The 72,089-nt window shown below is 38.1% G+C and overlaps 3 protein-coding genes across 3 annotated transcripts; all 3 read left to right on the forward strand.

The window, feature by feature from the left end:
- The first annotated feature begins 446 nt into the window (after window positions 1-446).
- On the forward strand, window positions 447-2,418 carry LOC121911232. Its single transcript, XM_042432535.1, has one exon. It carries the CDS (start codon window positions 1,104-1,106, stop codon window positions 1,818-1,820), a length of 717 nt encoding a protein of 238 aa, XP_042288469.1. The 5' UTR covers window positions 447-1,103; the 3' UTR covers window positions 1,821-2,418.
- Window positions 2,419-8,166: 5,748 nt separating this feature from the next.
- On the forward strand, window positions 8,167-18,276 carry LOC121912101 (protein NLRC3-like). The gene is made up of 5 exons (XM_042434183.1): window positions 8,167-8,204; window positions 11,171-11,247; window positions 12,646-14,428; window positions 16,382-16,555; window positions 18,051-18,276. The coding sequence occupies exons 1-5, from the start codon at window positions 8,167-8,169 to the stop codon at window positions 18,274-18,276; spliced, it is 2,298 nt and encodes a 765-aa protein (XP_042290117.1).
- An 11,328-nt stretch (window positions 18,277-29,604) lies between these two features.
- On the forward strand, window positions 29,605-58,290 carry LOC121911243 (NACHT, LRR and PYD domains-containing protein 12-like). Its single transcript, XM_042432556.1, has 13 exons — window positions 29,605-29,816; window positions 31,581-31,685; window positions 33,001-33,105; window positions 34,421-34,525; window positions 35,117-35,352; window positions 35,486-37,331; window positions 38,802-38,975; window positions 39,774-39,950; window positions 42,885-43,058; window positions 55,277-55,450; window positions 56,151-56,324; window positions 57,036-57,209; window positions 58,251-58,290. Exons 1-13 carry the CDS (start codon window positions 29,701-29,703, stop codon window positions 58,255-58,257), a joined length of 3,567 nt encoding a protein of 1,188 aa, XP_042288490.1. The 5' UTR covers window positions 29,605-29,700; the 3' UTR covers window positions 58,258-58,290.
- The last annotated feature ends 13,799 nt before the right edge of the window (window positions 58,291-72,089 follow it).

Genomic DNA, 72,089 nt, shown 5'->3' on the forward strand with positions numbered 1-72,089 from the left:
TTAAATTTTTTTCTTTAACTCTGCTTCTTTCTTTACCTCTGCCAGGTAGAGATGTCTCAGCTCTTCACATTGTTTGTCATGCGGCCTCACCTTTAACCTTGCCTGGAAGCACTGCTCCTCGACCTCAGCAGCCATGGCTGTCAGCTGGACGAGGAGACGACTGTCTACCTCTTGCTGGATCGTCAGCTCACGCTTCTCTCTGTGGAGCAGTTCGATCCTCCTGTGAAGGGCGAGCTGCTCTTTCCTCCAGGCCTCGGCTGCCTCGTTGTTCTCTTCTTCCAGATCCTGGTAGATCTTTTCCAGGTACTCTATCTCACTGCCTGACTCCATCTCATCGAGAGGTTTTTTTTTTGCTGTACTTAAGGGTTGGGTCCTGTTTATAACCTCTGATTAATGAGATAAAAGCCAAACGTACAGCTAGAATGTGCCTTTGATCTTCATTTGATGTTTTCCTACAAAAAGTTATGTTATGATGTCACATCATTTATTCACAAACAGACGTTGATATCACTAAGGGAGCAGCTGTCCCGGTAACGCTTTATTTTAGTAACAAATCTCTAAACTATGTTTTTAACTTTTTTATAGGGATAGATACATACTAAGAGAATATTCACAGTAAGTTAAATTAATTCGGCTAAAGGTTCCCCTTGGTATTTCATAAATTCAAAGATAAGTCTTTCTAAAAATGTTCTCACTTTTGAAGAGCTCCATGATACCAGTAAACATGAGTTAAACCACAGATAGCTGATAACACTCTCACTTGGCTTCATGATGCAGGCCTCAGGAAGGAAGAGGTTTTGAATGTGACTGACAGACTTCCTTTATGTGATCTATAATGTGTTATAGCACAGTGATGTCCGGAATGTGTGACAGCTGCTGTAGTTGCATGAAAACTTTGTTTACTCAGTCACACATTTATATCTCGAGGTGTATGGTGTGTTTTGAATGTTAAAAAAAACAGAAAAATATTCAAATGTTATTAGATATTATGTAAATGCTAATAATAAACTTCCTGTTTATTATAATGTGAAAGGGAAACCAAATGCGCACCAGAGTACGGAAGGACATAACACATTCTTCCTGTTCTGTGTTGATCTGTGGACATGGAGAAACTGACGGGGTGTTTTCTGTCGGTGCTGCTGCTGGCGGTGCTGAACTCTGTTTTAGCCGAAGATACATTTTTCGGGGAAGGTGGTGAGCTGCTGTTGAGGCCTCCTTTCTCTGGAGATATCACCAGCATCCAGTGGAAACACAACAACAATCTGGTGGCAGAATGGGTGAAAGATATAGTTGATCTGCAGGATTACGGTGACTTTAAAAGCCGAACAACCCTGAACTCAACCACTGGAATTTTGGAGATCAAAAACATGAGTCGAGCTGACAGCGGGCTGTATTCAGTGGAAATCAACAACAAGGTCCAGGATGAGCGCTATAATGCAAAACTGATCAAGGCAGTGCCACAGCCTGCTGTGTTGGTGGGACCACTGACTTGTACCAATGCATCAAAACAATGCACCCTGACCTGTGATGGAAACACAGAGGAGGCTGAACTTGTCACCTACAGCTGGAAGATGGGAGGAGGAGAGTGGAAGGATGGGGAGACGAACAGGAGCATCACCAATGATGAGACAATACAAAGTGTTGAAACGTTCTCCTGCCGGATGAAGAACCTAATCAGTGAGAAAGAAAGTGACCCCACACCCAACCCTTTCTTCAGAGAAAAGGTTACAGCCAGTTCTGGAGTTGGGTTGCTTGTGGATCTGTTTCTGCTTGTTGTTGGCATCTTGGCTGCTGTGGTAGGTGCAGGATTTGAAAACTAAAGGTGAACCTTTCTTCAGAGAAGAGCCTGCAGACTCTGGATGAAAGTTTTAGAGGCTGTCATGAGATCTTTGGCTGCCATGTCTCTCTTGGGGGCTGTTGTGTACTTGGTTTGGCGGAAACAAGAATCTGTCAGGAAATGGATCTGTCCATGTCTAATCAGAAAAGCTGATGATGATGATGATGTAGCTTGAAATGGATGATCACCTTGGTTTCCTGATGAAGATTAAAGCATGTCAGTACTCCAGTCAGGGAGAGGCAATGTGTTGTGTTTAGCAATTAAACATGAAAACAAGATTTCTCTTTTTTTTATTGATTTTTAGAACAGCGTTGTATATCTGTATGTATATTTTCTGCTACTTTATACTTCTTCTTCATCACATCTCAGAACAGTTTTCCATATTTCCATCATCATTGTGCTATTTTTTCTTTCTTTATTTGTGACACAATTGATCAAAGTGAGCCAGTAAAAGAAAAGTATAAAAGGATCATAGAAATGACTGTTTTCATGATGAATCTAATGGAAATTTTGTTTTGAGTTTGTTTTTTGAAACATTTATTTTTGTTTGTGATATAGTTTATATGTTAATTGTCAGAACAGGCATGAAATGTAAAATATTTCTAATATTAACAAAATACTTATTTGCAAAACAATGAATAAAAAAAAATACTCTGCTTTGAATAATAATTTGTGTGTTTTTTTTGTTTGTTTATTTCAAACATCTATCAAACAGAGTTCAGTGTTCAAACAAAAATTAATCTGGATCAGTCTGGATTATCATCATCCACAAAGTTATTCTTTTTTTAAAACATATTTTTGGGCATTTTTGCCTTTAATCGATAGCTGATATTGAAGAAACTGACAGGATATTAGACATTAGAAAATGAATCAAATGTTTCCTGTGATGTTTTATACGCCATCATGTTGTCTTGTGTGTACCAATGCCTATACATCCATACAGAAGACACTGTTCACTGTTTTACTTCACTGACTAGTTGAATAATTCAGCTTTAATGCAGGCGCTCTCTAAAGCAGACGACTCACATGCCTCACACAAAGAAGACACAGCAGCTAATATAGAAGTCTAGAAAATCTTTAAAAAATCAAAGTTGATTGATTGGAGAGGTTGTTATGAATCCAGAAATACATGTTTGTGGTGGAAAGTAACCAAGTGCTTACTGATGTATTGTAGTTAGGCTGCAGCAGTTCTGACAAACTTTTCTTCCACTTCAATACTACTTTATACTGTATTTATACTTAATTTGTATACTACATAATAGCAAATATACTTAGGTTACTCTCCAAATGACGTTTGTACATTGAAAGCATATATAATGAGCCTCCAAGATATGATGCATTGTTACAGATTAAACTAACCCCCATCTTATTGTCAGTCATCTTTAAAGCACTTTGAATTGCACTAACATGTATGATTTGCTATACAAATTAAAATTTGATTGACTGACGTTTACTTCAAGTACAGTTTGCTGATAAAACTTCTGTATTTCGACCACTAAAGTTAGATTTTCAATGCAGGACTTTGACTTGCAGTAAAATAGTTTTACAATGTAAAACAACTGAATACTTCCTCCACTACCAGTCCTGCATTTAACATCCTACTACAGTAAAAGTACATAAGTATTATGAGCTTGATGTAGGTAAAGTATTGCAGTAAAAGTAGTGGTTTGGTCCCTCTGACTGATATTTTATTATATATGACATCATTAGATTATTAATAGTGAAGCATCAGTGTTAGAGCAGCATGTTACTGTTGTAGCTGCTGGAGGTGGAGCTAGTTTACTACTCTATATACAGTTAGCTAGTTTAGTCCAGTGGTTCCCAACCTAGGGGTCGGTCATGACATAATTAACCTAATTTAGGTTAAAGGACAGGTTCTCAATATTTCAAATGTGTGTTAAACCAGCAGTCAGGTGTCCATATGAACAGTGAAAGAGGTTTTTCCTCGCTGTAATCATTCCTCCCGTTCATACTGGATATTAAAAGATCCTTCAAATGTGCTTTCAATGGAAGTGATGGAGGCCAAAATCCACAGTGTGTCCACACAGTCATTTAAAAGTAGATGTGAAGCTTATATTCAGCTTCAGCAGTCTGAGTTAGTCATATCAAGTGGATATCTGACACATTTACAGTCTTTTTAGCATCAAATTCCCTCTTTGTGTTTCCTCGGACAGTGTTTCCCTGTTGAGCTGCAGGTGGAAGTATAGTAACAAAAAGAGGGACTTTGGCACTAAAAAGACTGTAACATTGAAAGATATCTACTTGATTTGACTCATTTGGACGCTGAAGCTTCATATTAGCTTCAGATAAACTTTCAAATACATTTTTGAACAGAAGGACGACTGTGGATTTTGTCCCCCATCACTTATATTGTAAGTGCATTATGAAGGGATCTTCTAATGGTCAGTATGAACAAGAGGAATGATTACAGGTTTTTATTCAGTTGTTTGTTCAGGTGTGATATCTACAGAGGCCTTTTCAGCTAAAAAATATGAAACCTGTTACTGTAGTACTTCCTCTATCTAGTGAATTAAGCTGGTATTTTATAGATTAGTGATACTTTGAGTATTACAATAATCAATACATTTTATCAGTGTACATAAAACTAGAGAGGAAGTTTAAATATTTTCTGTGGGTTTTTTGTGACTCTTTATTGTTGAAGTGACTGAATAATCTACACGTACATCATGAACCTGTGCACCTCACTGACTTATTCAAGCACAAGTGTATTCAGTTAATACATGATTGCTCTCAATATGTCTCTTTAGTTTGTCTTTATGCATTGAAAAGGGATTTTTTTTAGTACGCAATACTACATTTGTTGTACTTTCACAGTTAAACAGTTAAACAGGACTCTGTAACTGTTGATGTCAGATAACCTGCATAAGCAGGAGGTGAAACCTGAAGATATAGTGACACCTAGTGGTGGTTTAGTTGACTTCAATGACACAGCAACTAAACCAAAGACACAGTTTGAACCACAGCATCTGATGACACAGCAAACAGATTTGTGACTTGTTCCAGACAACATAGATTCAAAGAGGACATATTCTGCACATTTCCAGCTCTATATTTATATTCTGGTTCTCTACTGGAATATATTTGCATGATTTCCAGTTAAAAACTTCTACTGGCCCTTTATGCAGCCCCTCAGTTCAGCCTCTGTCTGAAACAGGCCGTTTTAGCTCCTGTCTCTTTAAAAGTGTCTGTATACTCCTTCAGACATGCTTGTTGAACTGTGGAAATGCCTATTAAACCCCCTCCGCCCGCACCTTTCTGATGGTGGATAAGTGGGACTGCGTACGACCATTTCTGTAACTTTCCGAAACAGACAAGCTGACATTCAGACCTCTCTCTCTCCTTTTTCACTCATGACACGACTATTTCTATTTCATGTGAACAACTGAGTGCAGCACTATGACTGACTTCCAGGAGAGACTCCGTTATTACACTTAACCTGAAAAACTAAAACCAGACCTGCCAGTCCTCACTGAGACCGTGGTGTCCTGGCCTCCTGTTTTTAGGCCATATATATATACAGTATATGTGTATATTAGAGCTGCAGGTAGCTATTATCTTTATTATCGACAAATCTGTTGATTATTTTCTGGATTAATCGATGAGTTGTTTGGTCTATAAAACGTCAGAAAATGATGAAAAATGTGGATCAGTGTTTCCCAAAGTCCAAGATGACATCCTCAAACAACACAAAGATATTCAGTTTACTGTCATAGAGGACTAAAGAAACCAGAAAATATTCACATTTAAGGAGCTGGAACCAAAGAATTTTAGTATTATTTCTTATAAAAGGACTAAAAACTACAAACTTAAAGTGAGAGGTTTGTAATGCAACTACATCCAGTTATATACAAACATTGAATAATATAATTCAAGTTAAAATTAATGTATCCCAAATCATCTCTAGATAGGAGGTTACCACAATACAACATTTACACAGCCACATTCGATCATATATTAGTAGAAATAGGAAAACATTCAGAAAAAATATGAATATAGAAGAATACATTGAATCTCACAATTGAAATATATAAAGATAGGGATGATGAAGACAATGTGCAAAAATCATCCAAACAGGGCTTCAATACCTGAGCAATAGAAGAAAATTCATCATTAGTGGATAAATCTATAAATCTGGTAACAATCCAATAGCAATCTGTCCTGGCTGATCCCAGTCAAACTAATATTCACAGCATCACATTAAGTAGCAACTCATCTGTAATGTGAAGATCCAAAAGGCTTCACGTCTCTTCAGCAACAGGTCGTGGTCACCACCTCTAGGTGGCACCTTTACCTTCTCTACACCATAAAATCGTTAGGAAGAGATGTCATGCTTTGTATCATTAAAGTGCACAGCAACAGGATAATCACGCTTATTTCTGCGTCTCGCACTCTTGTGTTCGTTGATGCGTTGCTTCAGTTTTCTAGTGGTTTTACCTACAGACGATAGAGAACCATAAACTAAAAAACTAAATGTACCTTTAAAGAGCCACAGGGTCCAAGAGCCTCAGAGAGAGTGTGTGTGCATGTGCATGTGCATGTGTGGCGTGTGTGTGTGTGTGTGTGTGTGTGTGTGTGTGTGTGTGTGTGAGAGAGAGAGAGAGCTGAGAACCATAATGACCACAGTATAGATCATAAACTGTGAGGACTGAGAATTTGTCATTGTAAGGGTAAATGAATGGCAGGATCAGCCCATGGCTTCAAATATTTTTGTCTGAAGGACTCAGTTTTTAATGTTTGACTGAACGACATATAAAACAATTTGCTTTCAAAAACAGAAACCCCTGAGTGGTGAAAAGGCTGCTCCTTTAAAGACAGTTTGGTGATGAACCTACAGAGAATTATCAGTGACTCTACAGCTCCCCCCAGCTTTATGGAGCTTTATAGTGAGTTTCAGCTCATTGTTTAGCTGTAACTGTACTGTTTTGGTTCACTCTCAGCGCTCTCATAGCATAATTTTGGGCCGCAGCAGGCAGCTGTTTTCAGAGAAAAAGCTCTAAAAAGCCACTGTACATTACCTGCTGAGCACCAAACGGCAAACAGAAACAGGAGCAGCTTTAAAAAATCTATATTTGTGTATGTAAAATTGACCAATAATCAAAATATTGTTACACATAAATTCGATATCTTTGTTTTGTATAAAAACATCAAATTTAACAATATGATATTCAAAAACAGGTATTACATTCTTTGTAAGTAACCATTCATGTATTCTGTCCGAAAAAGCCTTGACAGTAGTACAGGTGTAGAAAAGATGTTCCTGAGATTCAATATCTTCTTGACAAAAAGTGCATGTGTTATTATCCAAATTAAAACTAACCCTTAGGAATTCTCTACATAGATAAATATTGTTAATTGCTTTGAAATGAACTTTACTTTTGGCTATCAACTTTTAAAGTCGCTAAAACCTGGTGTAAGTATTTCACTATAACATAAAATATTTATGATTCAATCAGCAACAATCAAGGTTAAAGTTTGGAAAAAAGCATTCTCAGGGTGTAACGCTCAAACTGCCAGGACTGTGTGGGTGTGGTTTGACTAGATTTGATTGAAAGGGGTCTGGCAACATGAGCAAACAACCTGACAGTTGTCATCACATGTTGATTCAAATACTGCACAATCCTGATTGGTGCACAGAAACACATGACCCCATATTCATAGTGTGAACGTTATTTGTTTGTTTTTTTCTTTTGTTATTTGGTATTTAAACATTTGTTTGTGAAAATGCTGTAAAAGTACAATATCACCTTAAATGACGAAGGCTTTAATTCACATGTGAATTTACATGTGGATGTTTCAGGGTTGATCAGGTTACTATGTCCATGACCGACACAAAACAGTTACATTTCTACAGGCCTCAAGTCTTTATTATTGTTTTTATTAGACCAAAAAGAGTAACATTTTATATGTACTCATATTATACTCTTATACTTTATATACTGATACATTACATCCTTTACATATAGAGTGTGAGCTCACCCTGAGGAGTAACATGACACCATCTGAACCAAATGCCTTTTACCATCAGACCAGTCAGACTGCATAGTTTCTTACGAGGAAACATTGACATCTTCTATCAGTGAAGTTATGTAGAAACAGCAGCTTGCACACAGAGTTCAGCCTCAGGGCGTCCTACTGTAACAGAGACGGATGAAGTAGAATCAAAGTTGTTGAATAATGATAGTTCCACATGAACTGAAAAAAAGTCTGAAATTGTGCACATCGTCAGTTGTTCCTGGTTTATGATCATCAATCATCCTGTTCCAGTGGTGGAAGAAGTACTCAGATCCTTTACTGCAGTAAAAGTACACATGGGGCTGTCAGTAAAGAAGGTGGGAGGAGCAAACAGGTAGGGAGTAAAGGTGAAAGACTGTACAGACTCCATTTTAAAGTTGATAGAGCAGAAGGAGGAAAACAGCAAGTCTGAGGCAGGGTGAGTGTTAATATTAGGGCTACAAATAATGATTACTCATTATTGATCAATCTGCTGGTTATTTTTCTGATTAATTGTTTAGTTCATTAAATTATGTCAGAAAAATATGAGATCACAGTGTTGAGGTTTTTAAACATTGTTTCCTTTTTTCTTTTTCTGGTTTCTGTGTCCTCACAGTGATGTAACGTGATACACTGGTGCAGTCAAAATAGAGTGAAGTCACAGTTAAGAATGACACAGATATCTGAAGTCTGTTTGTTGGATTTAAACCACATATAGTGACTTGACTTGACAAAATGTTGCAGATCACTGAACAGGACTGTTAAATGGCAATTTTGGATTTTTATACGATTTTTGCATCAAGGTGAACAAGTAACTTGATTTGCAAGGTATTTATTACATTTGTCAAAAACACAATCCTGTCTTTTTGTTTTATCCAGAAACTGATTATCCAGAAAATGTATTATATCATAATACTCTCAGCAAGCACCTTTTAGGAACACCTGTGCAATCTAATGCAATCCAATACAACAGCTCTGCAATAAATTCTAATTTCATGGAACTTTTACATTTTCAGTTTTTGTTGACGTTGGAAGAAACACATGTGATATATATATTTCTGTACTTCAGTAAGATTTTGTATGCAAGACTATTACTTGTAATGGAGTATTTTACAATGTTGCTTTTACTTTGGTAAAAGGACCTGCATACTTTGCCCTCACTGGTTGAAAGACTTTTTATTGTTCATCATTAATCAGTTATTTATAGTAGAGCTCACTGCATGTAGACTGTTACTAAACACCTGGTGTAAGTATTTCACTATAACATAAAATATTTATGATACAATCAGCAACAATCACATTTAAAGATTAGAAAAAAACATTCTCAAGGTATAATACTCAAAGCACCAGGACTGTGTAGGTGTGGTTTGACCAGATTTGATTGACAAGGGCCTGGCAAGATGAGCACACAACCTGACAGTTGTCATCACATGTTGATCCCAATACTGCTCAATCTTGATAGGTGCACAGAAACACATGACCCCATATTCATAGTGTGTATCTTGTTTGTTTGCTTTTTTTCTTTTGTTATTTGATATTTAAACATTTGTTTGTGAAAATGCTGTTAAAGTACAATATCACCTTAAATGATGAAGGCCTTAAGGTGGGTTCAGCATTAGCTTTCAGCTTCAGCTTTTATTAGACCAAAAAGGGTAACTTTTTGTATGTACTCAACAAAAACATCAGGTGATTGGACAGCATTGCAACAGTATACATATACTTAGTTTGATATACTGATCCATTACAGTCTTTACACACAGAGTGTGAGCTCATCCTGAAGAGTAAAATGACACCATCTGAACCGACTGCCTTTTACCATCAGTACCAGTCAGACTGCATATTTTGTTACAAGGAAACATTGACTATCATCTTCTATCAGTGAAGTTATGAGGAAACTGCAGCCTGCACACACACAGGACTGATGAAGCAGCGTTCAGCCTTGGGGCGTCCTACTGTAACAGGGACTGATGAAGTAGAAGAATCAGAGTTGTTGAATAATGATAGTTCCACATGAACTGAAAAAAGTCTGAAATTGTGCACATTGTTAATTGTTCCTGATTTATGATCATCAATGATCCTGTTCCAGTGTTGGAAGAAGTACTCAGATCCTTTACTGCAGTAAAAGTGCACACAGGATTTCCAGTAAAGAAGGCGGGAGGAACAAACAGGTAGGGAGTATAGGTGAAAGTCTGTACAGACTCCATTTTAAAGTTGATAGAGCAGAAGGAGGAAAACAGCAAATCTGAGGCAGGGTGAGTGTTAATATTAGGGCTGCAAATAATGTTTACTGTCATTGTTGATCAATCTGCCAATTATTTTACTGATTAATTGTTTGCTGATTAAACTGTGTCAATAAAATATGAGATCACAGTGTTTCTTTTTTTCTTTTCCTTGTTTCTGCGTCCTCACAGTGATGTAATGTGGCATGCTGGTGTGGTCAAAATAGAGAGAAGTCACAGTTAAGAACGACACAGATGTTTATCTGAAGTCTGTTTGTTGGATTTAAACCAGAGTCAAAGTTTATCTTTGTGATGGATTGAAAACACACATGGTTGCAGTTAAAATGTATGTGTTTCTCCATTGTTACTGGTTTACTTCTCAGACTCCAGAAGATGAATGATTTGGAGGAAGAGGAAGATGGAGCAGAGTCTTTAATATCCAGATGTCTGTCTATGATGAGTGACCAATCTAAAGGTGATCCTCCATACTTCAGTAATGAACCTGGACCCTCAGACACAAAGTAAGAGACTGTTTCTACTGTAAACTGACATGAAGATGATTCAGTTGTTTAATGTAATATGATGAGCTACATTACAACAATATTCTTTTATAATTCTGTTTTGCTTTTTGAGCATTGACTGCATTATTTCTTCGTTTATAGCTTTAATTTTGTAGAAAGAGTGCTTGATTGTATGTTTACTAGTTTCAACCAATATTACAATATTACAACCAATATTCCAACAGGTTAAGTTGCAGAGGACAGATTGTTTTGTTTGCTTTCAGACATGCACAAGTTAATCTGACAGCATCAGGCAGCAGTGCCTTTAGTTTAACTGTTACTAAATAAACTGTCATATAAAAATCATTTTTTGTCATTTGTCATTTTCACACCTCAAATGTCAGACAAACATGTAGATGATAAAATCTCTTCAGTGAAATATATCCAGTTTGCAGCTGTAAATAAAATGTTTAGAACATGCAGGAGATATGAACATAACTATTTGTTGTCATTATTAAATCATGAGCCTGTGCCATGTTTCATGTTACATCTGCTCTTTACAAGAACTAATGATATGTGTAAAACAATTGTTGTTTCCACAGACAGAGAGCAGAGTCTCCAGTGTCCAGCCGTCTCTCTATGAAGAGCGACTGGTCCAACAATGAACCTCCAGATTTCAGTAATGAACCTGGACCCTCAGACACAAAGTAAGAGACTGTTTCTACTGTAAACTGACCTGAAGATGATTCAGTGAGCTGGTTTGATTAAGGATGTAGTGTAGATATGAAGGAAACACAGTGGAAAGAAATAATGAGCTACCTTCCATTCAGCTGTAATCTAGAACAGATCTTCATGTACATGTTAATCAGAGACAGAGACAGGGCTGGTATTGGTATTTGATTTTCCAGTCAAAAAATCAAAAGTAGTAGTAGGTAACCCAGGGTGATATTTACTAAGGATTTAGTAACAAGTCAAACTGTGTCTGTCCTTACTTCCTAAAGGACTGCACTGGGGCTCTGTGCTGGTAAAATGAAAGAAAAGTGAGTCTTTGGTCTCATGCAATATAGACAGTGTCTTAATGTGTTCCTGTTCAAAGGCACAAAATATGAGAGGAGGTAATGGAAATGTATACAAACAGCCTGCTGCAGCTGATTAATCACTGCAGACTGACCACTGCAGCAGAGGAAACTGAGTCTGACATTTAACGTATGGGAAAAGTCAAATCTGTAAAACTGTTGTATCACACTCACACAGGGAGACAGATTATAGCAAAAACAGTGAGAGAGAGAAACAAATGAAAAGATGCATTGTGAAGATATTTACCAGAGCTCTCTGTTCAGCACCACAATACAAGTCAAAAGAGTAGTAGTCTGATATTTTTCACGAGTGGACTTTTCTGTTTTTTGTCAGTTGCTTATTTTTACCAACTTTCATTGTCTCATAATAGCTTAAAGGAGCCCTGTGGAGTTTTCTTGTTAACAAATGAAAGTCATGTTTACGTTGACTTACTTACTAAAACACATTGTGTGTCTTAGTGTGGTCTAACAAATGTGTTGAATCCATGTCCCTCCTCATGAAACATTTGCAAAGCCAGTTTTTGAAGCTAGTATTTTAAATCCAGCATTGTTTACATCCATGTTTACTAGCTTGCACTTTTCTTCTTCTTCTCTGCCTTTGCTGGCTCTTTGTTGTGTCTGTCTAATTACTTTTGAACCCTTGAAATTGCAGTATATTTTTTTTTATTTCAAATTGAATGTGCTAAAGCCCAGAACCTGAGGAACAAAAAAATGTGTAACTGTCCAAATGATTCTGCAGACATTGCATCACCTCATACTGGGACCGGTTTGCTTCATCAGGAGATTCCTCCTGTTCCCAGTGTGGAGAAAGATCCGGAACAAGACCTGGACTGCGAACACACAGTAATACCAGCACTGTACAAAGTGAGACTGAAGATCTGTTTGTTGATGTCATCATCTCTGAAAACAGGACAGGTATTTACCTCCTCTATTCTACTGAAAATTAACATAGTGAGACATATTTCTTTTTAATTATACCTTTTTTTCTTCTCTTTCAACAGAAAGTGGTGTGCAGGAGGTCTTAGATGAACATAAGATCAGTCTGAGGAAGAGATGTGAAAGTGTGACTGAAGAAAATGATGAAACAGGAAGTGGAACCCTCCTCAACAGGATCTACACTGAGCTCTACATCACAGAGGGACAGAGTGAGGAGGTTAATACCCAACATGAGGTGAGGCAGCTTGAAAAAACTTCCAAGATGAAGACCCTCCATGACACTCCAATCAAGTGCCACGACATCTTTAAAGCCTTACCTGACCAACAGAAACACATCAGAGTCGTTCTGACGAACGGCGTTGCTGGCATTGGAAAAACCTTCTCAGTGCAGAAGTTCACTCTGGACTGGGCAGAGGGCTCGAAAAACCAAGATGTCAGTCTGGTGATTCTGCTTTCATTCAGGGAGCTGAACTTGATCAAAGATGAGCAGTACAGTCTCCTCATGCTGATCCATGTTTTCCATCCAACATTAAAGATGGTCACAGCAGAGAAGCTTGTGGTCTGGAAAGTTTTGTTCATCTTTGATGGCCTGGATGAAAGTAAACTTTCACTGGATTTTAAGAACAAGAATGTCGTGTCTGATGTCACACAGAAGTCATCAGTCAACGTGCTGTTGACAAACCTCTTCAAGGGGAAGCTGCTTCCCTCGGCTCTCATCTGGATAACTTCCCGACCTGCAGCAGCCAATCAGATCCCTCCTACATGTGTTGACAGGGTAACAGAAGTAAGAGGCTTCACTGATGTTCAGAAGGGGGAGTACTTCAGGAAGAGATTCAGTGATGAAGAGCTGTGCAGCAGAATCATGTCACACATTAAGACATCCAGGAGCCTCCACATCATGTGTCACATCCCAGTCTTCTGCTCGATTGCTGCTACAGTTCTGGAGCACATGTTGACTACAGACCAGAGAGGGGAGCTGCCCAAGACCCTGACTGACCTGTACTCACACTTCCTGCTGGTTCAGACAAAGAGGAAGAAGCACAAGTATGATGATGGACATGAGATGAGTCCACAGGAGCTGACAGAGGCTGACAAGGAAGTTCTTCTGAAGCTGGGGAGGCTGGCATTTGAACATCTGGAGAAAGGAAACATCATGTTCTACCAAGAAGACCTGGAGCAGAGTGGTCTTGATGTCACAGAGGCCTCGGTGTTATCAGGAGTTTGTACAGAGATCTTTAGAAGAGAGAGCGTGATCTTCCAGAAAACAGTCTACTGCTTTGTTCATCTGAGCTTTCAGGAGTTTCTGGCTGCAGTCTACATGTACCACTGTTACACCAACAGTAACACAGACTTACTGGAGGACTTCCTGGGAAAAAAACACAATGACTCATCTCTGGATGTCTTCCTGATGGCAGCCATGGAGAAATCTCTCAGAAGTGAAAATGGCCATCTGGACTTGTTTGTTCGCTTCCTTCATGGCCTCTCTCTGGAGTCCAACCAGAGTCTCTTAGAAGGCCTTCTAGGTCAGACAGAGAACAGTCCAGAAATCATCCAGAGAGCCATTAACAACCTGAAGAAGAAGACCCGAATCTCTCCTGACAGAAGCATCAACATCTTCCACTGTCTGATGGAGATGAACGACCGCTCAGTACATCAGGAAATCCAAGAGTTTCTGAAGTCAAAAAACAGATTAGAGAAGAAACTCTCTGTGATCCACTGCTCAGCTCTGGCCTACATGCTGCAGATGTCAGAGGAGGTTCTGGATGAGTTTAACCTGAGAGAGTACAACACATCAGAGGAGGGACGACAGAGACTGATCCCAGCTGTGAGGAACTGCAGAAAGGCTCAGTAAGTCCAGATGTGATTAGCATTGTAAATCAGTGTAGATTAGTAGTATTTCTTCAAATATAAGTAATATAATATTCTTATTATTGTTAAAATAGTGCACTAATTGTTTAGAGCTGAAATTATATGTCAGTGATAGTAAGTCTCAGATGTTCTTTAGTTGGTTAAAATGTGAATGCAAATAATGTTGATTTTTTAGTTGGTTGTGTGTATAACTGTTAAGTTAATGAACACAGTTATTCTATTCATTTCTAGTAACTATGGGATTTTACAGTTTTTTCTTCTATTCGTCTTCCTTGGGTGATGGAGGCATCATTCACACCTGGTAAAAGAAATGAAGAACTACATAAAGTGTGGTTGAATTTTCATTACAGCAGCATTGTATGACAACATATATCAGTATTTTACAGTTATCAGTGAATGCAATAAAGTTATTATTATTATATTATTATATGAGCAGGTTCTGCAAATCATATATAATTAAACAGACACTGTATTTATCATTATGTTTAAGAGTTTAAAATAAGATCTGTATCATTTTCCAGAGGTGATTTCTGAACCAGAGAGAATTGCTTTCATCATCATCTTTTTCTTAATGGTTTCTGAGCCATTTCATAGTGAGCACAGGGGATCAGCAAATCAGTGAATTAATTCAGTAATGTCCATTATACAACAATATCTAATGTTTGCTAACATTAGCCTCCGTAAACTACTGGTCATACAAGACAAACCCCCTGAGTGTGTTGAATCGAGCAATGGTGCATTTTATTTCTCAGAAATTCAACTTTTTATTTTAAAGAGGGAAATTGTGTTACATAGTCTTGTTCTTAAGTTTTTCTTATATGCTGTTGGTGACAGAAAGAAACTCTCAGGTGTTTCTCTCTTGTTAGTGTAGAGAAGAGTAGTAGCAGGAAATGCACAGAGGTCTGATGAATAAATAAGAGCAGAATTGGAGAATTCAGACTGTTTCAAGAGATCTTATACACATTACAGGTCAATATTGTATTTTAATGCTGATACCCTGATAACATCTTTCTGATGACATTATGTTGAAAATAATTCAACCTTTTTGGTTTGTTAATTGTGTTTGTGTGCTGAATCAGTTTTCCAGATTCTCAGAAAATAATGTTGACAACTGAACATCATGCAGTCATCTGTCATGCACATCTAAACATTTAATTACATTAATATTTAATTATGTACAGGTCTAATATTGTCAAGCCATTTGTTTCATTTGTGTTGGTCAACAGTCACTAAATTCTCCTGTTTTGGATGTGCACCTGACAGCAGCAGGTAGCTAACAAAGAGAGATGATCTTTCTCAACTATAGCTGTTCACTGAGTTGAACTGAACAGAAATATCCTGGAGTTAAATTAAACATAGTGGACAGAAAAAATGGTTTTCTAATCAAGATGGCCTCATGCCAACTTTTTGGAGACAGACAGGATCAGATCACACAGACAGACTATGCACATTATGGAAGCCTCAATGTAACTCCATTTCTCTCTCTTTATCTGCAAGATTAAAGCAAAACAAAGATTAAAAGTCTGCTGATATGAGAGAGAGTGATGAGCATTATTTTTGATTCTATCACAGTGAGATACGATTAGCTGAACTAGGAGTGCTCTGGTAGCCTACTAGTTAAGATGCATGTCATATAACCACAGTGTCCACTGTTTAATTCCGGCAGCTGACCATTGTTGCATGTCATTCCGTCTCTCTCTCTGTCTCCTCTTGTTTCCTGTAATCTCTCAAATGTTGCTTTCCATTAAAGGAAAAAAATGCCCCAGAAAAAATATTTAAAAAATGAAAAAAAGATTAGCTGAACCACTGATATGAAGAGCAAATGTTAATCAAAATAAGGAATGTTAAACTATTTCATCATCAAATGCATGAAGTAAATATAGAGTGTCCTCTGTCATGATAACATATGTTGTAATATATGTTTCATGACAGACTTTCTGGCTGTGGACTCTCAGCAACTCACTGTGAAGTTGTGGCCTCAGCTCTGAAGTCCAGCCCCTCCCATCTGAGAGAGCTGGATCTAAGTCTCAACAAGCTGCAGGATTTAGGAGTAAAGCGTCTGTGTGCTGGACTGGAGAGTCCAAACTGTAGACTGGAGACTCTGAGGTCAGTTCACTGGCTATAGCTTTGGTTGTTTTTTCTATGTATTCAATTCAAATCCTTCACTGAAGTTTCAAATGTTTGGTTCGTACATTTTTGGGATTTGCCCGAGCGCAAATCTGTTAGAATTTAATTTTTTCCTCAGGACTTTCAAACCCACAGTCTTGTTCTGTGTAAAAAATACTTCCAAAGTTTAAACTAATGTGAAGCTTCAGCAGTCTGAGTTACACATATCATGTAAGTATCTTTGTGTTTCTTCAGTGTTTCCTTGCTGAGCTGCAGTGGAGGGATTGTAACTCAGAGGGAATTTTGTTCTAAATAGTCTGTAACTTTGAGTCAGACAAATCAAGCGGGAATCTACCAGACTTTCAAAGCCTCGTGTTAGCTTCAGCTGAACTTATGAACTCATTTTCCACAGTGCAGCTGTGTTAGGAAGAGACCACTTCACAGTCAGTATAGACAGGAGGAATGATTACTGCCACCTATAACATGTTTTAATTACACATACCTACTAAACTACCAAATACAGGGAGACGGAGGTCGTGTAATAAATAATGAAAAGGTTTAGTCCAAAATGTCTGATTTCATATTGATCCTCTAATTACAGACTTGACTGAGTTCAGCAGCATTTTATGAACCAGTGTTGACATGAATATGTGTCTGAATGTTGTGGTGATATTTGGATGATGTCTGTAAAAGGCTGACATTATGATGATCCACAATAACACAATGACAAAGTCACTGTACTCATTTTAAAGAACAGCTCATTGATGAGGACATAGTAATGTTGAACTACACTTTCAAACAAGAACACAGCTGGTTGGATTATAAATTGATTTTTATCTACATCATTTATTCTTTATTCAGATTGTGGGGCTGCAGTTTGTCAGAGATCAGCTGTGCTTTTTTGGTCTCAGCTCTGAATTCCAACCCCTCCCATCTGAGACAGCTTCATCTGAGAGACAACAAGCTTCAGGATTCAGGAGTGAAGCTGCTGTGTGATTTTCTGGAGAATCCACAATGTAGACTGGTGACTCTGGGGTCAGTTCACTGACTACTGTTGATCTTAATGTTTATAAACCCGAACCTAATTCATGTACATACATAACTTACATCCACAAAGTTAATTTTCTATTTTTCCACACTTTAATCGTTACTGTATAAAGTTTAATCTATAGCTACAAAAGATGACTGATTCTTAAAGAAGTTGTAGAAAATGTTGAAGGGACACAGACAGATGACTGCAGGTATTTAAAGTATTTTTTATGAATCAGTGTTGACATGAATATGTGTCTGAGTGTTGTGGTGACATTTGGATAATGTCTGTAGAAGGCTGACATTATAATGAACCACATTAACACAATGACAGAGTGACTCTACTCAATTTATAGAAGAGCTCATTGATGAGGATATAATAATGTTGAACTGCACATTTTAAACCTGCACATATCTGATTTGATTATTAATGGATTTTCATCTACATCATTTATTCTTTATTCAGAATCAGGTTCTGCAGCTTGTCAAAGATCAGCTGTGCTTCTCTAGCCTCAGCTCTGAAGTCCAACCCCTCCCATCTGATAGAGTTGGATCTTAGAGACAACAACCTCCAGGATTCAGACGTGAAGCTGCTGTCTGATCTTCAGGAGAGTCCACACTGTAGACTGGAGACTCTGAGGTCAGTAGAGAGTTGGAGTCAGTCTGTACTGGTTTCAGCAGTCTTCTATTAAACACAGTATTTATCAAAGGAAAGATCCATTATTTCTTGTTGAGCCTTCAACCATCTCAGTAGCTGCTTTCCTCAGTGAAGCTGTGAGAGGAGAATGGTGACAGGCTTCAGGATTGGACAGAAAGACAGAGAGACAGAGAGAGAGAGAGAGAGAGAGAGAGAGAGGGAGGAGAGAGAGAGAGAGGGAGAGAGAGAGAGAGAGAGAGAAAACAGTTAGCCAATCAGATCAGCCAGAAGCTTGTTGTGATCATGCGTTTGAGTTGATGTGAAGATGACTGTTGTTGTTGTGTACATGTCTGCAGGAAATGAAGATATATTACAGCTGGCAGCCTTACAAGATTTATAGAGACAGTGTTCATCATCATCAAACTGTTATACCATCAAATCTGATCTGAAAGTGTTTGTTCTCTCATTACAACACTAAAAAATTGATCATTTCATCTTTGTCACAGCTCTAAGATCAGTCTGACTGCAGCCTGCAAATCACTGGCTCTGATTTCACAGAGCCATCATTACATTTAGCAACCATGTGGTCTGTATATAGACCAGATCCTCTGCTGAAGTCCAGGAATTACAGTAGGTGCTTAACTGAGAGCTCTGACTGATTGTCATATGATGACTGAACAGCATGAAATATCTTCAAATCCCACAGAGTCTCTGTAGCTTTTACACTTTTTTAACAGTTCACATGTATCAACAATCCTGTTCAGTCCAAAAATGGAACAGCTGTGCAGCGTAGCCAGCTTCCTTTCATCTCTCATGTTAAAGTGTTAGAGTGAATACACTGAGCTCCAAGCTAACAGACCTGCAGAGACTTTTGGTATCAAGTCTGTTTACTCTGCAGATTTCACTGAAGTGCACAGAAGAAATAAACTGCTAAAAGTCATCAACACATCATTACTGCAGAAACAGAGACATTCACTCATCAGTTTACTGATGGATTTACTGTAGTCCCTGCTGCTCTTTATACTGGATTTGCTGCATCACTGACTGACAGCTGATGAAGTGAGTCTCAGTACACACTGATAAATGACCTCTGTTGTTTCTTCTTGTCTCATCAGCTGGAAGTGATGATCTCTGTAAGAGTGTGAGTGCACATCCAGGGGTACGTGTTTAGAGAGGATGATCCATCCTGATGATCCATCTGGACTGGAGTCTGGATCTGGATTTTGTCATCTTCACTTAAGTCTCTTAACTGGCTGCAAACTGAACAGTTATCTCTGGATTTTGTTGAACTCAGCACTTTACAAATTTGTTATACATGATCTGTTTGGAGCAGAAAAGATAAAAAAAAAACAGGTGCTATGAGTCAGACTCTGATTTTGGGCCCATATTTATCAAGTGTCACAGAAGAGTTAGAAAGGACTAAAACTAATTTATGAAGCAGAAGAGAATTTACTCTGACTTTCAGCAGGAGAAGGATTACTCCTGGGAGAGAGTGAGACGTCGCTGTTTTACCACAGTCAGAGCAGCAAAATAGAAATAATGACGACGTGTTGTGGTTTTCTAAGTCTCAGCTGGAAATATTAAACACTGGTAATTTTGAATTTAAAATTCATTATAAGATGATATTTACAAACTGTAAAGAAAGCCTGACAAATAAATGTAACTTATATGCTGATTAAAATAACAGGTAATTAGACTCAGCTGTGTGAAATGATCTTGGTTCAGCCACATGGTTTCATAGCCTGTAATAGTGCTGCATCTTGCACATATTGCACAGGCACATGAAACCCTCTCCATGAAGAACATCTTCTCTTCCACTGTCCAGTTCCTCTTTCTACTACACCCCAAGTTAACTTCTGTTCTCTACATGAAGATAAATACACCGTAACAATAGAAACATATATTGTTAAGGTGACCTCTTTTGTTTCTTCTTCTCTCATCAGATAGATGTGATGATCTCTGTAAGAGCGTGAGTGAACGCTCTTATAGTGTGTGTTACCAGGCTAGCTAGCTAGCTTTTATATGCTCAAGATGAACAGTTTATATCTCAAAATGACATTTAACGAGTCATTTGCATCAGGCTGTATGTAAACACTGGTCAGCCAATCAGATGGCTTTAAAAATAACTACATAATTTAAACTTGTAGGTGAGATCATGTGATCCAGCTGTGTGATCCAGCCCGATCCAATCACATCCTTTACATCTTTTTTTCTACATTAGTGCAGAATCTTGCATGTATTGTACAACACTGCACATAGCAATAATGATGCAAAGGGACTGTGGGCACAACTTGATTAAAAACATGAAATTTATCCTTTCCACTGTCCGACTCATCTCCAGCTAAACCTCCTTTTGACTTATGTGTCCTTACAGCTCTTTTAAATATATCTCTGCCATCAGCAGTTTAAAACAAATGATACATAAATAAATAAAGCCACGATTTGCATGAATGCAGCTTGTTTTTCTATAACTTCACACTGAGTGGTGGGAAATGAATTATCAGCACAGATAAATATGGGTCCTTGTCTTTGCTATGAGGTCTCTGGACCAACCTGTTTGAGGAACTCAGTCTGATAAGTCATTATCTTCCAAATCACTTCTTCAAACTAATTTTTATCCACTGATTTATCCAATTATTTTTGTTTTATATGCTGTACATCTTAAATGTGAATCTTATGTCTGTTTTACTGGTTTATTTTATGTATGTTTGTGTTAGTTTTTTGTAAAGCATTCTGTAACATTGGTTTTGAGAAGTTTTATACACTTCTGAAGGGAGGGTGACTAAAAGACTTTAGCTTATGCTAGCTTAGCAACTGGAATTCATTAATTGGAAGTGAATCAACTGAACACTGTCTTTATTTGACCTATAAATTAGTGCTAAAGTACTTGGTTCTTTCTTGGAAATTTACTAACTTTAGATTGTCTGTGTTTTCTTTATTCCCTCACTTTTTTGCTGAAATCAGGTGTAATATACAAACAAGGAAACAGCAAAACCACCAAGTGACGATACAAGAAAACAGCAATGCATACAGACTGAACACGCACAACAAGGAGAAACAAATACATGAAAAAAGACATTTTAAAACATGTAGGGAGAGGAGAGCCAAACCACCAAGTGATGATACAAGAAAACAGCAATGCATACCGACTGAACACACACAACAAGGAGAAACAAATACATGAAAAAAGACATTTTAAAACATGTGGGGAGAGGAGAGATTAAATCTAGTTAGAGATGCCCCTATTAATCATTTTGTCTATGAAATGTCAAAAAATAGAGAAAAATTAAGATTAAGAGGGAAATTGGTTTGCAGTGTGTCCAAAACTTAACATACACAATAAAAGAAACACACACACTAAGAAGAAAAACGCAATCCAAAACATAGTCCACACATGGCACACATCCTTCATAAAATACACTAAACTACTACACACAGCAGCATCCATCAGTGCTCCTGAAGTGCAAGGATTCAATGTGAGAGAAGACACAATGCAGCCCAGAAATATATGAAATACGATATTTTCCACTGTGCAGCACTTACCACATTACTACTGTGAGTAATAGGAGTTTTTTCCTTGTGTGCTGGACATCAGGATTCAGCCCTCATATTAGTGTTGCTGACCCTTTTTTTTAGGAAGTCTTCAGTCTCTCAGGTGTTCCTGTGTTTGTCCAGCAGGAGGAGACGTTGATCTGAAATTCCTTCAACACTGGGCTCAAACACTCACATGTCCTTATATTTATCACAGCTCAGAGGATCCAAATATACACAACGAGTCCTCAAAAACTAACATTAGACCACAGTCCTCTTTACTCTGACCTTACTTTAAACTGAACCTGAAAAACTGAAACCAGACCTGCCAGCCCTCACTGAGACCACGACGTCCTCGCCTCCCGTTTGATGACCATATATATATACAGTATATGTGTATATTAGAGCTGCAGGTAACCATTATTTTTATTATCGACAAATCTATTGATTATTTTCTGGATTAATCGATGAGTTGTTTGGTCTATAAAATGTCAGAAAATCGTGAAAAATGTGGATCAGTGTTTCCCAAAGTCCAAGACGACATCCTCAAACAACACAAAGATATTCAGTTTACTGTCATAGAGGACTAAAGAAACCAGAAAATATTCACATTTAAGGAGCTGGAACCAAAGAATTTTAGTATTATTTCTTATAAAAGGACTCAAAACGATTAATAAATTGTCAAAATAGTTGGCGATTAATTTTCTGTTGATTGACTCAATTAATCGACTAATTGTTGTAGCTCTAGTGTGTTGAGTTAACTTCATTGCCTTATTTGCCTCAGTGAGATCACAGTGTAACAGGACAGACAGGACAACATTCAACACAACATACTACTAATAAAACATATACATGTATGTATGTATGGACATTTTAAAATACACAAAGTACCGTAGATATAAAAGATAAGCTAAAAACTATCAACATTAAAGTGAGAGGTTTGTAATGCAACTACATCCATTTATATATAAACATTGAATAATATAATTCAAGTTCAAATCAATGTATCCAAAATCATCTCTAGATAGGTTACCACAATACAATATTTAAACAGCCACATTCAATCATATAATAGTAGAAATAGGAAAACATTAAGAAAAAATATGAATATAGAAAAATACATTGAATCTCACAATTGAAATATATAAAGATAGGGATGATGAAGACAATGTGCAAAAATCATCCAAACAGGGCTTCAATACCTGGCAATAGAAGAAAATTCATCATTAGTGGGCAAGTCTATAAATCTAGTAACAATCAAATAGCAATCTGTCCTGGCTGATCCCAGTCAAACTAATATTCACAGCATCATATTAAGTAGCAACTCATGATTAAGACCTTTGGGGGACAATGTCTGTAATGTGAAGATCCAAAAAGCTTTACGTCTCTTCAGTAACAGGTTGTCAACTCAGTTTTTAATGTCTGACTGAACGAAATATAAAACAATTTGCTTTCAAATACAGAAACCCCTGAGTGGTGAAAAGGCTCCTCCTTTAAAGATATTTAGCATATAAATATAGTTTCTCAACACAGAATATGCTTTTGATACGGTGACAATCTCTGATCCAGAGCATAACATGTAGCTCTTCAAATCCCATTATAACAAAGAAATGTAAAAAAAGTAGAAGACAAACAAAAACTGGATGGAAAGGGGAGAATCTTTAAAGACTATTAAATATGCCTAAAAATAATGGAGAGGCAGAGTTCAAAAGTAGTGCAAGAGACAGTTAAACACAATTTTCCTGTCTCACCTATTTGGTTAAGGACCAGTTACTGAGGTTAACAAACTGTTCAACAGCTTAAGAAAACATCATGTTAATAGAGTTGTTGCATAGTGTTAGTATCTGTATTAAGAGAGGGTTTCAGTCTTGTGCTTTGATTTATGTTTGTTAGGATGTCCTTTAGTTTACATTTGGATAACAGATTGTGCCTTTAAACATATTTATAGAACAGTAATTCATCTAGATACAGCTACAAGTTCCTTACCAGTTTTCCTGCTTTGAATTTGTTCATATCTTTCCATCACCTGACAACTGGGCTGCTTCTATGTGTTTCTCTTTCCTCCTTAAACTTTTTCTTTCAATCTTCAATCAGTTGCGTCTTCTTCACTTTCTCCTTGTTTTTCTTTCAACACAATTACATCTCGCGATTCTTCCTCACTTCTGTCTCCTCTCTCCTGATTCCTTCACTCACTCTGAAAATGTAAAAGCTTTCCTTTTAAAAATCTGACAGAGTATGAAGCACAACTTTAACTTGTATGCTGTTAATTACAGTAATTGTGAACAAACGACACACAGTGGGAATGCATCAGCAGTCAAGCTATCCAAACAGTCCCTGGTCACGCAGGGACCACAAGTTAGCTCCTTAACTAAATATCTGTTACCAAAAGAGACTTTTTACTATTGTTCTCTTTTCATATCAACTGCAGATTTAATATTTTTGCAAACTTAACTCCAGTGCAACACCATGTCTCCACACAAGCAAATCATTTACCCCTGTATAAAAATCTAACCTTTACATTTGACAGATGCAGTACTGTCTAATCGCTTTTCCGTTTGCCTTTTATTAAACCAAATTTGAAGGTTAATATCTTACACTGCATTGTAACTTTTATTCTCTTGTTTTATCTGTCTCATTCTATTTCAGCTCCTTTTTATTTCCAAATGTAACACTTTTTAATTGTATTTAAATGTCTTTTTACATTGCCTTGTGTTACTTTTATATTCTGTCTTGATTGATTGTTGACACAGCAGGTAATATGGAAGTCTAGAAAATCTTTAAAAAATCAAAGGTGTTCGATTGGAGAAGTTGTTATGAATCCAGAAATATATGTTAGTGGTGGAAAGTAACCAAGTGCTTACTGATGTATTGTAGTTAGGCTGCATCAGTTTTGACAAACTTTTCTTCCACTTAAATGCTACTTTATACTGTATTTATACTTAATTTATATACTACATAATAAGTTTGAGTAAACTTAAATTACGTTGCAGATTACGTTTGTACATTGAAAGCATATATGAGCCTCCAAGATATGATGTATAGATTAAACTAACCAACCCCCGTCTTATTGTCAGTCATCTGTAAAGCACTTTGAATTGCACTAACCTGTATGAAAGGTGCTATACAAATTAAAGTTTGATTGATTGACATTTACTTCAAGTACATTTTGCTGATAAAACTTTGACTTGCAGTAAAATAGTTTTACAATGTAAAACAACTGAATACTTCCTCCACTACCAGTCCTGCATTTAACATCCTACTACAGTAAAAGTACATAAGTATTATGAGCTTGATGTACTTAAAGTATTGCAATAAAAGTACATAAGTATTATGAGCTTGATGTAGTTAAAGTATTGCAGTAAAAGTACATAAGTATTATGGGCTTGATGTAATTAAAGTATTGCAGTAAAAGTACATAAGTATTATCAGCTTGGTCGGGCCCCTCCAAAGGGTCAGCAGATAAATCTGAGTGGTCGTGAGATGATTAATGGGAGAGGAAAGAAGAAAAAACAAAGTTCTGATACACAAATTTGTTTTCAGTTCTTGGACTTTTTCTCTAAACTTTGATTTTTTGGTGAAATATTGGGTCACAACATTTATTGAAATGAAAGCATGTGAGAAGTTTAGAGGGAAAAATCACTATTTGGTGGAGCTGTTAACAACTCATAGACATCTGAAATGTGACCCACAAAAGTAAAAAGTAACTATAGCTTTAGTTAAGTACAATATTTATCTCTGAATAAGGAGTCACAAGACAAAACGTTTTTGGAAACGCTGGTTTAATCTTTACCAAAACAAAATTGTAGTGGATAGTTTTGGATAGATTCACAATATTTCCAGTGTGTATTAAAATAACAGTCAGGTGTCTATATGAACAGTGAAAGAGGTTCTCCTCACTGTAATCATTCCTCCTGTTCATACTGGATATTAAAAGATCTTTCAAATGTGCTTTCAATGGAAGTGATGGAGGCCACAGTCATTTAGTGCAAAAATGCATTTAAAAGTAGATGTGAGGCTTATATGAGGCTTCAGCAGTCTGAGTTAGTCATATCAAGTAGATATCTGACACATTTACAGTCTTTTTAGCATCAAATTCCCTCTTTGTGTTTCCTCGGACAGTGTTTCCCTGTTGAGCTGCGGTGGAAGTATAGTAACAAAAAGAGGGACTTTGGCACTAAAAAGACTGTAACGTTGAAAGATATCTACTTGATTTGACTCATTTGGATGCTGAAGCTTCATATTATTACATTTTTGCACAGAAGGAGGACTGTGGATTTTGTCCCCCATCACTTCCATTGTAATTGCATTATGAAGGGATCTTCTACAGGTCAGTATGGACAGGAGGAATGATTACAGCAGGAAAAACATGTTTCACTGATCACTTGGACCCCTGACTGTTGTTTTAAGACACACTTGTGAACCTGTCCTTTGAGGACGCACATTAATCAACATTTGTATAAATGTACCAGTGTTGCCCGACTGGCTAATTTTCAACTGACAAGATGTTGTAAAAACCAATAAAGTAGCAAACAGACAAACAATCCAGTCACAAATATTTCAAAATAAGACAGCAGCATTGAGCATTAGAAGAGCTGAACACTAGAAGAGCTGGGGTTAAAAGTCCAAAAACAAAATAATAAATCCTGGAAGGTTCAACTGTTCTAAAAAGTGAGATTTAAGTCGAAAACAGAAGTTTGCGTCCCTTAAGACTTTGACCAGCGTTTACACATAAATGATTTCAGGCACAGTTCAGTTCATTAGAAAGAGGAAACACCACGAGATGAAACCTGCTCAACATGATGAATCAAGACAAAGAAACTCCAGAAGGAGCCTTCAAGCTTAATGATTAATCAGGTTTTTATTCAGCTGTTTGTTCAGGTGTGACATCTACAGAGGCCTTTTCAGCTAAAAAATATTAAAACTGTTACTGTAGTACTTCCTCTATCTAGTGAATTAAGCTGGTATTTTATTGATTAGTGATACTTTGATTATTACAATAATCAATATATTTTATTAGTGTACATAAAACTAGAGAGGAAGTTTAAATATTTTCTTTGGGTTTATGTGACTCTTTATTATTGAAATGATTGAATAATCTACACGTACATCATGAACCTGTGCACCTCACTGACTTATTCAAGCACAAATGTATTTAGTCAATACATGATTGCTCTCAATATGTCTCTTTAGTTTGTCTTAATGCATTGAAAAGGGATTTTTTAGTACACAATACTACATTTGTTGTACTTTTCCATGAGAGTTGACTTAACTGCACATGTGGTGAAAGATATTAAGATAAAACAGTTAAACAGAACCCTGTAACTGTTGACATCAGATAACCTGCATAAGCAGCAGGCGAAACCTGAAGATATAGTGACACCTAGTGGTGGTTTAGTTGACTTCAATAACACAGCAACTAAACCACAGACAAAGTTTGAACCACAGCATCTGATGACACAGCAAACAGTGAATTGTGACTTGTTCCAGACAACATAGATTCAAAGAGGACATACTCTGCACATTTCCAGGTCAATATTTATATTCTGGTTCTGTACTGGAATATCTTTGCATGATTTCCAGTTAAAAACTCCTTATTTATCTTATACTGGTCCTTTATGCAGCCCCTCAGTTCAGCCTCTGTCTGAAACAGGCTGTTTTAACTCTTGTCTCTTTAAAGATGTCTGTATACTCCTTCAGACATGCTTGTTGAACTGTGGAAATGCCCATTAACCCCCTCCCCACGCACCTTTCTGATGGCGGATAAGTGGGGCTGCGTACGACCATTTCTATAACTTTCTGAAACAGTGAAGCCGACATTCAGACCCACTTCACGCAGTGATTGGTCAGCTGTGTGGAAGTGAGAGTGGAGTCAGGATTTCAACTTCTCTCTCTAACTCTCCTTTTTCATCATGACACAACTATTTCGTGTCACTTTTCATGTGAGCAACTGAGTGTAGCACTTTGACTGACTTCCAGGAGAGACCATAAATCAAACTTAAGTCTCCCCGATAGGTCAGCTCCCAGAAGCTGCATCAGGGAGGCAACGTAAACAATCTATGAAACAAACTATAGTGGCAGCATTTCACTACTTTTTCTTATTCTTTACTAAATATCAACTTCTCAAATCCATCCGTACATGTTTGAACCAAAATCTAACCTGAAACATGAAAGTGGACAACGTGAACAACACATGGAAACACCTTAGCAACCACCTTAGCAACCAAGTTCTGACTGACTGGTCAGTTATAACTCGATATTCTGCTTTTTTATGAAGGAGACATCAGGTTAGCAGCTCATCAGCCTCTTGTATAACTTTCTATTTAGCAAAAATAGCATCTCATGCCTTATCCTTGAAATACATTTCAGTGCAAACACCATTGTGTAACATTAATTACTAAACTATGTGACCATGTATGACATGAGGTACATTAGAATTATTGCTGAAAAAGCGTTGGTCCAATATAATCATATGAACAGTTTCACCAAATCAATTTCTTTATTTTTTAATTTCTATCATTATTATAGTAACTAACTGATGAAAAACAGTAATAATAATTAAACTATATAAAAACTACTCCATCTGTCTTTGGCTGCAGATTTGTGGTGATGTGTGTTCATATCATGATGCTCTGAACCATCCAGACATTTCCTGAGGAAAAGCTTTCCTTTTGTTGAACTGTTGTTATCACATTTAACTGTGATTGGCTCAGCTGTCTCAGAGCTATGAAAGCAGTGATGTAATTGGCTGAGAGAGATTTAACAATCACCATACCAGCTGATCTATATTCACCTTCGCTCAGCCTTTATGCATGTTGTGCTGCTGTTTTAACAGATTTATGTCCCCATAACATGAGGAATACCTGGTACACAGACACACACACACACACACACACACACACACACACACACACACAGACACACACACACACACACACATATACACAGAATATAATAAAGTAAAATAAAAAGTTTAACAACACGTAATATCAATAAAAAAACAATAAAACCATAAAACTACACAGAGGGTAGACACAGAAGTGAGATAAAACAATAAAAACAGTGAAAGCAACACAGAGAGCAATCACACATTACAATAAAGAGTAAAAGTGAAAGTCCGTACAGACTCCATTTTAAAGTGAACAGAGCAGAAGGAGGAAAACAGCAAGTCTGAGGCAGGGTGAGTGTTAATATTAGAGCTGTAAATAATGATTACTGTCATTATTGATCGATCTGCTGATTATTTTTCTGGTTAATTGTTTAGATGATTAAACTCTCAAAAAACACAAGATCACAATGTTGTCATCTTCAAACGTTATTTCCTTTGTTCTCTTCCTTGTTTCTGCATCCTTACAATGTGTGTAACATGTGTAACATGTAACATGTCAGAGGAACATTGGTGACGCAGCCTGAGTGTTACAGAATTATGATCATGATTTCACTGTCAGAGGGTCTGGTTTAGTCTCCTTGTGGACTGTAGGTGTGGATTTATGTGTTTGACTTGATCTGTTGATACAGAACACATGTTTACTGGATAATAACTTTTTAGTACAATGAGGAAGTCTTTGTGTCTGTTTGTGAGACAGCGAGCGTACAGTCAGAAAACTTTTCACAAAGCTCTTAAATTAAATTCACCGCCTGCACTCTAAACTGTGAGTGTTTCCAGAAAACTCAGAGTGACTTCAAATGGTGAGACACACAGACACACACACACATGACTTCCTGTAAAGAGGAAGGAAGGAGAAAACAGGAAGGGAGTAAAGGTGAAAGTCCAAACAGACTCCATTTTAAAGTCAACGGAGTAAAAGGAGGAAAACAGCAAGTCACACACATGGTTGTAGTTAAAATAATGTAAACTAATAAGAAGACACTAAGTTGAGAGGAAGGACTGGGTTTATTATATTTTGTATGTGTCTCCAGTGTTACTGGTTTACTTCTCAGTCTCCCGAAGATGAATGATTTGGAGGAAGAGGAGGACGGAATATCCAGCTGTCTGTCTATGACGAGCGACCAGTCTAAAGGTGATCCTCCACACTTCAGTAATGAACCTGGACCCTCAAACACAAAGTAAGAGACTGTTTCTACTGTAAACTGACCTGAAGATGATTCAGTTTTTTAATGTCAGTTGATAACCTACATTACAACAATATTCTTTTATAATTCTGTTTTTTTAATTCAATCAGTGATCTTTATGTTGTTTGAGCATTGACTGCATTATTTCTTCATGTATAGCTTTAATTTTGTGGAGAGAGTGCTTGATTGCTGCTCTGACATGTTTATTAGTTTCTTCAACCAATATTTAATCCAGGTTAAGTTGCAGAGGACAGATTGTTTTGTTTGCTTTCTAGACATGCACAAGTTAATCTTACAGCATCAGGCAGCAGTGCCTTTAGTTTAACTGTTACTAAATAAACTGTTACATAAAAATAATTTTTTGTCATTTGTCATTTTCAGACCCCAAATGTCAGACAAATAACCTTTTTGGCTTTTGACGTCTTACAAAAAGCAGTGTGTAGTCAGGGTCACATTTCAGATGTCTATGAGTTGTTAACAGCTCCACCAAATAGTGATTTTTCCCTCTAAACTTCTCACATGCTTTCATTTCAATAAATGTTCAAATGATCCAATATTTCAGCAAAAATCAAAGATTAGAGAAAAAGTCCAAAAACTGCCCCCAAAAGGGAGGCGAGTCCCCACATGTGACTGTTTTAACAGATATATGTCCCCATAACATGAGGAATACCTGGTACACAGACACACATACACAGACAGACACACACAGACACACAGACACACAGACACACACACACACACACACACACACACGACATCCAGAAAAGAAGAAGGCAGGAGGAGCAAACAGTAAGTAAACTTAATTTAGAAAGCGCCAGTCAAACCAGAGTTACAAGGTGTTGTACAATGCAATCGAGAGAAAAATAAAATAGAATATAATAAAGTAAAATAAAAAGTTTAACAACACGTAATATCAATAAAAAAACAATAAAACCATAAAACTACACAGAGGGTAGACACAGAAGTGAAATAAAACAATAAAAACAGTGAAAGCAACACAGAGAGCAATCACACATTACAATAAAGAGTAAAGGTGAAAGTCCGTACAGACTCCATTTTAAAGTGAACAGAGCAGAAGGAGGAAAACAGCAAGTCTGAGGCAGGGTGAGTGTTAATATTAGAGCTGTAAATAATGATTACTGTCATTATTGATCGATCTGCTGATTATTTTTCTGGTTAATTGTTTAGATGATTAAACTCTCAAAAAAACACGAGATCACAGTGTTGTCGTCTTCAAACGTTATTTCCTTTGTTCTCTTCCTGGTTTCTGCATCCTTACAATGTGTGTAACATGTGTAACATGTAACATGTCAGAGGAACATTGGTGACGCAGCCTGAGTGTTACAGTATTATGATCATGATTTCACTGTCAGAGGGTCTGGTTTAGACTCCTTGTGGACTGTAGGTGTGGATTTATGTGTTTGACTTGATCTGTTGATACAGAACACATGTTTACTGGATAATAACTTTTTAGTACAATGAGTGCCTTTAGTTTAACTGTTACTAAATAAACTGTTATATAAAAATAATTTTTTGTCATTTGTCATTTTCAGACCCCAAATGTCAGACAAACATGTAGATGATAAAATCTCTTCAGTGAAATATATCCAGTTTGCAGCTGTAGATAAACATGCAGAAGGAGATATGAACATAACTATTTGTTATCATTATTAAATCATGACCCTGTGCCATGTTTCATGTTACATCTGCTCTTTACAAGAACTAACGATATGTGTAAAACAATTGTTGTTTCCACAGACAGAGAGCAGAGTCTCCAGTATCCAGCTGTCTGTCTATGAAGAGTGACTGGTCCAAAGAAGAACCTCCATATTTCAGTAATGAACCTGGACCCTCAGACACAAAGTAAGAGACTGTTTCTACTGTAAACTGACCTGAAGATGATTCAGTTTTTTAATGTCAGTTGATAACCTACATTACAGCAATATTCTTTTATAATTCTGTTTTTTTAATTCAATCAGTGATCTTTCTGTTGTTTGAGCATTGACTGCATTATTTCTTCATGTATAGCTTTAATTTTGTGGAAAGAGTGCTTGATTGCTGCTCTGACATGTTTATTAGTTTCTTCAACCAATATTTAATCCAGGTTAAATTGCAGAGGACAGATTGTTTTGTTTGTAGCAGTCACCCATTTGTGGGACTTGCTATCATTTCCCTGTCTCCCCGTTCCAAATTCGGATAGTTGCATGTCTGGGTTGATTGGAGGGTTATGCAGATCACCTGTGTGCAGAGTGTGGGGACTGGCTCCCAGGTGGTGATTGAGAGCAGCTGGGTGCATTCCCCTCTCGGACAATCAGGATGTGACGATGCCCTTTTTCCGGGGTTTAAGAGAGGAGAGAAACTGCACACTGTGGTCATTCTGTTCTTTCCTCCACTGGTTACAGACCTCATTTGAAAAGCTTGTCAGACCAGAAACTCTGGCCTGTTCAGGCCCTTTTATGTCTTCTTTCTGGTATTTTCCTTTCTGATGTGAGGGTACTTTTGGAGGGAGTATCATAACATAACCCAAGTGTCCTGAATTGGTTTCCTAGCGCCATCGTGCAAGAAGTTGGGCTTGCCCCACGATAGCCTAAACACCTGCAGGCTTTATTTATTTTTTCACATTAGAGGCATTATTTCCTTATAATTATCGAAGAGGTATTATTTCATTATGAATATTGAAGAGGCATTATTTCATTAAGGGGACGTTTCCCATTGTGCAACACCTTGTGAGGTTCTTTAAGTGAATATTATTATTATTTTTTATTTCTTTATGTGGCTGGGAGCTGGTTGTCCGACGTCTTACAGAACATCTGTGTTCAATGGGAATCAGTACCGCCACATGTTTGCTTTCTAGACATGCACAAGTTAATCTGACAGCCCAGCATCAGGCAGCAGTGCCTTTATTTTAACTGTTACTAAATAAACTGTAATATAAAAATCATTTTTTGTCATTTGTCATTTTCAGACCCCAAATGTCAGACAAACATGTGGATGATAAAATCTCTTTAGTGAAATATATCCAGTTTGCAGCTGTAGATAATGTTTAGAACATGCAGAAGGAGATATGAACATAACTATTTCTTGTCATTATTCAGTCATGACCCTGTGCCATGTTTCATGTTACATCTGCTCTTTACAAGAACTAACGATATGTGTAAAACAATTGTTGTTTCCACAGACAGAGAGCAGAGTCTCCAGTATCCAGCTGTCTGTCTATGAAGAGTGACTGGTCCAAAGAAGAACCTCCATACTTCAGTAATGAACCTGGACCCTCAGACACAAAGTAAGAGACTGTTTCTACTGTAAACTGACCTGAAGATGATTCAGTTTTTTAATGTCAGTTGATAACCTACATTACAGCAATATTCTTTTATAATTCTGTTTTTTTAATTCAATCAGTGATCTTTCTGTTGTTTGAGCATTGACTGCATTATTTCTTCATGTATAGCTTTAATTTTGTGGAAAGAGTGCTTGATTGCTGCTCTGACATGTTTATTAGTTTCTTCAACCAATATTTAATCCAGGTTAAATTACAGAGGACAGATTGTTTTGTTTGTAGCAGTCACCCATTTGTGGGACTTGCTATCATTTCCCTGTCTCCCCGTTCCAAATTCGGATAGTTGCATGTCTGGGTTGATTGGAGGGTTATGCAGATCACCTGTGTGCAGAGTGTGGGGACTGGCTCCCAGGTGGTGATTGAGAGCAGCTGGGTGCATTCCCCTCTCGGACAATCAGGATGTGACGATGCCCTTTTTCCGGGGTTTAAGAGAGGAGAGAAACTGCACACTGTGGTCATTCTGTTCTTTCCTCCACTGGTTACAGACCTCATTTGAAAAGCTTGTCAGACCAGAAACTCTGGCCTGTTCAGGCCCTTTTATGTCTTCTTTCTGGTATTTTCCTTTCTGATGTGAGGGTACTTTTGGAGGGAGTATCATAACATAACCCAAGTGTCCTGAATTGGTTTCCTAGCGCCATCGTGCAAGAAGTTGGGCTTGCCCCACGATAGCCTAAACACCTGCAGGCTTTATTTATTTTTTCACATTAGAGGCATTATTTCCTTATAATTATCGAAGAGGCATTATTTCATTATGAATATTGAAGAGGCATTATTTCATTAAGGGGACGTTTCCCATTGTGCAACACCTTGTGAGGTTCTCTAAGTGAATATTATTATTATTTTTTATTTCTTTATGTGGCTGGGAGCTGGTTGTCCGACGTCTTACAGAACATCTGTGTTCAATGGGAATCAGTACCGCCACATGTTTGCTTTCTAGACATGCACAAGTTAATCTGACAGCCCAGCATCAGGCAGCAGTGCCTTTATTTTAACTGTTACTAAATAAACTGTTATATAAAAATAATTTTTTGTCATTTGTCATTTTCAGACCCCAAATGTCAGACAAACATGTAGATAATAAAATCTCTTTAGTGAAATATATCCAGTTTGCAGCTGTAGATAATGTTTAGAACATGCAGAAGGAGATATGAACATAACTATTTCTTGTCATTATTCAGTCATGACCCTGTGCCATGTTTCATGTTACATCTGCTCTTTACAAGAACTAACGATATGTGTAAAACAATTGTTGTTTCCACAGACAGAGAGCAGAGTCTCCAGTATCCAGCTGTCTGTCTATGAAGAGTGACTGGTCCAAAGAAGAACCTCCATACTTCAGTAATGAACCTGGACCGTCAAACACAAAGTAAGAGACTGTTTCTACTGTAAACTGACCTGAAGATGATTCAGTTTTTTAATGTCAATTAAGCAGCAGTCTGTTATTCTTCACAAGTGGACTTTTCTGTTTTTCTCAGTTGCCTCCTGCTTATTTTTCCTGGCTTTCAATGGCTCATAGTAGCTTGAAGGAGACCTGCGGAGTTTTCTTGTTAACAGTCAAAAGTCATGTTTACACATTGTGTGAACCCTTGTGGTCTAACAAATGTGTTGAATCCATTTCCCTCCTCATGAAACATTTGCAAAGACAATTTTTGAAGCTAGTCTTTTAAATCCTACATTGTTTATATCCATGTTTACTAGCTTGCACTCTTCTTCTTTGCCTTTGCTGGCACTTTGTTGTGTTTATCTGATTACTTTTGAACCCTTGTAACTGTAGTATATATTATCTTATTTCAACTTGAATGTGCTGAAGCCCAGAGAATGAACAGAAACATGTGTAACTATTCAAATACTTACAATCTGGACTGTTTATGTAGAGAAGGAGCTGCATGCAAATTGTGAGCTGTCAGTTGGCCACCAGTAATGTCATGTGTCATAAAGAATGTGTTCATGTCCACAGAGAGAGGAAGATGAGGGGTGTTTCTGTGGAGGAGCAGCTGTCCTGCTGTTCTTTGTGTCAGGATGTCCTGAAGGATCCAGTCTTTACCAGCTGTGGACACTGGTTCTGCAGACAGTGCATCACCTCATACTGGGACCAATCTGCTTCATCAGGAGATTCCTCCTGTCCTCAGTGTGCAGAAAGATCCAGAACAAGACCTGGACTGCAGACAGACAGTCAGACCAGCGCTGTACAAAGTAAGACTGAAGATCTGTCTGCTGATGTTATCATCTCTGAAAACAGGGCAGGAATCTACTTTCTCTATCCTACTGAAAATTAACGTAATGAGACATATTTCTTTTTAATTGTACCTTTTTTCTTGTCTTTCAGCAGAAAGTGGTCTGAAGGAGGTTTTAGATGAACATAAGATAAGTCTGAGGAGGAGATGTGAATGCGTGACTGAGGGAATTGATGAAGCAGGAAGTGAAACCCTCTTCAACAGAATCTACACTGAGCTCTACATCACAGAGGGACAGAGTGAAGACGTTAATACCCAACATGAGGTGAGACAGCTTGAAAGAGCTTCCCAGATGGAGACCCTCCATGACACTCCAATCAAGTGTCACGACATCTTTAAAGTATTACCTAACCAACAGAAACACATCAGAGTTGTTATGACGAACGGCATCGCTGGCGTTGGAAAAACCTTCTCAGTGCAGAAGTTCACTCTGGACTGGGCAGAGGGCTCGGAAAACCAAGATGTCAGTCTGGTGATTCTGCTTTCGTTCAGGGAGCTGAACTTGATCAAAGATGAGCAGTATAGTCTCCTCATGCTGATCCATGTTTTCCATCCAACATTACAGAAGGTCACAGCAGACAAGCTCGCTGTCTGTAAAGTTTTGTTCATCTTTGATGGCCTGGATGAAAGCAGACTTTCACTGGATTTCAACAACATGAAGGTCGTATCTGATGTCACACAGAAGTCATCAGTCAATGTGCTGTTGACAAACCTCATTGATGGGAAGCTGCTTCCCTCGGCTCTCGTCTGGATAACTTCCCGACCTGCAGCAGCCAATCAGATCCCTACTACATGTGTTGACAGGGTAACAGAAATACGAGGCTTCACTGATGCCCAGAAGGAAGAGTACTTCAAAAGGAGATTCAATGACGAAGAGCTGTCCAGCAGAATCATCTCGCACCTCAAGACATCCAGGAGCCTCCACATCATGTGTCTCATCCCAGTCTTCTGCTGGATCACTGCTACAGTGCTGGAGCACATGTTGACTACAGACCAGAGAGGAGAGCTGCCCAAGACCCTGACTGACATGTACTCGCACTTCCTGTTGGTTCAGACAAAGAGGAAGAAGCACAAGTATGATGAGGGACATGAGATGAGTCCACAGGAGCTGACGGAGGCTGACAAGGAAGTTCTTCTGAAGCTGGGTAGGCTGGCGTTTGAACAACTGCAGAAAGGAAACATCATGTTCTACCAAGAAGACCTGGAGCAGTGTGGTCTTGATGTCACAGAGGCTTCGGTGTTATCAGGAGTTTGTACAGAGATCTTTAAAAGAGAGAGCGTGATCTTCCAGAAAACAGTCTACTGCTTTGTTCATCTGAGCATTCAGGAGTTTCTGGCTGCAGTCCACATATACCACTGTTACACCAACAAAAAAACAGACTTACTGGAGGACTTCCTAGGAGATCTGGATGATGACGACGATGATGATGATGATGATGATGATGACAGAGACAATCACTTTTACCGATCTCTTGATGTCTTCCTGATGAGAGCCATGTCCATATCTTTCGGCAGTCGAAATGGCCACCTGGACCTGTTTGTTCGCTTCCTTCATGGCCTCTCTCTGGAGTCCAACCAGAGTCTCTTAGGAGGCCTGCTGGGTCAGACAGAGAACAGTCCAGAAGTCATCCAGACAGTCATCAATAAACTGAAGGAGTTGAACTCATACCTGGTAGATTTCAATGCTAACAGAAGCATCAACATCTTCCACTGTCTGGTGGAGATGAACGACCGCTCAGTACATCAGGAGATCCAAGAATTCCTGAAGTCAGAGAACAAATCAAAGAAGGAACTCTCTGTGATGCACTGCTTTGCTCTGGTCAACATACTGCAGATGTCAGAGGAGGTTCTAGATGAGTTTAACCTGGAGATGTACAACACATCACCTGAGGGACGACTGAGACTGATCCCAGCTGTGAGGAACTGCAGAAAGGCTCGGTAAGTCCAGATGTGATTAACATTATGAATCAGTGTAGGTTAGTAGTTTAGTTCATCAAATATAAATAATATAAAATTCTTATTATTGTTAAAATAGTGCTGTGCTTGTTTATAACTGAAATAAAATGTCAGTTATATTTAGTCATAGATGTTCTGTGACTAAATATAACTGACTGATTCAGTAATGTCAGTTATACAACAATATCTAAAGTTTGCTAACATTAACCAACATTAGTCTCCGTAAACTAAAGGTCATGCCCTAGACAAAACCCTTGAGTGTGTTGAACCAAACAGTGGTGCCTTTTATTTCTCAGAAATTCAACTTTTTATTTTAAAGAGGGAAGTTGTGTTACATCGTCTTGTTTTTAAGTCTTTCTTTTATTGTGTTGGTCACAGAAAGAAACTCTCAGGTGTTTTCTCTTTTGTTGGTGTAGGGAAAAGAAGTATCAGGAAATGCACAGAGGACTGATGAATATATAAGAGCAGAATGGTAGAATTCAGACTGTTTAAAGAGATCTTATACACATTAAAGGTCAATGTTACATTTTAATGCTGATACCCTGATAACATCTTTCTGATGACATCATGTTGAAAATAATTCAACCTTATTGGTTTGTTAATTGTGTTTGTGTGCTGAATCAGCTTTTCAGATTCTCAGATAAGAAAGTTGACAACTAAACGTCATGGAGTCATCGGTCATGCACATCTAAATATTTAATTACATTAACACTTAATTATTTACTGGTCTAATATTGTCAAGCCATTTGATTCATGTCTGTTTGTCAACAGTCACTAAATTTTGCCGCTTATGGATGTGAACTTGACAGCAGCAGGTAGCAAAGAGACATGATCTTTTTCAACTGTAACTGTTCACTGAGTTGAACCAAGTAAAGATATCCTGGAGTCAAATTAAAAATAGCGGACAGTAAAAAAATTGTTTTATGGTCTCATGCTGACTTTGTGGAGACAGACATGGGATCAGATAACACAGACAGACTATGCACATTATGGATGCCTCAATGTAACTCCATTTTCTCTCCCTTCATCTGCAAGATTAAAGCAAAACAAAGATTAAAGGTTTGCAGGTATGAGAGAGAGTGATGAGAATTACTCTTTGATTCAAGCACAGTGAGATACAATTAGCTGAACTGGGGGTGCTCTGGTAGCCTACTGGTTAAGATGCATGTCATATAACCACAATGTCAGTGGTTTGATTCCAGCAGCATTCCCTGTCTCTCTCTCTCCTCTTGTTTCCTGTTATCTCTCAACTGTCACTTTACATTAAAGGAATTAAATGCCCCAGTAAAAAAAAATGAAAAAATTAAAAAAAGATGAGCTGAATCACTGATGTGAAGAGCAAATGTTAATCAAAATAGGGAATGTCAATCTGTTTTGTTATCAAATGTATGAAGTAAATATAAAGTGTCCTCTTTCATGATAACATATGTTGTAATATATGTGTCATGACAGACTTTCTAGCTCTGGACTCTCAGAGACTCACTATGAAGTTGTGGCCTCAGCTCTGAAGTCCAACCCCTCCCATCTGAGAGAGCTGAACTTGAGTCTCAAGGACCTGGAGGATTCAGCAATGAAGCTTCTGTGTGCTGGACTGGAGAGTCCAAACTGTAAACTGGAGACTCTGGGGTCAGTTCACTGGCTGTAGCTTTGATAGTCTTTTCTATATATTTAATTCAAATCCATCACTGAAGTTTCAAATGTTTGTCTAATAAATTTTCAGGAATTGCCTTTGCACAAATCTGTAGAATTTACTTTATTTAAAAAAAAATCCACAGTCTTGTTCTGGGTAAAAATGACTTCCAAAGTTTAAACTAATATGAGGCTTCAGCAGTCTGAATTACACATATCAAGTAAGTGTCTTTGTGTTTCTTCAGTGTTTCCTTGCTGAGCTGCAGTGGAGGGATCGTAACTCAAAGTGGGAATTTTGTACTAAATAGTCTAACTTTGAGTCAGACAAATCAACTGGGTGTCTACCAGACTGTCAAAGCCTCATATTAGCTTCAGCTGAACTTATGAACTCATTTCCTACGGTGTAGCTGTGTTAGGAAGAAACCACTTCAGTCAGTATGAACAAGAGGAATGATTACTGCCACCAATAACATGTTTTAATGACACATACCTATTAAACTACCAAATACAGGAAGAAGGTTTAGTTCAACATGTCTGATTTCAAATTGATCCTCTAATTACAGACTTGACTGAGTTCAGCAGCATTTTATGAATCAGTGTTGACATGAATATGTGTCTGAATGTTGTGGTGACATTTGGATGATCCACAATAGCACAGTGACAAAGTCACTCTACTCACTTTGGAGAAAAGCTCATTGATGAGGAGATAGTAATGTTGAACTACACATTTAAAACCTGAACACATCAGATTGGATTATGATAGATTTTTATCTTCATCATTTATTCTTTATTCAGATTGTTCAGCTGCAATGATTTGTCAGAGATCAGCTGTGCTTCACTGGCCTCAGCTCTGAAGTCCAACCCCTCCCATCTGAGACAGCTGCATGTGGACTACAGCAAGCTTCGGGATTCAGGATTGAAGCGGCTGTGTGATTTTCTGGAAAGTCCACAATGTAGACTGGAGACTCTGGGGTCAGTTCAAGATTCAATGATTCAAGATTCCTTTTATTGTCATTCAGCAAAAACATCAGTGATGCAAAGCAGAATGAAATTACGAGCATGGTACCATTTAAAAACACAGATAAAAAAACAGTATATAAAAATAAGAGTGGTCTGTAAATATATATTAAAAAAAGAATAAATAAATAGTTTTTGCACACATGATTGTGTTATATTGCACATAGATAAATAGATAATATTGCACATTTGCATAACACAGACAAAAAAACACAAAAGCACAGTCAGCAGTGTGTTATTTTGTTAAACAGTCTGATAGCAGCCGGGTAGAAGCTTTTACTGAACCTGACAGTGCTGCTACACAGGATGCTGTACCTCTTGCCTGAAGGAGAACAGTTTATAGCAGGGGTGAGTGGAGTCTCTCAGGATGCTGGTTGCTTTAGCCAGTAGGTGTTTCTGGGCCAGATCCTCTATAGGTGACAGTGTGACCCCAATAGTCCTCCCTGCTGTCCTCACCACTCTCTTCAGTGCCTTTCTGTCTGAGGTGTTAGAGTTCTCATGCCAGAGAGAGATGCTGCTGGTCAAAACACTCTCAATGGTGCCCTGGTTGCCGTTGAGATGAGCCCTCTTCAGCCTCTGCAGGAAATGTAGATGCTGGTGAGCGTTTTCCACCAGAGAGGAGGTGTGCAGGGGCCAGGTCAGTTTATTGGCCACATGAACCCCCAGGAACTGAGTGTTCTGTACAGTCTCCACAGCAGTTCCATTGATGAGGATCGGGGTATGCATGAGCTGTTTCCTCCTGAAGTCAATCACCATCTCCTTGGTTTTTTTGACGTTCAGTACAAGGTTGTTGTTCCTGCACCAGTCTGGAAAGAGCTTCACCTCCTCCCTGTAAGTGTTCTCCTAGTTGTTCTGGATCAGGCCTACCACTGTCGTGTCAACCGTGTACTTAATGATGTGATTCATACTCCACTTTGTGCAACAGTCGTGCGTGAATCATAAGGGTGAACAGTAAGAGGCTCAGGGCACATCCCTGTGGAGATCCGGTGCTCAGTGAGATGATGGATGAAGTGTTATTGCCTACTCGTACAAATCGAGGCCTGTCTGAGAGAAAGTCCAAGATCCAATTGCACAGTGGAGTGTTTAGTCCAAGTGCCCCAGTTTGTTCACCAGATGCTGGGGGATTATGGTATTGAATGCTGAGCTAAAATCGACAAACAACATCCGTACATGTGTGTTCTTTTTCTCCAGGTGTTCCAGGCTCAGATGAAGTGCAGTGGATAGAGCATCCTCAGTGGAACGATCTGGGGGTGGGTCGAGTGAGGGGGGAAGGACAGATGTGATATGATCCTTGACTAGCCTTTCAAAGCACTTCATTATTATGAGAGTGAGTGCTACCGGTCGCTAGTCATTTAGACTAGTGACTGTGGGTTTTTTGGAACTGGGATGATGGCTGAGCTTTTGAAGCATGATGGTTCAGTGGTTTGACTCAGAGAGATGTTAAATATGTCTGGTAGGACATGAATCAGCTGATCCGCGCACCCCTTGAGCACGCACCCTGGTATCATGTCAGGACCTGCAGCTTTCTTTGGGTTGATCGTTCCCAGGGTCCATTGGACATCAGCTGCGTCCACATGTAGCACCTGGTTGTCGTGGTGTGGAGTGGCTTTCACTGCTGGTGTTATTAAGTGCTTCAAACCTGCCAAAATAATTATTTCGACGGTTTAGGAAGTCAGTGCTATCATCACAGTCCTGGGGGGCAGACATGTAATTTGTAACAGATTGGATACCCTGCCACAGTCTCTTAGTGTCTCTTTGGTCTTGAAAGTGACTCTGATCTCGCCAGATTTAAAAGCTGAATTTCTTGCTTTTAGCAGGGCTTGAACCTCAGTGGTCATTCATGGTTTCTGATTTGCCCGGGCTGTGATGGTTTTTGTGACACTGACATCCTCCATACATTTTTGAATGTATCCTCAGCCTCAGTGTACTTACCGACATCTGTGATCTGATCTTTGGTGGCAGCCTCTCTGAAGACAGACCAGTCAGTACAGTCAAAACAGTCCTGTAATGCTGACATGGCATATAGACCATGCAGTGGTCTATATGCTGGTGTAAGCATCACATCGATGTGGTCAGATGAGCCAAGGTGGGGACAGTGTACAGCTGTGAATGCTCCTTTGATGTTGGTATAAGCATGATCCAGTAAGTTGGCTCCCCTTATCGCAAAGTCCACATGTCGGTAAAAGAGAGGGAGAACTTTCTTCATATTTGCCTGGTTAAAGTCCCCAGCAACAATGAATACTCCCTCAGGGTGAGTGGTTTGCTGATCATTTATGGAGCTGTTGAGGATGTTTAAGGCCGCCTTTGTGTCTGCATCCAGAGGTATGTAAACAGCAGTTATGACTATGACAGAGAACTCCCTAGATAAAAGGGATGGCATTTAACTGTCAAAAGCTCAATCCCACAAATGCATGTTCCTTACAAACCATTTAAAAGGGAAATAAACAGGCTTTGCAAGATTTATTGCCAAGAAGCATTGTTACAACAAAGAAATAATCTACCAAACACAAATTTCCTTACTTTTTGTGATATGTTTATATTCTTTAATATGTTTTAATGGATAATGTCTGATCACTATATTGACACACACACACACACACACACACTGAGAGACACAGAGAGGTCAATGCGGGTGTTTAAAGCATTTTTCATGAGTCAGTGTTGACATGAATATGTGTCTGAATGTTGTTGTGACATTTGGATGATGTCTGTAGAAAGCTGACATTATGATGATCCACAATAACACAATGACAAAGTCACTGCTCATTTTAGAGAAAAGCTGATTGATGAGGGCATAGTAATGTTGAACTACACATTTAAAACCTGAACACATCTGATTGGATTATAAATGGATTTTTTTTTTACCTATATCATTTATTCTTTATCCAGATTGAGTCACTGCAGTTTGTCAGAGATTAGCTGTGCTTCTCTGGCCTCAGCTCTGAAGTCCAATCCTTCCCATCTGAGAATGCTGGACTTGGAGGGAAACATGCTTCTGGATTCAGGATTGAAGCTGCTATGTGATTTTCTGGAGATTCCACACTGTAGACTGGAGGTTCTGAGGTCAGTTCACTGACTGTCTGTTACTATTGTTGATCTTAATGTTTAACAAATGCACCTAATTTATGTAGATACATAACTTACATCCATCAAATTAGTTTTCTTTTTTCCATATTTTAATTTTCACTGTACAAAGTTTAATTTGTAGTGATAAAAGATGACCGATTCTTAAAGAAACTAGAAAATGTCCACCTTTAGTTGTCGAAGTATAATATATATATATATATATATAAAGTATAATTTTTGGTAAAGAGTCACATCTGTATACAGAAGATCCTCTCAACTAATATCTGTTTTAAATTGATCAAGTTTAGTTGTTGAAGGAGAAATATTTCTTTATTATATTCTTTAATGTGTTTTAATGAATAATATCCGATCATTAGATTAGATTATTTTTTATTTTGAACATGTTAAAATAACAAAATAAAATATATAGGCAGCGAAACAAAACAAAACAAAAAAACAAAAATAATAGCAAACTCCCAGTAAGCAACACAAATAACAACCTTTCAATGTTTGAGGGTGTAGGATGAAGTAAAAAACTTTTCTAGTCTTACCCCTTTTTTATACTTTATTGATCAAATCAAAGCCAAAAAACAGTCAAAACAAGACAAGAGAATAAATATAACTTGCATAGAAACAATAACAATGAACATAAACAACAAAAGTCTTATGCTCTCTTAGGCATGCCAGCATAGATTGTACTAAGTATGATCAAGAAGGACAATATATGAAGGAAGAACTTAGGAAGACTGGAGTTCAGGAGCTCAACGTTAAAACTTTAATGAACATGCCAAGTGGGTGGAGCAGTAGAGTTTTCTTTGAGTTTATTAGACAGACAGGATTAATGTGTAGGATTTAATCTCTGGTCCACACTCTGGAGCAGAAGGTGGCGGTAATGCACCTAATACGCTGGTTGCCAACTGCCATTTTAAATCAAAAAGAAGAAGTTTTTTCCAAACAGAGTGGTACATCCTGTCAGCCAAAGTGTTTCCTATCTGTACAGCCGAGCATAGCAGCTCCTTGACGGACTGTTTCACCTCGATGGTCCCAGTGCTTCCTTCATGGGCTCCATTTCACTCAAGCTGCCTGACAGACCCACTGCTTCTTCCCACCTTAACTTTAATAACAAAGCTAGGCTTGGTGCTCCGGTTGGATCCACATGGGGAGCCGGGGCTAACGTTAGCTGAGAGGCTAGCGGAGCGTTAGCCGCAGCATGACCAGAAGAAAGCACAGCCAGCTAGCCTCCCAGCTAACGTTAGCCCCGACTCTCCATTCGGATCCAACCAGAGCACCGCACCCCAGTTTGTTATTCAGGTTAAAGTGGGAAGAAGCAGCTGGTCTGATGGGCAGCTGAGTGAAGTGGAGCCTGCGGACGAAGCACCTGGACTGTCAGGGTGACACAGTCCGTCGAGGGAAGCACAGTCAGGTGGCGTTGGACAAGGTGACATATCGGCCACTCATTTCTTCACTACGGTTGTTCCATAGATTAACTCCCTTTGTTATGATTTAATGAAGTTTTACATTTGTCCCCACTACTTGTTTTTTGAACATACATATTCCTCTGATATCATACTTGCTTTCCCTCATTTGATACAACCTTTGGATACTATTCCAGTCCGAGTCCTTAAATTTTAGTGCATTTAGTTTGATGAAGAGTGGGTTTGTTGGTTTTCTGTAAGTGGTTTTATTTACGGTTCTTATGGCTCTTTTTTGAGTTAGTTGAGCAATTCCCAAATATTATAAATTTTGTTTTGCTTAAATTTAGTGTTAGTTTATTTTAATTAAACCAACTCTTTAGTTTCTTCAATTAATTTCCTATTGTATCCAAAAGTTGTTCCATATTATCCCCCAAGCAGAGTAAATTTGTGTCCTCGGCAAATAAAATTGTTTTTAGTGTTCTGGAAACCTCACATATATTATTAAATAAACAATAAGATAGTCCCTACACTGAGCCCTGGGGAACCCTACACTTAACCTTCAGTAGTTGTGATTTAACGTGATTAATTTTCACACATTGATTCCTATTCTCTAGGTAACTGGTTAGCCAAGAGAATGCTACTCCTCTGATTCCATATTTTTGAAGTTTCATTAATAATAAGTTGTGGTCAACCGTATCAAATGAATTTTTCAGATCTAGGAATAATCCTACAGCATATTCTTTATTTTCTATAGCAGTTGTTATCTCCTCCACAAATTCCATAAGTGTATATGAAGTAGTCCTATTGTTTCAAAATCCATATTGTTGATCACACAGTATGTTTTGTGATAAAGTCATCTAATCTCAAATGGAATATTTTTTCCAGAATTTTAGAGAATTGTGAAAGCAAAGAAATACATCTGTAATTTGAGAATATGTGTCTATCTCCAGCCTTATATATGGGTATGACTGTAGCCATTTTCATTTTACTTGGAAAAACACTGGTTTTCAAAGATTGATTGTACAAATATGTAATGGGTTTCACCATACAGTCAGTTATACTTTTGACCAATGACATATCAGTGTCATTCCAGTCTATAGACTTCTTGCTCTGAAATCCTTTAATGTCAATAATTTCCTTTTCATCTGTTCCTTTTAAAACGTTGATTCTTTTACATGTACATTTTTACACTCTCCCCTATCAAACCAGGAACAACACCAACAAAAACTTCATTACATTTATTTACAACTAAGGTCGTACCATTAATAGTTGTATTGGTTTTGGTTAAGAAGTGGTTTGGGTATCCTGTCTTCTCAGTTCTTTCTAGCAATGTTTTTCAGCACTTTCCATGTATTATTTTGGTTGTCCTCCAGTAAATTACTGTAGTAATCCCTTTTACTACTTCTAATAATTTTTGTCAGTTTGTTTTTATATGTCTTATATATGTGTTCTGCTTCTTTTGTTCTCTTCTTTAAAAAGTCTCTATATAATACATTTTTCCTCTTACATGCATTTAATATCCCCTTAGTTACCCAAGGCTTTTCAGCAGCTTTCTGTTTTACTACTGTCTTTACTAGAGGACAGTTTTTTTTATAAAGAGCGGTTGTTATGGACAAAAATGTGTTATATGCTTCGTCTACATCTTCCACATAGATTTTGTTCCACTCTTGTATCATCAGATCTTTTTTAAAATAATTAAGCACCCTTTCTGTTTTTTGCCTAATTATTTTGTAAGTTGTCACATCTTTATTTGTCCTTGTACAGCTCTGAATGACCGCATACACCGGCAGATGGTCACTTGTATCATTTATGATTAGTCCACTCATTACTTTCCTATCAATTACATTAGTTAATATATTATCAATTAGTGTAGCACTGTGTGTTGTTGTTCTGGTTGGGCATGTAATTGAAGGGTATAGGCTCACACTATGCATTGAATTGATGAATTCTGTAGTGGTATTGTGTTTGAGTAGGTTGAACAAATCAATATTGAAGTCCCCACAAACAAAAGCATTTTCTTGTTATTTATGTTCTCATACATTCCAGACAGCTTATCCCTAAATGTATCAATACATGATCCTGGAGTTTTGTATACACAACTTATTAGTATGTTTTTTGATTTCTCTATTTCTATTTCCATGGTGGTGCATTCCGTGATGTTGTCTACTACTTGTGACAAGCTTTTAGTAGATTTACTTTTATAGTTTTTGTTGAAGTATAAGGCAACTCCTCCACCCTTTTTTTTGATTTCTATTTGTAAAATACATCTCAAATCCCTCTGTCAACCATAGCAGTTTGTTCCTCATTGAGCCAAGTTTCAGAGATTGCTATTGCAATGAATTGCCTGTTCAGTTGTGTTCGACAATGTTTGATCTTAGAAAGGTTTGAATTCAGGCTCCTACTATTGAAATGTATAATAGATATTACTCCATACATTTTAAAATTTCTGTTTAACTCTTCTTCAGTAGAAATCGCAATGGATCCATGTGTTGATGTAGAAATGGTTCTCAGGATCAATATCATTTTCCATGTCATTTCCTTTATGTTCAGTGAATTCAAAGGTTTTCAGTCCAAGTGTTTCATATTCAGATATCAGTTCTTGTTGTTGATCAGTATCTCCAGTTGGAGATAAATGACATTTGTCATAGCTTGTCATGGGTTGTGATTGTCATGGTTTGCAGATTTATTACCTTTACTGATCTCTCCTGGGTTATCATCTCTGATACTTGTTCAGGTCTACAATGTCTTTGATGGCCAGCACTTTGGCGTCCTCTGGTGGTCCATTTAGTTTTATGAATACTTTACAGTTAGATGTCCATGTTTATTGAATCCTGTTTTGTTTCCTCAAGATGCGTGCTGGTCTGGTGATGTCAGCATTTTTCCTCGTCATGTGCTCGTTGATATACACATTGGTTCCCTTCAGCTTTCTCCCCTGCTTGAGCAGTGCTGGGGTTTTTTCTGCTCACAAAGGAAATTATTATGGCTGGTTTCATGCTTTTGTTTTTTGGGGGGAGAGGATGACACACCAGAGGGATGTACTATGAAGCAACATATCCAGGCTTTCTTTGTGTGAGCTGGCTCGACAAACCCTAAACTTGCGATCAGAGATAAGTAGTATCATGACGGTGGATATGAACTTTCTTTGTTAACCCAGGCTTTCTGCTTCAGGCTCTGTGCATGGCCCCATGAAAGGGGACATTTGGCGCGTCATTTGACTCTTTTTCTGCACAAAATGGAAGGATTGTGTGCCGCCTACCTCAGTCAGGAGGAACAGGTCATAATAATGGAGAGCTGTGAATAATATAAGTACATTATCACAGCAAAAATCAACATTGTAGCTGCAAATAAGGTGAGAGATGAATGCTGGCAGAAAATTGCTAATTGTGTAAATTTGTTAATTAAAACACTAATTCATTAATTTATTAATTATGTAATTAGTTTATATACTTATTTTACCACTCAATACACTCTCCGTGCCTCCCACATCCAAAGCTCTTAAACTTTAACCTTGATGCAGCAGATTTAAACATTATACTCAAGAAGTGCATTTAGGTCTGACTCTGTCCCATAATGAAGTGTAAGTGGAAATCACTTTAGGTTTTGGCCAAATCAAAGTGAAATTAATATTATAGACTGAATATTATCTGTGATAAATACCAATAGACTAATCGATTTTATTTTATTTTTTTTGTTCAAAGTATTTCTTCATTAGTTTTTTTTATTATTTTAAATACAGTTTGATATATTGTAACAAAATCCCATCCCGCAAGTAACCCTAACCTCTTGCACCATTACAAATTTACAATATGACATATCAAATCAATGATAAGTATGATGACATGATGGCCTCCACCCCTCCCTGGAAGGCTCTCACCTGTTATCAACCAACATTGAACTGACTTTGTTATCTTGTAAGGCTTCTGCCGCCTGACTCAGTCAAGCCATCTGACTGTTCTTCCCTGGACACATAGTATCCCTGTTAGGATTACAACTAGATCAAATACTAACCATCTTAAGCATCCTATGTTGTCAACTGCTAGGCTTGATAATTTAATTACAGTTTGCCACAGTAATTCCAATTCAGTTCAGCCACTCAATGTTGTCTTTGCTCTTTTAAACACTCAGTCAGTGTCTAACAAATCTTTCATTCTCAATGACCTAATGACAGCCCACAATCTTGTTTTCCTGTTCCTCACTGAGACCTGGCTTAAACCTGGGGGATGCGCTAGTGGAGCTCTGCCCACCCAGCTACAGTACTCTGAATGCTCCAAGACTAACAGGCTGTGGTGGCGGCATTGCAACTGTTTTTAAGAATAACTTCACTTGTACTCCATTCAATTTTGGCTCCTTCAACAGTTTCAAAATTCTTTAATTTAAAATGGTGATTTTAACATCCATATTGACAACCCATCTAACTCATTTGCCCTAGACTTTTTAAACATCTGCAATTCTTTTAACCTTGTGCAGCACGTCTCTGGACCTACTCATAACTGTTGACACACTCTTGATTTAGTTTTGACTCTGGATATGCCTCATAACTCCTTGAATACGATTGAATTTGCCTCTGACCATAAATGTATTATCTTTGATGTACACCTGTTACCTCCTCCAATAATCCAGAAATGTAAAATCTGCTCCCGCAGCTTTAATGAACATTCGCCTGTCCTGCTTTCAAGCTACCTCTCTAATTTGGTCAATTGCCCTCCTCACTTCAATAATATTAATGATTTTGTTCATTGGTTTAATGATTTATGTACATCAGTTCTTGATTTTTCTGCTCCATTCATTTCCAGGTCTGTCCCAGTTACTAACACAACTCCCTGGATCAATGAAAGTATCAGACAGCAAAGAAGGGAATATAGGAAAGCAGAATGTAGATGGAATAAAACCAATCTTGAAACCCATCATCTCCATATGAAGAATTTACTGGTTAAACGGAATCAAACTATTAAAGATGCACGAACAGCTTACTTTTCTGATTTAATTAATAGTAACAGAAATAATTCAAGATTTCTCTTTAGCACTATCAATCATCTTGTAAATCCCTCTCCTCCTGCCATTCCTGCTTCACCTACTACTGATTGTGAAAACTTCCTATCTGTCTTTGTTGGCAAGATCGATGGTCTCAGATCACATTTTACCTCTACTGTGTTAGCCCCAGCTCCATCCAATTGTCCTGTTTTATTGTCTGAATTTTCTCTGATTACTCTCCAGCGTCTTGCTAACACTGTAGCCCAAATGCGTCCCTCCTTCAGCTCATGTGACTTGATCCTCACCAAATTTCTCAAATCCGTCCTACCTGTATTAAGTCCCTCCCTACTCTCCATTATTAATTATTCTCTCTCTTCTGGCACTGTACCTGATTATTTTAAAACCACCGGTGTCCAGCCTCTCCTTAAAAAACCCTCTCTCAACCCAGCCCAGTTAGAGAATTATAGACCGATCTCCAAACTTTTCTATCCTTTTCTACCCAAAATCCTTGAAAAAATTGTCACTGACCAACTCCTGAACCTGGTTGAGGATCATAGAATCTTTGATAAATTTCAATCCGGCTTTCGTCACACAGCACTGAGACAGCACTATTGAGAGTACACAAATGACATCCTCATGCACGCTGACAAAGGTGAATACTCCATTCTCATTCTACTTAACTGCTGCATTTGATACCATATATTGCCCCCTACTGTTCTTGAACAATTAATCCACACATTCATTTTCTCCCGGTTAGACTACTGTAACTCCCTCTGCACCTGCCTCAGTCAGTCTTCTCTAAAACATTTACAGTCAATCCAAAATACAGGAGCTAGACTTCTAAACAGAATTAGCCGTAGGTCCCACATCACCCCTGTTCTTGCATCCCTCCATTGGCTTCAGGTAAAATTCAGAATAAACTACAAGATCCTGCTGATTACATATTAAGCACTCCATGACCTCGCCCCTAGCTACATTTCTGTGCTCCTTGTTCCCCACTCCTCTTCACAACCTCTCCGATCCTCAAATCTTGGCCTTCTATCTATCCCCCGCACAAACCGCAAATCAAAAGGTGACCGCACATTTGCATTCTTAGCCCCAACTCTGTGGAATCATCTTCCACAATCTGTTAGATTGGCTGAATCCATGGATTGTTTTAAACGACGCCTCAAAACCCATTTATATTGGCAAGCCTTTCTATAAACCTCCTTTCTTGTACCCATGCCCTAATTTATTTCATTTTGGTTGATTGCTCTCTGTGTCATGTTTGTCTATTTTATTGATCTATCTATTCCGATTTTGTGTGTGTCTGTGAAGTGCTTTGTAACTGTGTGTTTTAAAAAGTGCTATATAAACTTAGCACAAAAAGTAAGGAAATTTGTGTTTGGTAGATTATTTCTTTGTTGTAACAACAATTAACAATTATTTCCCTTTTAAATGGTGCCACATTTGTAAGGAACATGCATTTGTGGGATGAGCAGCAGAGCTGAGTATGTGGGTTGCACCCATGAAAAAATTGCCAAATCTTCTCTGCCAATGCCAAACGGCTTATTTTGCTGTTGCTATTGACTCTTGTTTTGAGCTTCTGGTACCCCCAGGTCAGCGTCGGAAATTAGCGGGGGGCAAGGGCAAAAATGCCCCAAGAAATATCAGAATGCCCCTAAAAACCGTGATTGAGGGGCAGAAATTGCCCCCAAAAATTTGAAAAAAATAATTTTATCTTTACCAATTTAGGTCAATATCCTAATTTTACATGATGCCATCATTTTATTTTCATCCAATTAATTTAATTTCAATTTCAACACACAAACACAAACAGTGCTGTTGTTCACACTATGCACTATGATACCTGACAGAGGTGTTGCACTCCTGCTGCACCTGCAGTGAAGTTCGCTGCCAGGATGGACCGCTACCGCCTTACAAAAACTCTAACTGCTCCACCCGATGAAAGCAACCTAAGTCCCAGGCCGTCACCAACACCACCACCAGCAAGCAAAATAAAGACGAATAAGACGGCAAAGAAAGTTGCGGCTTTAACTATTGAAAAATGGACAATAGACTGGCTTGGTGTTGAATAAATGAATAAGACGACTTTCCTCTACTGCAAGGCATGCAGGGCTCACCCTCCTGAAAATAGCCTGGAACCGCGAAAAAGTAATCACGACTTTATCAAATGACGCGAACAGGTCAAAAAAGTGTTCGGCTCATCGGCACCAAGCCAGCAAACATAATCGATTTGCTTATGATAAGTAATATTAACGCTAACGCTAGTGTCTTTTGTCTGGCACGTTAGCCAATATAGCTAACTAACGTTAATGTTAATACATATACGTGGGTCTTGCCGACCGGTGGAGTGATCATTGCAGTTTTACAGAGGCTGTTTTATACTCTCATCTCATATATTCTCGCTTTTTTATATAGATATACCGCATTATAGCTGTAAAGGAGATCTGTCACTAAGCCACCTTCGCTTTTATTTATTTTTTCACTGAACAAAACCGGCATAATACCACCGTGTGTGCTTTTACATAGCATCCCAGCATGATGTGTAACACAATAGCGTCAGCTCCCTGTCCAGCCATGCCAGCTATCCCGAAGCTTCACACAGACGTCCATCCGGCTATGACTACCTCCGTAGCCAACTTATTGGAGGAGCAACTCTGCCCCCCTCTGCGTGTCCATACCTTTTATACAGAACAGCGAGGTGGAATAAAGGCGCAGCATTCCCACCTTGAACAGGCTGTGTAAAAAGGGCAGCAACTAACATTAATGGCTCAGTGCATCGAGTGAAATGAGCTTTTATTCCCAAATCTAGAACATTTTTTTTACTAACCAATGAGGCAGTGCTGGATAATCGAGTCTATTATGTTATTTTCATCATGTCATCCTGGTCAAAACCTCAGCAAGGATAAATTTGGAGATGAAATAAAGAATGCTAAAAAAAACTTCAGCTGAAGGCATTTCCAGAACTGCATCAATAAAGAAGGAATATTACTCGTTTTGGCTCTTTTGACAGTACTTGTAGCTACTGGTCTGTAATATTGTAAAACCGTGGCATACAATGCATCAGACCCACAATGACAACGATAGACTGGCTATGACTTGTAGGAGGTCTGAATATGACATTATCCCCCCAACCAGAACTTTTGGTCAATTTAATTAGATCAAACCAATTAAATTTCATCATGATCTCAAGATCATTATGTTATACTGTCATCTAGTGGTTTATACTGAAGGTTCTTCCTAAATAAAACCTTAGTTGTTGAAAGGAAATTGATGCATTAATTTGCTTTTCATGTGCTTATTATAGTTAGAACATGCAGACAATTATTACAAATGAGACGGTGTTTACTGAGGAGGTTTTGGTTACACAAGGTGATGATTACTGTATTTATTTTAATCTGCGCTCATTTCACATTAAAAACAGCAATTTTATGCACTAATTACTATTTTTGCCCCCAAAATTTAGTAAATGCCCCAATTTTTTAGACAGTGGGGGCAAAAGTTGCCCCCCCAAATTTTTTAAAATTTCCTACACTGCCCCAGGTGCTACCAGTCAGGTGCCTGATTGGCACTGATCTGGATAGGGCCTGTGCAATAGGGCAACTTCAAGCTGGTGTTCCGCAAAACCAAGTTGCAGCATTATTTGGAGTGAGCCCTAGTACCATCTCCAGAGTGAAGGCCAAGTTCCATATAACGGGGGATGTCAGAGACAGGCCGCAAAGTGGGTGTCTCAAGAAGACGACACCCCAAGAAGACCGTTTCCTCACCCTGTCAGCACTTAGATACCGTAGGCTGTCTTCTACAGATTTGCAGTCAAGATTTGCAGGACGATATGGCCGACGGCTCTCTGAGACTGCATGCAGCCAATCTCCGGTCTCATAGGGCTGCCAGGAGGCCTGTCATGACTGCCCTTCACCGTCAGGCCCGTTTGCGCTGGTATAGGCAACACATGCACTGGAACCTGAACATGTGGAGGAATGTTATGTTCAGCAATGAGTCCAGATTCTGCCTATGGCAGTTGGATCATAGGGTCAAAGTGTGGAGAAGACACGGAGAATGCTATGCTGATTGCTGCACCGATAGAGCAATTGGTGGAGGCAGTGTGATGGTGTGGGGCAGCATCTCCCTCACTGAAAAAACAAGGCTTGTCATCATTGGAGGCAATCTCAATGCAGAGTGATATCGAGATGAGATTCTGCAACCAGTGGCAATCCCATATCTCCACAGTCTGGGACTGAACTCTATCCTCCAAGATGACAACATTCACCCCCACAGAGCGGGGTTTATCAGAGACTACCTCCAGAATTTGGGAGTGGAGAGAATGGAATGGCCTACCAGCAGTCCTGACCTCAACCCCATTGAACACTTGTGGGATCAGCTTGGGCGTGCTGTTCATGCCAGAGTGACCAATACAACCACGTTGGCTGACTTGCGACAAATGCTGGTTGAAGAATGGGATGCCATCCCACAGCAGTGTGTGACCAGGCTGGTGACCAGCATGAGGAGGAGGTGCCAGGATGTTGTGGCTGTGTATGGTTCTTCCACATGCTACTGAGTCTCCTGTTTGTTAAATGAATAAATTGCTAAATTGCCAATATATCTTGTTTCTTCAAACTTCCAAGCCGCTGACAAAAAGGTCATTCATCCTGGAGTATTGTTCCAGGTCTGACACACGGCCCTCCAACATGGTTATTTTTTATTCTTTTCAACATTTTGTCTTTTCATTTCCTTTATTTCTCCCATCAAGTCCATTATCAGTTTCTGTTGTTTTGAGATATTTGCAATCTCTTCCGACATAAAGTTTAGAGACTTCTTTATGTCTTCAACTTCCTCTTCTGTAATTGTGCTTACCGTCTTTGGTCCCATCCTGTTTGCCCAGTGCAAGACGTGTGGAAGACCAGAGAGTGTCTGCAGCAAGTCCAAAATAGGGTTTCAACAGTTGCTAGGTTACCAGCAGCAACATGGTTGAGCCGGTATACAGCCAGGCAAGGCTAGCTAGTCCAGGCTAGTGAGTGGTCTCGCCAGCCTCTGCTGTCAAAGGACCAAGTTCAAGGTATAGCTATCAGTCTAGCTGAGAGGAAGGAATATATCCCAATGCAGACAGTCAGAGGTCCTGTTACACACAGGCAGGTTGGGCGAAGTGTGTTTGTATGGTCACTTCGGTCCAGTGTATGGCTAGGCTAAGCTAGCTATGCTAAGCTAACTCACTGGCTTACCATCCTTGGTCTTCCAAATCCATGGTCTTAAATCGTTGTCTCAGTCCAGGCGTTGGTCAAATCGAAGATATATCAATCAGGTAATCCAAGATCTGAAATCCCAAAAAAGAGTTGTTTTATGTGAAACAGTCAAAAGCCGGGGGACACAAAGTACAGACACACAGTAACACAGCGAAAACTCCTCCAATTGATGATCATTGATATTGATCACTCAGAACACACACAGACACAAAAGGACACAGAGAGATCAATGCAGGTGTTTAATCATTGTTTATAATTTTTGGTGAAAGAGTCACATCTGTATACAGAATCCTCTCAACTATATCTGTTTTAAATTGATCAAGTTTACTTGCTGAAGGAACAAATATTTCTTTACTATATTCTTTAATGTGTTTTCAGTGTTGACATGAATATGTGTCTGAATGTTGTGATGACATTTGGATGATGTCTGTAAAAGGCTGACATTATGATGAGCCACAGTAACACACTGACAAAGTCACTCCACTCATTTTAGAAAAACGCTCTTTGATGAGGACATAGTAATATTGAATTACACATTCAAAACCTGAACACATCTGACTGGATTATAAATGGATTTTTCTTTGTTCAGGTTGGGTCACTGCAGATTGTCAGAGATCAGCTGTGCTTCTCTGGTCTCAGCCCTGAAGGCCAACCCCTCCCATATGACAGTGCTGGATCTGGTGGGAAACAAGTTTCAGGATTCAGGATTGAAGCTGCTGTGTGATTTTCTTGAGAGTCCACACTGTAGACTGAAGAAACTGAGGTCAGCTCACTGACTGTCTGTTACTATTGTTGATCTTAATGTTTAACAACTGAACCTAATTTATGTACATACATAACTTACAGCCATCAAGTTAATTTTCTTTTTTCCACATTTAAATTTTTACTGTACAAAGTTTAATCTGTAGTTATAAAAGATGACTGCTTCTTAAAGAAACTGTAGAAAATGTCCACTGTCAGTTGTTAAAGTAAATTAATGTTTATAATTTTTGATAGTCACACCTGTATACAGAAGATCCTCTCAACTAATATCTGTTTTAAATTGATCAAGTTTACTTGTTGAAGGAGAAATATTTCTTTATTATGTTCTTTAATGTGTTTAAATGAATAATTTCTTATTATTAATATTGATCCCTCAGAATGAACACACACACACACACAGATAGAGAGAGAGAGAGAGAGAGAGAGAAGGACACAGAGAGATAAATGCAGGTGTTTAAAGTATTTTTTATGAATCAGTGTTGACATGAATATGTGTCTGAATGTTGTGGTGACATTTGGATAATGTCTGTAGAAGGCTGACATGATGATCCACAATAACACGATGACAAAGTCACTCTACTAATTTTAGAGAAAAGCTCATTGATGAGGACATGGTAATGCTGAACTACACATTTAAAACCAGAACACATCTCATTGGATTATAAATGGATTTTTATCTACATCATTTATTCTTTATTCAGATTGGGTTCCTGCAGTTTGTCAGAGATCAGCTGTGCTTCTCTGGCCTCAGCTCTGAAGTCCAACCCCTCTCATCTGAGAGAGCTGATTCTGGATGAAAACAAGCTTCTGGATTCAGGTTTGAAACTGCTGTGTGATTTTCTGGAGAGTCCAGACTGTGGACTGGAGACTCTGAGGTCAGTTCACTGACTGTCTGTTACTATTGTTGATCTTAATCTTTAACAACTGAACCTAATTTATGTAGATACATAACTTACATCCATCAAGTTAGTTTTCTTTTTTCCGTATTTTAATTTTTACTGTACAAAGTTTAATCTGTAGTTATAAAAGATGACTGCTTCTTAAAGAAACTGTAGAAAATGTCCACTGTCAGTTGTTAAAGTAAATTAATGTTTATAATTTTTGATAGAGTCACACCTGTATACAGAAGATCCTCTCAACTAATATCTGATCAAGTTTACTTGTTGAAGGAGAAATATTTCTTTATGTTCTTTAATGTGTTTAAATTAATAATTTCTAATCATTGATATTGATCTGAGAGAGAGAGAGAGAGAGAGAGAGAGAGAGAGAGAGAGAGAGAGAGAGAGAGAGAGAGAGAGAGAGAGAGAGAGAGAGAGAGAGAGAGAGAGAGAGAGAGAGAGAGAGAGAGAGAGAGAGAGAGAGAGAGAGAGAGAGAGAGAGAGAGAGATCAATGCAGATGTTTAAAGTATTTTTTTGTGTCTGAATGCATGTGGTGACATTTGGATGATGTCTGTAGAAGGCTGACATCATGATGTGATCCACAATATCACAAGGGCATAGTAATGTTGAACTACACATTTAAAACCAAAACAAATCTGATTGAATTATAAATGGATTTTTATCTACATCATTTATTCTTTATTCAGATTGAGTTACTGCAGTTTGTCAGAGAACAGCTGTGCTTCTCTGGCCTCAGCTCTGAAGTCCAACCCCTCCCATCTGAGAGAGCTTCACCTGACAGGAAACAACCTGAAGGATTCAGATGTGAATCTGCTGTCTGATCTTAGGAAGAGTCGACACTGTAGACTGAAGAAACTGAGGTCAGTAGAGAGTTGGAGTCAGTCTGTGCTGGTTCCAGCAGTCTTGTATTAAACACAGTTAGTATCAAAGCAAAGATCCAGTATTTCCTGATTAACCCTCCAACCTTCTCAGTGGCTGTTTCCTTAGTGAAGCTGTGAGAGGAGAATGGTGACAGGATTCAGGATTGGACAGAAAGACAGACACAGAGAGAGTACAGTCAGCCAATCAGATCAGCCAGAAACTTGTTGTGATCATGTGTTTTAGTTGATGTGAAGACGACTGTTGTTGTATTCATGTCTGCAAGAAATAAAGCTGGATTACAGCTGACAGCCTTACAAAATGTATAGAGACATTGGTCTTCATCATCAAATTGTCATACCATCAAATCTGATCTGAAAGTGTTTGTTCTCTCATTTCAACACTAAAGAATTGATCAGTTCATCTTTGTCAGAGCTCTAAGATCAGTCTGACTGCAGCCTGCAAATCACTGGCCATGATTTCTCAGAACCATCATTACGTTAAGTAACCATGTGGTCTTTATACAGACCAGAACCTCGGCTGAAGTCCAGGAATCACAGCAGGTGTTTAGCTGAGAGTTCTGACTGATTTTCATGTGATGATTTAACAGCAGGAAAGATCATCAAATCCCACAGAGACTGTGTTGCTTTTAAACTTTTCTAACAATTCACATGTATCAACAGTAAATCCATCAGTAAACTGATAAGTGAATGTTTCTGTTTCTGCACCAATGATGTGTTCATGACTCTGAGCAGTTTATTTCCTCTGTGTACTTCAGTTAAATCTGCAGAGTAAACAGACTTGACAACAAAAGTCCCTGCAGGTCTCTGAGCTTAGAGCTCAGTGTGTTCAGTCCAACACGTTAACATGAGAGCTCATAGTAGCTGGCTACGCTGCACAACTGTTCCACTTCTGGTCTGAACAGGACTGAAGTCCCTGCTGCTCTTTATACTGGATGTGCTGCATCACTGACTAACAGTCGATGAAGTGAGTCTCACTAAACATTGATTTATGACCTCTGTTGTTTCTTCTTCTCTCATCAGATGGTGATGATGCCTTTCAGAGTGTGAGTGAACATCCAGGAGTGTGTGTTGAGAGAGGATCAGCTGTATCCTGATGATCCATCTGGACTGGAGTCTGGATCTGGATTTTGTCATCTTCACTTAAGTCTCTTAACTGACTACAAACTGAACAGTTATCTCTGGATTTTGTTGAATCGGCACTTTACAGATTTGTTATACATGAGCTGTTTGATGCAGAAAAGATTAAAAACAGGTGTTATAAGTCAGACTCTGACCCTTGGCCCACATTTATCAAGCATCTCAGAATCACACTGAGAGTTAACAAGGACTAAAACTAATTTATGAAGCAGGAGAGAATTTACTGTGACTGTCAGCAGGAGAGGGATTGCTCCTGGGAGAGAGTGAGACATTGCTGTTTTACCACAGTCAGAGCAGCAAAGTAGAAATAATGATGACATGTTGTAGTTTTCTCACAGTCTCAGCTAATATTAAACAGTGGTAATTTGGTAATTATGTGTATAGGCAGGTAACCAGGCAGGTAATTTACCAAAGTTATGTAACAAAACTATGATGCCAAAATTCATTGTAAGATGATATTTACAGACTATAAAGAAAGCCTGAGAAATAAATGTAGCCTATATGTTAATTAAGATAACAGGTAATTTGACTCAGCTGTGTGAAATGATCTTGGTTCAGCCACATGGTTTCACAGCCTGTAATAGTGCTGCATCTTGCACATATTGCACAGGCACATGTTGCAAACCCTCTCCATGAAGAACATCTTCTCTTCCACTGTCCAATTCCTCTTTCAACTATACCCCAAGTTAACTTGTGTTCTCTACATGAAGGTAAATACACCGTAACAATAGAAACATATAGTGTCCTCCTCTCTCAAATATCAGGCTGTAGCTCTGCTGTTATTTGAAGTAGCTTAAATGAAAAATAAGCCTATAAAATATTTGACCTGTTGTAATGAAGTTGAGATATCCTTCATTATGCAGCTGACATGATTGTGTGCAAACAAAAGTTTTAGCGGGTTGTAACTGAGGACCTTCGTCATGTTATCTTTACGACATGCATTAAACCAGATCAAAGTTTGACTCATGACGTCCATCATCGTCAGTTCTGACAGAATCATCACTGTTGCACAGAGGCATTTTCCCTGTTACGATAAAGTGTAACATTGTGAGGACGTTCTGTATTTATTTAAACGATGTTCTGTAGAAATATCATGTGTTCTCCTTTGTATCACACACAAAGTCAGTCTCACAAATTATTCTGTTTTTGCTCAAACAATCTTTTAATAAGCTCACTGTCATCAAGCATTTCCAAAACATCTCTCCTTTCAGGGAATATCTCTGCCTGAACTCCATTTCCTGCAACTCCTAAATATTCACAGAGATAGGAATCATTTACCAAGTTTTGAAAGTTGATAAAAGGCTTTTTCTCCTAAAAGTAGAACCAGAGATGCGTCACTCTGATAATTTTTGGCCAGTTAGGAGCAATTTCCTGCTCTGAAAGACTTGATAAATACAGGCCCAGATGTGAGAGATGTGACAGATTGGATGTCCATAAATTTCATTCAGTTAAATTCTGAAAGAATTTATCATTTTTCCAGAAAACCTGCATACGCAGGTCAAATAATATCTTATTAACAACATCAAGCCTGTGGTGAAAAACTTTTTTTTGATTCCAGTCTAAGTTTTGATGATCATGTCAGCGGCACGTCCAGTCCTGTTTTCACCTTTAAAACATATTAAAATAATATATATAAAACTAGTACAGAACACTGCTGCTGTCAGACTTTGAACTAAAACCAGGAAAAGAGATCATATTACTCTATTTCTATCATCACTTCACTGGTTACCTGTTTGCTTTGTTTTTCTTCACACTGAGTGGTGGGAAATGAATTAGTGTGAATTATCAGCACAGATAAATATGGATCCTGGTCTTTGCTGTCAGGGGTCTGGATCAACCTGTTTGAGGAGCTCAGTCTGATAAGGCATTATCTTCCTTTAAATCACTTCTTCAAACTCATTTTTATCCACTGATTTACCAATTATTTTTGTTTTATATGCTATACATCTTAAATTTGAACCTGTTATACTGGTTTATTTTCTTCCTGTATCTGTGTGTAAGTTTTGTATAAAGCATTCTGTAACGTTGGTTTTGAGAAGTTTTATAGACTTCTGAAGGGTGGGTAGTGGGATGATGATGGTGGTAAACAAAGACCACATTCTATCTGCAAAAACATCTGTGGAAATAAATTAACTTCCAGCATTTAATTCTGTGTCAAGCTTCAGCTTCATGTATGTTTCTGTCTTTGTGTATAAATGAGCAATATTTGATTGAATCTGTATTCTTTGTTTTGGATATCTGTGGATCTGTTTTTCTGATCTGTTTTTTTGCCTAACCACTGGACCACCAGGACGCCATCTGAGTTTTTGGTCATGCTTTATTTTAAAGGTCCATTATTCTTATAATTTCTAATTAATTTCTTGAAAGTTTCCAGGAAAGAATTATATGTGTAATTTGGTCTATTTATAGATTTCCATTTCCACCCGAGTTAATATTTATTCATCAGTCATTTATTATTGGAAACTGTATTCTCATATATGTTGAAATGTGTGTTTTTCTGTAGATGAAACATATTTGCATGTTTGGCTGACCTGCTGTGAACTGACTGAAAGACTTTAGCTCATACTAGCTTAGCAACTGGAATTCATTAATTGGAAGTGCACCAATTGAACACTGTCTTTATTTGACCCATAAAAAAGCGGTAATGTACTTGATTCTTTCCAGGAAATTTACTAACTTTAGACTCTCTTTGGGTCATTGGCGTCTTAAAATATTTTAGCAAAGAATTATGTCTACAGTATGTTAATTTTATCCAACATTTTATTTTTGATCTATGTTATAAAACCGTAACATTTCTCATTTTCCTATTTCCATCACGACAAAGTGATAAATTAAATTTGACCTCTGGCGCTGCCTGCCCACCGTATGTTTACAACTGTGTTTTTACTGTCAAGACAATTAGACTATCATAACTTAAGTCAGTCTTTAAAATAAACCTACCTCTTGCTCTTCTGCCTGGCAAGCGGGAGAAGTTAAGAGTGTCCCAGTAGGTAGCTGGCAGAAGAAGAGATGGAAGTATATGGAGGCAATGTCTTTCTTAGAAAAGTCCATTTCATTCAGGAGGTAGGCTATAACCCATTTAACTTAACTCATTTGTCAATTGCTTTAACGCTAGAAACACTGCAGTGATTTTTTACCAATCCTGTCATTTGGTGACAGTTAAAAAAAACGGTATATGCACATAGTGCCTGATTTTTTTTCTGTCTACTAATACAATATTTGCTATTTTTCTACCATTTCCCAGACAGAATATCAACTCTAATTTTCACTTGTCATTCTGTCACTCAATGTCATTATTTATAGCACTCAGAGCAATACAGATGGTGAGGAAGAGCAGAATGAGGATACAGGGCCAGCAGAGCAGGCATCTGACCATGCAGAAAGTGAGGGAGACTGTGGTGCTGTAGCTACCAGGCCAGCCAAGGCAAAGAGGAAGAGTAGTGACGGCATGCTGGTGGAGTACCTACAGGAAGCCAGGTAAACAGAGGGAGGGAGCACTGCAGAGAAAAGTTGTGCATTCTTTCTCATATAAATGTCCCTCAAATTCTTACACAACTTCTTCACTTCATCAACTATAAAGTAGAGGAATGGTGGCTATGCTGTAGTTGTTAAACACAGCAAACACAACACCAGTTGATTACACTCAGTTCTGATTAGACACAAGCTTGTTTACATTACGTGACTGTCAAATAATTCATTGCATTGTTGACCACTGATACTTTTATTATTTTAGACAATAAACATCTGCAAAAGAAGAAACAGGGGGGTGCTCTGCAAAGTATGATTAGGTCAGATAACTGTATAAGAGATTGTTATAACTTTATCTTGAACATTCACTTATCCAGGATGATGATTTTTCATAATAAACAAAATTTCAGAAGATATTTTATAGCACTTTTTAAAGATATCTGATTAACTTGATAACCCTGCTTTGTCATCCCCAATGGATGCATGTTAGCCCAGACTCATTATTTACTGGGACCTATTGTAAAATGTCAGAACTGGGCTGCAGATAATGCTTAAACTATAATCAATAAAAATACAGCCTAGGCCTAAAAAAAAATCAAACTTGGCCTGAAATATAAAAGCTGCAATATTGCTCAGCTAAATTCCGTCGCTGATGTGAAAGCTTGCATTGACTGAATACGGGTTTGAAAAATATTAACAAGCAAATCAATCTCATTGAAAAACATGCCTGGTGTGCAAAGGCCTTTCCTATTGTTCAATTTCCTTCTGATTCAGCATTTCTCCAATCTTCTTCACCTTTCAATATGTCCTTCATGCAGCTCGTCTCCTCTTTCAGCTGCTTTCAACACTACTTTCTTCACATCTGCCAAGTAGAGTTGTTTCAGGGCTAGCATATAGCGAAGAGTGCCTCCAGAGGGGTGTAGTATGAACCAAGTTCAACATACCCAGGCTTTCTTTGTGTGAGCTGGCTTGACAAACCCTAAACTTGCGAATTGGTATCACGACGGTGGTTATGAACTTTCTTTGTTAACCCAGGCTATCTGCTTCAGGCTCTTTGCGTGTCCCCATAAAAGCAAAGCATTTGACGGATATAGCTCAAGATGTAGAGCGGGTCGTCCACTAATTGGAAGATCGGCGGTGCGATTCCTGGCTTCTCCAGTCTGCATGTCGAAGTGTCCTTGGGCAAGATACTGAGCCCCAAATTGCCCCTGATGGCTGTGCCATCAGTGTGTGAATGTCTGTGAATGGTTAGTTCCCTCTGATGGGCAAGTTGGGACCTTGCATGGTAGCCCCTGTGCTCATTCAGTGTATGAATGTGTGTGAATGGGTGAATGTGGCTCGTAGTGTAAAAAAAGTGCTGAGAGTGGTCGGAAGACTAGAAAGGCACTATACAAGTACAGTCCATTTACCATTCCATTTTGGCGCGTCATTTGACTCTTTTTGAGCACAAAATGGACCGATCATGTGCCGCCTACTTCAGTCAGGAGGAACAGGTCATTATAATGGAGAGCTATGAAAAATATAAATACATTATCACAGCAAAAAGCAATACTGCTGCTGCAAATAAGGTGAGAGAGGGATGCTGGCAGAAAATTGCTGATGGTGTAAATTTGTTAAATAAAAATCTAATTCGCAAATAGTTATACACTTATTTTACCACTCAAAGCTCTCTCCGTGCCTCCCACATCCAGAGCAGCTCTTAAACTTTAAACTTGATGCAGCAGATTTAAACATTATACTCAAGAAGTGCATTTAGGCCTGACTTTGTCCCATAATGAAGGATAAGTGGAAATCACTCTAGGTTTTGGACAAATCAAAGTGTAATTAATATTATAGATTGAATATTATCTGTGATAAATACTAATAGACTAATCAATTTTATTTATTTTTTTGTTCAAAGTATTTCTTCATTAGTTTTTTGTTTTCTATTAGTTTTTATTTTAAATTTGAAATACAGTTTGATACATTGTAACAAAATCACATCCCACAAGTAACCACAACCTATTTACAATATGACATATAAAATCAATAGTAAGTGTGATAAAAGACTAATCAATTTTCTAATCAGTGTTCTAAAAGCTGCAGTACCAGCAGTGTTAAACAGACTTGGTAGCAAATCAGGTGGTCAGTGAAAGGGTGGCACTTTTTATTGCTGATTTAAACCGAAACCCGGAACATGACCTGCACCGGACCAGGTTAAGTTTGCAGTATAAGTTACCATGGTGATCTAGTCAGGTTGAAAGAGAGACACCTTTGTGACATTGAAAACCTTGGCTTTAGGCTCAACATACCTCACTAACCCACTAATCTTGTTTCATAGTACACCCCTCTGGTGAGGTTAAAGCTAAAGCTGCAGGATAAACAATATGTAGAGCTGAGACACCGCTACCTGGCAAAGGTAAAGAAAGAAGCAGAGTTGAAGTAAACCTTCAAGAGGCTAAAAGTGTAGTCCCCCAGAGCAGAAGGTGACTAGGAGGAGAAAGAGAAGGTAAAACTGGACAAACTGAACATAAGCAAACAAAAAACAACAAAAACTTAAAAAGAACTGTTGAAGTGTATTTTATTTCTTATTTATTTGCTCTGATTTTTGACTCTTTAATTTCGTCTTTATTTTCCTCACATTTTTCAATGTGTTTCAATGTATATTTACTTTGAAGTGTTCAGAGCTGATTGCAAGAATTAACACTTAATAATAATTAGAATAGTTATAATTAGAAATAAAATAAATTCTCTTTCAAGTCAAGCATCCAAAAGTAAGAATGGAAAGTAGTGTTCTTTCAACTGCTTTTATAACCACTCTTCTCTCTACTTGCTCATGGGGGAATTGTTGGGTCTCTATAAATTTAAGAGTATGGTCTAGACCTGCTCTATGTGAAAATGTCGCCTAACCACATCATGTGATATGCTATTTCACAGGGTTTCCGCCAGTGTATTGCAAGCCTGGCTGCCCGCCGGGCCTGAGTTGGCCCCCTGTCGGGCCTAAGCAGCTAGAATATTTTAAAATTAAAAAAAAAAAAGTATTTTAAGCTCCTTAGAGTCAAAGAAGAGCTTCAGGAAATAACAGCAGCGCTCAAATCTCTCTGTCTCTGTGACTGTCTGAGAAAGGAAACACAACATTGGCAACCACAAAAACAACAGAAATCTTCTTCGCATTGTATTCTGTAGCTCTTTAACTCATTCCCTTTCTGTTCCTGCAGTTATCAGCTGGTAAAAACGGAAACTGTCAGATTCGGTAACAGTGTAGCTCCAATTACCCAACAACTTAATGTTTTGAAACAAAATTTTATCATCTAGCATTTGGTACATTGTGTTTAAATGTACACAACATCTGAGTTACAACTACTTTGTTATTGGAAGCTATACTTAATATTAAACCAAATTCATGTTGCCTTAATCATGGTTTACTCTCCGTTTTCTGTTTTCAAATGACTGACTTTAACCTAACAGACATGACTCAGCTTAAACCTTTGGAGGAGCTAAAAACCAATGTGCTCTGACATAATGATGTTCACAAACTTTTAGGGTCAATGTGTAGAGCATACTGACTGATTTCTCTACGATAAATCATGAAAAAATACAAAGGAATATTGGAGCAGCATTAATTAAATTTGAAGTAGTGCAGTAAGATTAAATTACAAGGAAGGTAGGACAGTTTTTGATGGTCAGTGTTTCACACAATTAGACAGTGAACGTTACAGTCTTTATTAAACAAGTTAGTACTAAACATCTCCATCAGCTTTAAAGGTTTAGTACATTAAATATAATGTATAAAACATTTTATTAAAAAAAATCATCCCAGCAGTCTGTCTCCGCTACACATTGAACCAAAATGTACGTGAACGTCAACGTTGGAGCACATTTGTTTTCAGCTCCTCCAAAGGTTTTAGCTGAGTCATGTCCATTACATTAAAGTCAGTCAGAATTTGGCTTAATATTAAGCGTAGCTACCAATAGAATGTAATTGCAATTCTGATGTTATGTACGTTTAACCACAATATACCAAATGCTATATGTTAGCTACCATTAAGTTAATGTCACTGTGGACCTCAACATTAGCATTCCGCTCCTGGATCAGGGCTACCAAGTAGTAAGCTATTGTCTAATGCTATCTCTCAGACTTGGACTTCCCCTCTTGTGGATTTTACGGAGGGGACTGAGCCCCCTTTAGTGGTGAAAAAAACAAGAACTTGACAAATTAATGACTGCTTCTGTTTCTGTAGCAAAGGAGCTGTCCTTGAAAAAATGTTCATGTTTCATTCTTAATAATTAAACATTTTTAATAATTGTTGTAATAAATTTAGTTCCAGTGTTTCAACTACTCTGACACTTCTAGCAAGTTCTGTTATATGAAGTTAAAACAGTATAAATAATACAAGTGTAAATGGGTTTTTATGCATTGAAAAAATGTACACATGTATCTGAATATTTGTGCACAACAAACTTGATTCATGTTTGTACATTTCTGTGCACAAATTCACACTTTTAATACAAAACCGATGTTATGGGTACAAAACTTCATTTGCGCATTTGTCAGTCTCATCCGGTGAATGGAAACCCACACAGACATACATATTTATTGCACTATTTTCCCTTGAAAGTTGTTGAAAAATTTCACATGCATAAAAATATGCAAACTGCTTTTTTCACAAACAAGAGTTAGTCTGTGTGTGCAGATCTTGGCTGGCACATCTGTCAGCCTTATCCTGTGGATGCAAATCTTCTCACACGTCTTTTTTGCACTGTTTTCCTGTGGCCACTAGCAAAAAAAAGTGTATCAGACCATTACATTATTGTTCAATATAGCAAATCAGAGAAGAGAATGGTCTGTGTAACACTTATCAGTTCAATGTTCCATATAAAAAATGAATAATAGAAAATTGAATTTTTTCTCATAAAAAAGTGAAAACTGAACAATAGAAAATCGTAGAGGTTTTTCAAGTACTGATGTTCACAGTGTTTTAGTGTATAAAAGCATGTGTGGGCTCAATATTTTGATAAGAAAACAAAAATGGACTGGCTTACAGGTGTGTTATAGGCATGTTATGTGTTCTGAATGTATGAACATGCCGCCACCTGCTGGTAACATCTTGAACATAGCAGAGATTCAACATCATGACTCACTGCTTCACATGATGCTTTAGAAAAGAGTTTAACTCTGCTTCATAACCTTTTCTATTTTAAGTCTGTATGTCTCACTATGTTTTAGTAAATCAGCCTTTTACATTTTAATATTCACACAGACACACAATGTGAAGCTTTAATATGTTGTTCCATTTCTCTTTGTTAATGTCTCTTTGTAAAACACCAGAAGTGTTTGTCAGATGATCTTTAACTGCGTTAGCTTAGTTTACACAACACACAAAAACCCATGCTGTGTTAAAAGAGTTCACAATTTTTAAGTGTGTCTTAAAACAACAGTCAGGAGCTCAAATGAACATTAAAACATGCTTGCTCTAATCATTCCTCTTGTTTATATTGACTATTAGAAAGAAAATCCCTTCATAATGCACTTACAATGTAAAATCCTATTTCAGTAAAAGTAAGTTGGTTTAAATGTAGCTAAAACTATTAAAAGTACTTATTCTTTTATGTATCAGTCACAGCCTAATTTTGTGCAAAACTAAATTGCAGAGAAAATTAAAACCAATTATAGAGAAAATAGAAAACTTCTGAAACAGTGATTTTACTTTGTTGTATTGACTTAATAAGCAGTTTCTGATTTTTGGGAAATATAATGAATAGCTAATTGAATGAATAAAATATGATTTAAAGAATACTCTGAAGACAAATGTGTTTTTGTTTTTGGTGTTGGGGTGCTTGTATTTTGTGGACATGGGATCAAAACTGAAACAGAATTCACTTAAAATATCAGAAGTCCAAGGAATCTGTGGTTGGACCAGGTCATTGGTGGTCTGATAGATGAGCAAAGTAAGCTTCTTTCTTTGCTCAGGTCTCAGTTCAGTTAATTGACCCTGAAACTGAAGAGAGTGGCTAGTGTGTGGGGTGATGTCACCCTCTAGTGGGTTTAAGTAGATGCAGCATGTGCGATGTTAGGCTTCTTTACCTTACAGGAATTAGATGTTGCACTTCTGTGTGTCAACATGTTTTTTTTCATGTTCTGAAGCAAAATGTTATAGAATTGTGCAGAATCTACAAGTACATGAACTTGTTTAGCTAATATTGGGATAAAATGAGTCAGTCATGCATCAATACTATTTTTTTTTTTTTTTTTGAGATATCCTGTGCAATTATGCATTGGCACGTGCGCGCTTTCGCAATACATTTGTGGGAGAATGTAGGAGAGTGCACAGTTAAAGCAGCCCAAATAACCATCACTCAACAAAACACTCAATGTAGAGTGAAAAATGAGAGACATCTGCAGAGTGAAACAGATGAAAGGGCAGGAAGAGTTAATGGATGATTAGAATAGTTATAATTAGAATTAAGGTCTCTCTAAATCAGATATCCCAAGATATGAGTGGAATGTATAGTTCTTGCAGCTGCACTTATAACCTTTTTTCTGACTTAAGTGTAGCTTAACCATGTCATGTGATGCTACTTCAGTTCACTTTACCAGCAAATATTACTTGGACCACTACAGAAAAGTGCATTTAATATCCATGAATTCACATTATGGACGCTACCACTGACTATCCCTGTAACAAACTGGCCACAGTTTCACACATTGACCATACACAGTCCAGACATATACTAGGTTTGATCTAGTCTTGTTTGGTTCACTCTCAGCGCTCTTGTGTCGTTTTGGGCCACAGCAGGCAGCTGTTTTCAACAGACACAGTTAGCTGTAGACTAGCTGGTGAGTGTGAAAAGACTCCAAATGAATGATAATGTTGCTCCGTAACTGCTGGATGTGGAAATAAGCGACTGTTTGCTAACAACTTCAACATATCACCTTAAAAGATGATTATATGTCATTGTTGTGTTCACTACTTGTTTCTGCAGAAAACAAATGGACAAACATCAGTTAATGCAGGTTTAACTGTTTGTTTGCATTTGTCATTGTGCTCCTCTGTGAGTTTGTTTTTGAGGTTATGTGTGTATGAGTGTGTGTCTGAACAGTGTGTGTCAGGCTGTGTACCTGCACCTACCTGAACTCTCTGCTACTCTTTTTTTATATCACTAATTCTTTGTGGTTGCTACTGTACACTTTGTTTTCACATGCACTCATTTTTATGTTACCTGTGCGTGTGTTTGTGTGTGTTGATGTGCACTTGTGCCGTGAGGTGAAGGCACAGTCATCTCTGACGCAGGCAGGCTGATCGGGCTGGACCGCCGCCCGTCTCCTCCTCGCCTGTAATTAAGCTCGGTGGCAGATCTGGCGGCGGCTGACGGTTCGATGCAGAGGTGAAGAGTTGAAACTCTAATCGCTGTTTTGCTTCCACTGTGGAGGGGCGGGACAAACGTGTGTGTGGGATGTTTGTGTAAGTGTGTGTGTGTGTGTGTGTGTGTGTGTGTGTGTGTGCACTTGTCTTTGTTAAGCTTGTCTTTGTGCAGTTTTTGTCTTTGCTATTTGCATGTCTGTGTTAGTTACTACCTAAATGTGTGCACTTCTGAGTGTGTGTATGCATGCATATACATAGCTATGAGTGATATCAATGAACAAACAACCAATTTTCCTCTTTACTGTGCTAATTTGAATAAATCAGCTGTAAAAATGTTCCTAGTTCCTCCTACAAACCAGCTTGTACCTGCTGTTAAATAAAAGGCCTGTATGTGTGTGTGCATGTCTGTGCTGTGTGTGTGCGTGTAGGTGGTGAAGTTGAACTTGCATAAACCCGCAAGTCGTGCAATGAACTCGCTGGTGCGGCTTCATCTAAAGGTGAGCGTTTCTGCCTGTCGGAGGCATATCACTAACATAAACAGAGCGTTTGTGTTGAGCAGGGCGCGGCTCACCTGCGAGCTCGTCCTGATAATTAAAAAGAAGCAAAATAGAAACTCGATTTAATGTCTGTGTACACTATGCAGAGCTTGGGGGTAATATATCACAGTGTGAAGAGAACAGAGCCGAGTATTCAACATCTAAACATGTCCCTAGCGGTGTATCAATCGCTAAGTACTGAAAGTTAACTTATTCTTTTATTGGATAGTTCTTGATTTAAACATATTTTTTGTCAAAATAGTGTACTTTATGTTGTCAAAGTTCTTGTACAGCTGCTTGTATGAAGACAACATTTAAAGATCCAGACATGTTTAATATGACAAATAATTTGTCCCCCAAAAAGTTCCTTTGCCTTGTTAAAAACAATTAAAATAACATCTCCTCCTTCTCCCTCATTAAAAAAATCCAGAATCTCTGAATATGTAAATACAGTGGAAACCGCTTATAGTGATCACGTCGGTCTGGGTCAAATTGATCACTGTCAGTGGATAATTATTATAACCGATTTTTTTTTCTTTTTCTTAATTTCTCATGCAGATTACCATCTATTTGACATTTGTATATTTATTACATGAATATAAAGTAATGAAACAGGCAGCTTTGCTATTTACTGAATTTTATTGACTGTTTCGAAACACAGAACAGCTGTTTAAAGGCTTGTTGTTTCGCTGCCACATCTGGTTGGCCATTTTTTGGCAGCTTGTCATAAGCTTCAAGGAGACTCTGTTTTTCATTGAGAGAAAATGACTTTTTCCTTTTCCTTTCCCCATCATGATTTCAATTTGCACGCAGCAGCATCCTCAGGTAACCAGCCGGCAGGCTGACGGGTTGTGTGTTTAGGCTGCGAGGGTGGGGGCTGCACGAGTGCCACAGTGAGAAAGTTGAACCAGAATCAACTTTTGGAGAAATGCAACCTGTAACGCTGTACAACCCTGCCATGAGGGAAAACAAAAACATTACTAGGAAGAGGAGAAGACATTTTTCTTCGTTTGTTTGAAGAAAAGTTAGGCTTTGCTGACGGCTTCCTGACTCATTTTAAAAAAGACGAGAGAGAGAAAGAGAGAGAGAGAGAGAGGCAGTCGTTGAGCAAGCAAGAGAGTGGATGAGGAGAGCGAGCAGTGATAGCGAGAAAACCGGTGAATGAGGGGAATAAAACATTATCTTCTGATTGTTTCCTGGTGGTTACAAATAAACACCCACACCCTGCACCTCCACACAACCCTGCAGAGGTGTGCTGCAACACCTGATAATGGTGCCACAGCCGCTAAATACACATCATACATGTAATATGGGAGTAAGGTGAAAAGAAAATAGAATCAGGGTAGTTAAAACGTTTTTTCATATGTTTTCATGTATGAAAAGACCCAAAATGAGCACTGCACGCAGATCAATTGAATACTATAAGAAAATTATTTAAACAGTATTTGTATAGGAATGATTCTGTCTCGAGCTTTTTGATCCAATATAAGAGGTTGATCACTGTAACCGTGATCACTATATCGGTTTCCACAGTAGTTCTCCTGCTGGACACCAGATGTCTCCTTCTTCACTGTAAAGTCCATTCTCAGTGTTTGTGCACTGGAGGCTTCAAGTTTCCACATCACACTTGTTTAAGCTGCACACTGGACAACAGTTGGCTCTAAACTAGTTGTGATGTCACAAATCATGCTAGTAGGCTACTGAATAGATGTCTGTTTATTGGCATGAGCGTCAAGAAAAAACGACCAAAATGAAGCGACATCGTATGTTGAAACCCTGACTTTTGACTTGCAGGCAGTATTTCTACATATGTTCACCTCAAGTTTTGGGACTTTCACTGTGTTTAAAATCCGACATCATAACACAATATAAATGACAGAAAACCACAAAAAGCATAATATGGCCCCTTTAATTCTGTAATGGCTAAAATAAAATGCTAGTGTGTTTTCTCTGCAGCTGCTGTCTGCATTCACACAAAGATTGTTCATGAGTAAAGACGCATCACTATTTTACACCACTGTATGGCCACTTGTGGACTGTGTGTTTCTGTAGTTTGAGTGGAGACTCTTTGTTACAGAAATGAACAGCTGATCTCCTCAAGTCAGTTAAACTTTGATTCATATCAGATCAACATGTGAATCTGATCAGCTTCATAGTTGTGAATCAGGACCTTTAGTATTTGGAGTCTGTGTGAATGTCTGTTTCTACTTTCTCAGCCAACAAAAGATGATTAAATATCTTTGAGTTGTAGTTATTTTAGCTTTTAGTTAGTTACAGGAGAAAGAAAAATCTGTGTGGAATTTATATTTTAGAAAAAGTTGTTCCACATGGACTCATCTATACAAGTATTACATTAGTGGAAGAAAGGAAGTCAG

This window comes from Thunnus maccoyii, chromosome 14, assembly GCF_910596095.1.
Source record: "Thunnus maccoyii chromosome 14, fThuMac1.1, whole genome shotgun sequence".
NCBI classification, from domain to species: domain Eukaryota; kingdom Metazoa; phylum Chordata; class Actinopteri; order Scombriformes; family Scombridae; genus Thunnus; species Thunnus maccoyii.

What these genes read in the sequence shown, in the direction of transcription:
- LOC121912101 (XM_042434183.1), top strand. Translation starts at nt 8,167, where the DNA reads ATGGGGCTGTCAGTAAAGAAGGTGGGAGGAGCAAACAG. An exon ending in AAGGTGGGAGGAGCAAACAG is followed by an intron (nt 8,205 to 11,170) that starts GTAGGGAGTAAA and finishes TTGTTTCCACAG; the next exon opens with ACAGAGAGCAGAGTCTCCAG. An exon ending in TGTAGACTGGAGACTCTGAG is followed by an intron (nt 16,556 to 18,050) that starts GTCAGTTCACTG and finishes TTCTTTATTCAG; the next exon opens with AATCAGGTTCTGCAGCTTGT.
- LOC121911243 (XM_042432556.1), top strand. Translation starts at nt 29,701, where the DNA reads ATGAATGATTTGGAGGAAGAGGAGGACGGAATATCCAGCTGTCTGTCT. An exon ending in TCAGACCAGCGCTGTACAAA is followed by an intron (nt 35,353 to 35,485) that starts GTAAGACTGAAG and finishes CTTGTCTTTCAG; the next exon opens with CAGAAAGTGGTCTGAAGGAG. An exon ending in TGTGGACTGGAGACTCTGAG is followed by an intron (nt 56,325 to 57,035) that starts GTCAGTTCACTG and finishes TTCTTTATTCAG; the next exon opens with ATTGAGTTACTGCAGTTTGT.
- LOC121911232 (XM_042432535.1), top strand. Translation starts at nt 1,104, where the DNA reads ATGGAGAAACTGACGGGGTGTTTTCTGTCGGTGCTGCTGCTGGCGGTG.